We start from the raw sequence: 72,089 nt of genomic DNA, 5'->3' as shown, positions 1-72,089 counted from the left end.
TTATTGGGTTATAAGCACCTTGAAGTTGCTTTGATCTCCTTTGTCATAAGTTCTAGGATAGACCCCCCACATTAAAAAAAATCCAACCTGGAGTTACAAATCTAGGAAGGAAGAAAATCAGGAAAGAGGACTTCAGGGAATTTCAGGGAGTGAAACAAAGACCAACAACGAATTTAAAGTAGTTGTCTTTGTCTTGTGGGGAGGGGGGAGGGAACCTGAGGTCATTCGTGCAGGTAGAGCCACAAGCCCTGGCAAGAGTTGTCCATTTAACCCAACTCCTTTCCTGGTGCTTTGAGTCTGTCTTCCCTGTTAGCAGCTAACCAAACCCAACTCTGCCATGAGAACCATCGCTTTCTCCTTTCTTTCCCCCACTTCACCTTGATCAGCAACCCCTTAACCTCCCATCCCCAACTCTGCTTCATTTGTCTTCAGAGCAGTCACCACTACCAGCTTCATCTTACTGTCTGCCTTTCAAAGAGCTCCATGACTGTCTGTTTTGTTCACAGCAGAATCCACAGCATCTAAAACACTGTTTGTTACAAACACTCAATTCACATTGGTTGAACGAATAGCAAGCAGGTCAGTGAGTGGCCAGCCTGCTAGGCTCAACCCAGGCCAACCCAGAAAGAAGCCCCGACCCAGCTCAGCCTCACTTCGGACCTTCTATGTGTCATAGAATGTCAGATGGATCAAAACCTTTTACGATGAAACGCACTTCAAAGTCCAGACCACCTGAATCACACATAGGTCTTCATGTTGTTGTAAATTCAATGTTGAGATAATGTTGGTGGTTTCCTCTTTTGTCTTAGAGGGCAACAAAGAACTACCTCTTTTCATTCTCTGAGCCCCAGTTTCCTCACCTGGAAAATGGGGAGGATTTTTTTGGTGTGTGATTCATCACTTGTTGCAGAGGTCATACAAAATGATGCATTTATCCGTGTATTTCATCATTTAAGAAATAGTTTTATGAGTGCCTACCATGGGCAAGGCCTTTAAGTGGCATCTTCTCAGCGTGGCCCTTTATAGCCACCTTCTGTAATATTTCAGCCCTCCCCCCTCAGCATTCCTAATCCTCCTTCTCTGCTCTGTTTTTCTGACAAGTGCTTTTTATTCTCTAACTTAATATATATATATTATTGATTTAAATTATTTATTACAGGTATCTATTTAATTTTTATTTTATGTCTCCCCCTTCTAGGTTTCTAGGTTTTAAGCTCCATGAGAAGGATTTTTTTTTGGGTGTTTTTGCTATTGTTTTTCCAGGCCTGCCCCATTGTGGGCATTTAATAAATAATGTCGACTGAATAAACAAATGTCCCATGCTCAGAGTACAAGTGCTGATATAAACCAGGCTACCATATAAAACTCAAATTTATCCCTTATTAGAGAAAACTCACTGAAGAATGTGTGTTCTGTACAGATGGCTTGTACAGAAGGGCTGGAGTTGGGCTGAAGGAACAATTCGGGGGCCAGTACATAACCCAGGCAAGAGATGACAAAGTGACTGAACTCAGACAGCATCTGTGAGTGAAGGGAAAGGGACAATTAGAAAGTATTGAGGATAAAGAATTGCAGGGTTTGGTGGGTGCTTAGATGTGAGATGTGGTGGGAAAAGTGAAATCAACATTGAATCCCTCGTTTCTGGATTGGGCAACCTGGTGAATGATGATGAGTTGCACTGAGATGGGGATATTGGAGAAGGAAGAGGTCGGGGTTTTTTTGTTTGCTTGTTTGTTTGTTTTGGCTACTCCACGTTGGAGAAGAAGTGGTTGGGGTTTTTCTGGCTTTTGTTTTGTTTTGGCCACTCTGTGTGGCATGCGGGATCTTAATTCCCCGACCAGGGATCGAACATGTGCCCCCTTCAGTGGAAGCACAGAGTCTTAACCACTGGACTGCCAGGGAAGTCCTAGGAAGTGGTTGTTTGAAGAACAAGCATGGGGAGAGAATTTGTTGTCAGGTACCTATGGGCCAACAGATGTTCACCAGGAGGTGAACCAGGGCTCTGGGTTGAGAAGAGAAATTTAGGCTGGAGGTAAAGATTTGAGAGCCATAGTCCTAGGCCCTAAGGACAGCATGCAGAGTGAGGAGGGGGAAGGGCCAAGGGAAACACCATCATTTGGGATAAACAGAGAAAAAGAAGACCTGCAAAGAGAACTGAGAGCAATCAGAAGAGTAGGAGGAAACAAGGGGAGATTTTTCAAAGAGGGAGAAGCCAACGGCATCAAAGGTCAGAAAGGTATCAAGCAGCACAAAGAATGAAAAGTTTCCACTGGACTTGGCACATGGAGGGCCAGGTGACAAAATGGACATTCTGACAGGAAGACTGAAGATCCTTACTTCCGTTCTCATCCTATTTCTCCATAGACTGAGGAGCACCCCTTATGCTCAAAAATAAGCCTTTTGCCTGTTCCATTTGGTGCAGACCCCAGAGTTCTGCACCATGGATGATGGAAACGACTTCCATTTATTTAAAATCCAAAACTATTAAGATCTCCTTCAGGCTAAATAACCACAATTCCTTTACTTTATTAACAAACATGGTGTGCTGAAAAGTTCTGGAATTGGGAGCCAGGAAACCTGGGCTGATCTAGCTTAAGATCTGTTATGGCTAAAGGGTGACCTTGAACAACACATGGAGTTTTCTGTCAAGTCAGTTTTCCTCATCTGTAAAATTATGGGGTTGGCCTAAATCAGGTCCCTGGGAACATGTATCAGGAGTAGTTGAGTGATCTTTTAGCTTTAACATTTATGAATTAATGAAATCCACAGTAGATATTTATTAAAGATTCTACAAGTATCCAATTTCTATTCCATTCCAATAATAATTTTGTGTTTGGACTCATTTCAGTTCCTCTATGTATTAGGCACCTAGAAGCCTAAACATTACACAGAGGTTTCTAACATGGTCATGACTCAAGCAGCAGAGTATATAAGAAGATGGAACAAAATACACACTCTATAGCTGTGTCACAGGCTGCTGGCTGTTGTCAAGCTGTTAGTGATTCATTTAGTATTCTGGTTGCAAAGAAGCAGGGCTAAATCATTCACATTATTCTTACGGTTTCCTTTAAATGTAATTAATCCAAATTAAGACAATATTCACCAAGGGTCCTGAAAACAAAACACAACGATAAAACCACCAGTCTATTAATTTAATAGATTTCTTAAAGGTAGCTGAGAAAATTTTGTTATTTATGTCGTGTGTTTTCCCCGTGTTTCGCCAACATGACTCAAATGCCAGTGAACTTCTCCCCCTTTGTCTCTTAAAGAAATGGAGCCAGTGAGAACGGAAGAACCATGGTGGTGTTGAAAATGTGGTCTTTGAAGTTCATGTGTGTAACTGTAGTAGATTATTGTTCAGCTTGTCTCCACTCCTTCCCCCCCACCGCCACCCCCAACCTCCAAGGAAAGTGTGGACTTTCTTGCATAACTGATATTGGCCTTGACCATGTGTCCTGCTTAGGCCAATAGCATATGGGTGGAAATGACAGGGTCACTGCTGCTTGATGTCTTTCTGACATCAGACACTGTTGGCTTCTCCCTCTTTGAAATGACATCTTAGACAGAAGGAGACAGTGCATGTTTCCACTAGTGCTTCTGGAAGCTTCTTCTCCATCACGAGAAGGGTTTCTCCCTAGTAGCTGCTCCATTTTCAGCCTAAGTCTCAAAATGAGATTTATGAAGCAAAGTTACCCCAGTGGACGTACAGATTCCAAGTGGCCCCAGCTGACTTGTGGACCCTGACACAATATCTCCTTCAGATAATGCTTTTTTGTGTACCCAGCCACAGAAAGAGTAGAAGGCGGCTAGCAGCAAAATGATCTGACACTTAAGAAGAAAATCAGTGGCAGATGTCTGCCTTTATGCTTTCTCATCTAATCCTTACGAAAACCATGTGAGAAGACTTAGTTCCTATTTTTCAGTTAGGAAAACTGAGGTTCGCAGAGGGTAACTAACTCAAATTCTAATTCCAGTTCATCTGACTTTCAAGTTTGTATTATTTTTCAACTACAAAAACCAATGTCAACTCCCTTTTATGACCTGTTAATATTCAAATAAAAATGATTTTGTCATGGAAAAAACCTGGATGGAGGAAGCAGGGAACATATATTCAGCCCCTCTGATGGAAGAGTGACATAGCATATGGTTTCAAATCACTCGGAGAAGCAAGGAAACTTCCCTGAGTTTGCAAATTTGCCTTTGAGGACTCCAGGCATGGGAGCTGTGTCAGAGTCAGTATATCTGTCCAGGGGTAGATTAGGACCAGGTGACTGCCGAGCTGTTCACCGTCCCCTTCTGAGCCACACGCTGCACTCACCAAATCACTGTGCAGCCTGAAGATAGGTGAGGCAAAAGGTAACCTCGTGCCCTCCGACTTTTGCCTTTTGCCTCTCTCTCTCGGGGCTTTTCGAAACCATGTTGGTGGCAACCAGTGGCCACCAGCTTACAGGCACAAGTCATTTGAAGTAATAAAACAAGAGGTAACTCTGGCCAGAGCCAGCCATTGGATTTTCAAGGGTTTCAGCTTTCCTTCAAGGAAACGTGGTTGTATAACTGAATCAATTTGCTGTACACCTGAAACTAACACAACATTGTTAATCATATATGCTCCAATATAAAATAAAAGTTAAAAAAATAAAAAGGCTTAATAAGAATATAGATTCAAATTTATTTCTGATAATGATAATTGACCTAAAATTGAAAATAAAATCTTAAATTTTGCTCCCCTCACCACCAAAAAAGAAAACACGTTTTCTTCAAAGGGTCAGATGGTGTATGTCAGTTACGTGTGTGGACACCAGAACCAAGTTGCTCGAATCCCAGCTCTTCTAATTACTCGTTGTGTAACACTTGGGATGTTACTTCCCCTCTTCAATGCCTCAGTCTCATCTGTAAAACAGACTCGTTATTCATTGCATGCACATGTCCTGCCATGGGCCACAACCTTGATTCCATGTGCTGCGCATGGAGCAGTGAGCAAAACCAACCAATGTCCTTCTGTTCTCCTTGAGGAGACAGATGATAAACAGGTCTATTTGTAACACAATTTTAGAGAGTGCTAAATGCTATAAAGACAAATAAAGCAGGGTAAGGGATGGAGAGAGGAGGAAGAAATGGCCATATTACAAAGGGCAGAAGAGAGAAGGCTCTTGGAGGAGAAAAAACACTGAGAAGGCCAGAATATTGTGAAGGGAGAGAGCCACACGGTACCTAAGGCAAGAGTATTCTAAGCAGAGGGAGCGGGAATAGTAAACAAAATACAGCAACTGTACCCACTTAACTGGAGTGCTGCAGGAGTGACAGGGGATAATACGTGTAAAATGAGGCCATAGAATCTACCCTGTGAAGGCGAGCCCTGCAGGCATCACAGGATCTCAGAGATGAAAGAATCATAAAGTTCGGTTCCACCCTTTCCCTTATAATGCACGTGTCTCCTACAATAGTCACGAAGCTTCGGCTTAAGTGCCTGTCAAGATGGGGAGCTCCTAGCCCAGCAGGCAGGGTCTGGCCTTCGTGGTTGGGGGCTTTTCTTTGTGAGGAAGCACCTCGTCCCCTGAGCTTACATCCTACATCCGACGCACAGGAATCACAGAAACCTACCTGCTGCCTCTTTCACATGCCGCCGCCTCCAACGTTTGAAATACTTTCATCTCAGCTCCATCAGTTCCTTCAACCATTCCTTATCTGTGTGGCTTCCGGATTCCTCACTGTTCCATTTGATCATTTCAAATGCGCTGCACAATACGCTCAGTCTCTGATAGATGGGGGAGGGGGTGTGTGTGTGCAGCAAATGGGGAGATCAGTGCTGGAGGCTGGAACCTTCCCACTCAAAAGCTCCTTCCCATAAGCAGAGTCCCGAGATAAAGAGGAATATGTCTCCTCTTCTCCGTGGCTGCCTGCTCCTGCCTGGCATAACCCCAGCCTGCACCGATCTGAAATCACACCTAGGGTGATGCTTAAGAGAATTAGTTGACTGACTAATGCTTCCAGTTTCCTGGGGAAGAGAGAAGAGAGGGCAGGAGGCGTTGGGGGACACGGTGAGTGGTGGTGAGTTCAGGACAGATGTAATTGCCATGTTATTAATTAAGCATCAGATTAAGGGGATTAGAATAGAGCTGATGAGTCAGAAATCCTAACTTCCATTTCCTGTGAGCCAGTCAGCTGGGTCCTGCTCCCCAGCCTCAGCTCAGCTCTCGCCTCTGCCAGCTGCCTCCTAAAACAAGCCACGGCTGCAAGGGTGAGAGGGTGTAGATGACTCAGCACGAGCCCATCCCAGTTGCTAGAAAATAATTCCGAGGAGAAACCTGCCTGCTGATAGATGACTGGGGCCATGTTGTCTTTCGAGCTCACCTGCTTTGGAGCGGATTCTCCTTGGCATGACTTCTGAAAGGACGGGCAGGTTTCATCACTGTGGAGCACAGGCCTGAACTTTAAGCAAAGCGTTCAGTGGTGTTGTGAAGTTCTGTATCATCTTTTTCTGGTGAAACTATTGGACAAACATAGACATTTGGGACGGTAGGCAGAAACAGGAGATAACAGTAAACACAGTCATGTTTTGATCTGTTTTATTCCTTTGTTTCAGTTTTTATACTTAGAACAAAAATCTTAATTCTTAAATTGAATGTAGGAAGGGACAGTGCAAGTAAAATTGAGGCACCCAATATCAGGCTGATCCAATATTAAGCGATAGTCGCGGCGCAAACAGCCTCGAATCGCAACTTCACAGTGATTTATCTGCTCTCCTGGGCCGGCTTGATAAAGCAGCCACACCACCGACATTCAGATGATGCCACTCCAGGACTCAGTCTGCTGGAAGCTGCCGATTGGCTGAGTAACTGCTGGAAAATAATGAGCCAGTTTCTCATTGGTTGATCTGTTTGACTGCCAGGCAGGGTGGGCAGGGCCAGGAATTGGATGGGGGCCGGTCCATTCCAGGGCACCAGGCGATCGGAGCTTGAAGCTGTCCAAACTGGGCAATCTCCCGCTTGGGGATCCTGACACCGTCAGCCACAAGAATTTGCAGACTCATCCTACCTGACTCAAAGCTTTTGTTGTTGTGGAAAATGTGACTACAGAATTTTATTGCCTTCTGCTGTTTGCAGACATGTTTTTGGTTTTGGGTTTTTGGTTTTAACTCCGTGGAAGTGGGAAATTACTGTCCCTCGAGCCCTCTGTATCCAGCCAAAGCCCAGTGATTCGTCAGAGGCAAACTCCTGCATGGATGTTTTCTTGACTATTACCATGAAGTGCGCGATAATGTCTCCCCTAAACTCCTAGAACTTCAACTGTCTAGATCAGTGGGTCTCAAAGATCGCTGTGCTTGGAATTTCCTGGGCATTCAGTTAAAATGCAGGTTCTTATTAAGCAGGTCTGGGGTGGGGCCTTGCATCTCTCACAAGCTTTCAGAGGATCCACACTTCTGTAGCAAGGGTCCATTTCCTTGACAATAGAAATGGGCTGTCTGTGACCTTGCACATTTCTCCTGATATATCCAAAGCTTCCCCAGGGCTTGTATGCTCTCTGCCTTTTTACCCTCCCTAGCACCTCACCCAATGCTGTGTGAACAGATAATGCTAGCAAATATTTGTAGAATAAAGAGACTCCTATATGGAAGAAACAACTTCTATGCCTCATCAGCACAATGACTCATGCAGGAAAGGTGCTCAATAGTTATTCATTGAATGAATGAATGATCTGCCGGTGTCTAGGAGGCTGGTGAGAGAATAACAAAAAAGAGAAGACTAAATCTAAGAGATTTTTAAGCTCTGCTTGCTTGAATCAAGCAGGTGGGAAAAGCATGGAAGCAAATTCAGGAAACATGGCATCTGGAATTAACACCCTAGCCATGTGGCATCTAACACGTACGTTGCTAGACCATTTCTGTTGTGAAGATTTTTAAACGCGTTTCCACTGTCACAGTAGGCTTTAGAGTGAATCTGCTGATCTGCCCTTTTTGGGGTACTGTGGAGAGGTACACAACAGGGAGTAGGAAAGGGTACCATTTACTCTGGCAAAGCTCGGTAGGAAGTAAGTCTTGGGCTGCGTGAGAAACAGTGAACCCTCAAGCAGTGATTTTTGAACTGATTCTTTTCAGTGACCTTCATCTCCTTCTTTCCTTACTTCTGACCACCCACCAATACTCACTCCAACACACAGACCAGTTTTTGACCTTGGCCTGGAAACCTGACCCTCATCCTTGCCTAGTTTTATCAGCTGGGAGGTTGTATCAGTGTCCTGGCCATACAACTGGACCCTGACTGCGTAAAGAGGCCACAGCTGTTCATAGAGGGGGGTAGCCATCTCCCAACATTGGGGAAGGAGAACCATTGATGGCAGCAAGGTGAAAGCAAACTGGGCAGCCAGGAGAAACAGGGAGGCATCAGGTCAAGGCAGCAGCAGGAGTTCTACTCTTCAGACTTAGGGAGATGATTAAGTATACACTGTGGTTTTATAGCCCACAAACTTCGTCACCTGCCCTAAGTAGCTCTCTCACCAGCCTGTGGTATCTCCTTCCCTTTGCCTGTTCCAGAACATCTGCCATTAGAGCCAACCTTTTAGGTTTGGAAATAAATCAGACAATAGCTTTGGAAGGCCACTGTTAACTGTACCTTTGACATCTGGCATCTGTGCTGGTGGTGAAGGGGGAGCTGCAGGCTTCCTTGGAGTCTTCCTATGTCAGCACCCAGGCAGGCAGAGCCCTGGGTATTTTCCAGCCGCCTCCATCTGGATTTGGGGGGGCATAGAGACTAGGTAAGTTTCATTGATTTGAACCCTGAGCTTTGCTGAGCCGGAATCATCCTGGCTGCTGGACTGCCACAGGGCTCAGGGTCAAGGGAGAGTATCCAGATGTCTCCAAGCCACGTGAGCAAGTCTGCAGCCTGGAGCTGCTTTCTGGAGGGGCAGAAGGAGACGGTGAAGCCCTCGGGTCCTCAGCCCCTGCAGGTGTAGCCAGGCATGCCCTGAGCTGTACCTGTCTCACATTACTGCACCCAGCTTTCCAGCCAGCTCTGCAGTCTGGCTGGCTTTGTCTGCTGCAGTGCTGTGTCCCCTCTGGCACAGGTGGTGTGGATGCTCTGCAGGGCCCAGCAGAGGTGCACCAGGCAGCCTCCAGTGTCCCTGCGTAGCTGAGAGCACCGCAGTGAGGGCTCGGGCCAGCTCTGGGCTGGCTGCCAACAGCCTCTTGCAGACTGCGTCACAGCACAGATCTCTTGCTTGCAGGCAAGGGAGGAGTACGGAAAGCTTGGGACTTGAAATGTCTCTGGCGCTGCTTCATCTCCCTTTCCACACCCCTCTGCTGTTTCAAGTGGTTCCTTTTCCTTTCCTCCACCCTGCCCGCCCCCCCGCCCTTATCATGCTGACACATTTGTGTCCTTCTGATGGCTTTTCATGTCAACTTCCAAACAAAATGACTCAGACCATAGTGCATCCCATCAGGACAGCGCTTTCTAGGGAGAAACAGGCTGGCTGACCTTATTACGTGTTAGGCATGTCAATGGGTTTCAGCGTGAAGTAATGAGAATCAGCAGTTTCCATCTAGAGGCCTTTCCTGCATGGAACCAGCAGGGTTCCCTTGCTACTCAAGTTCACCTTTCTGTATCTTGATTTCCCCATCTGTAAAATGAGAACAGTTACTCCTCCCTTATCTGTTTTACCAGGTCTTGTGAGTGTCATGGGGACTATTAGAAGGTTTCATAAACTTTAGTGTACAGGAAGTTACCTGGGGAGCTTGTTAAAATGCAGATCCTGATTCCGTAAGTCTGGGGTGAGGCCTGAGATTCTGCATTTCTAACAGACTCCTGGGCTGATGGATGCTGCTGGTCTGGGTACCACTCTGAGTAGTGAGGGGCTAGTAAATAAGAGGAAAATTTGAACATCATGAAGCACCAGGAAACTGTAGCATTTTAATTATTCTATGTGTTTGTCCTTCTAAAAAGCACATTTACATCTTTAAAAGAGTCTTCACATCTTTAATTCAGATGAACGTCATTATTTTTGGCATCTTAGAGAGCTACTAGAGAGAAAATGTAAAGCTAAGAGGGACTGATTATCATTTCTGTTGTCACTGAAGCTGCCTCTTCCTTTTTTCTCCCCTCTCCTCCTCTCAGAGCTGGGATTGAATATGGATTCAAATGCAATTTCTTACCTAAGCAACCTATTGTCAGCAGGTGAACAAGGGTGTTGGGTCATTCCCCAGGCCAGATGAGGGACAAAAGAGGTGTTGATTGAAAGCCATTGTTTTCTCAAGAGAAAGAGTATATATGTGCATCAAAAGGCATGCAGAGTTGGCCCTCCATATCCAAGGGTTCCACATGCTCAGACTCCAACAACTGTGGATTGGTAATACTCAGAAAAAAAATAAAAATACAGAAAGTTCCAAAAAGCAGAACTTGAATTTGCTGTGCATGGGAAATGTTATTTACATAGCATTTACATTGTATTAGATATGACAAGTAATCTAAGGATGATTTAAAGTATATGAGAGGGAGGATGTGCATCGGTTATATGCAAACACTGTGTGCCATTTTATATAAGGGACTTGAGCATCTGTGGATTTTGGTATCCAGAGTGGGTCCTGGAACCAATCCCCTGCAGATACTGAGGGAGGACTGTATAAGAATGTTTATAGCACCACTATTTATAAAGTCAAAGCTGGAAAGAACCCAAATGTCTAATAGTAATAGAATAGAATAAATAAATTGGGCGGTATTCATACAATGGAATACTACAGATCAATAAAAAATGAATCAACTACTATAACATGTACCCTCATATATAGATCCTATAGGTGAAATTTGTTACCAGACTCAAATTTGGCTACCCAAGAATCCAATACTGAGAGACAAGAGTTGGGCAAAGGGAAAGGTAGCTTTATTGAGGAAGCTGGCCATCCTGGGAAGAAGGTGGACTCATGTCCCAAAGAACCAACTCCCAACCCCCCAGGTTTTGCTTGGAGATTATATAGGGAAAGGGGGAAGGGGGCTACATGCTGGGGAAGGGGCAATGTTCTATTTTCAGAGATAATTGTCTCAATCTTGCAATTCTAAGTAGCCATCAGGTCTTGCTTGTAGTTGGAACATTAGCTGATCCATAAGTCTCTGGTCAGCTGGGAGGCGCCCTGCACGGTCCTGCTCAGTTTCAAAATGATGAGCAGACATAAGACATGCTGTATGATTCCATTTATATGAAGTTCAAAAACAAGCAAAACTAAGTAACAGGGTTACTTCTGTATGAGGTAGCAGTGTTGACAGGGAATGGACATAAGGGAGCCTTCTAGGGGCTAGAAAATGCCTTCATATTGGTCTGAGCTGAACTCTTAAGATTTGTACAAATTCTTGGATGCTTATTATATCATAGTAAAGAAAATTTAAAGCTACAAAAAGAGAAAGGCTAGTTCTAATTTTACCCCCACATTTCACATTTCTGGGGCCTGCTCTCCTTCTCTCCTTTATGACACATCTTTTATTAAATGGAAGCCCCTATTGGCCATACTAGTCAACTTCCCTGATTTGCTTTCTGCTGGCTTCCCAGGTACCTCTGCTGGACCATGGAACAGAAGTAGAACCTGCCTTCTCACCACTTCCCCCGTGACTGCACAGAAGGCTTCAGGCTGTGTTGTTTGCTGCTCACAGGTTCTCCTCTGAGCTTGAAGCCTGCCCCTGCCTCCGGTGCTGTGTCCTCTGGTCACCAGAACCCTTGCTCTCTCCAGGGCTCTGAGCTTCAAACCTGCCTCCCCAAGTCCAAAATCAGGCATGCAGAGCTGTTTGGACTTTGAAGTTCAATGCTTCTCTCCCACATTTGGGTTTATCCAAGAGGGGTCTGAACATTGTGGGGCATCTGTTGTGAAAGTATCTGTTGCCACAATAATGCTGCCTAACAAGCCACTCCAAAGCTCAGCATCTTCAAACAACAATCACTATTAGTTCTCAAGGTTATGGTTCAGCTGGGCGGTCCTTCTGCTGGGGGCTCTGCTGACCTCTGCTGCACTTGCTTGTGAGTCGGTGGTCAGCTGGAGGATGACTGCTCAAGAATGGCCTCACCCGCATGCTTGTTCGTCAGCTGGCTGCTGGCTGGGGGGATGGCACGGCTGAGTCACATGTCCCTCATCCTCCAGCAGACTAGTCTGGATATTGTCACATGGTGATAGCTAAGGGTCTGAGAGAGAAGGGTGCTCAAGGGCACTGGAGGTGAGGCTTGGAGCTGGAAAAACATTCCTTCTGCTCTATTTTACCCATCAGAACAAATCACAGACCAGCCCAGGTTCCAGGGGTGGGAAACACAATCTGCATCTAGCTTAGAGAAACTGCAAAATCACATTGCAATAAGTGTGCAAGGGGTGGAAAATCAGGGCCATTTTTTTGGTTTTTTTGTATTCAGTCTACTACATGTGGCTGGGGTATGAAAACAGAGGCATTGGGAATCGGGTCTTTTCCCTTCTGCAAAGCATCTGTGGGGTAGCAGCTGCTCTCCAGGCCTCCTACAGCCTTGACTCTGACCCCACAAAACCAGTCAAACCTGTTCTCCAGCCCTCTTTTATGCATTATTCCTTTGGGGCTCAGCAGACTTTTAATCCTGCTGGTCAAATAAATGTGTGGAAACCTGAGTGAGCACAGAAAAAGGAAATGTTTTAGGTCAAGTTTCCTAGAAGAGCCCGGAATGGGGATTTTCGTCAAGTGATTTGTTGTGGAAAGAATCTCAGGAAAGGGGAGGGGACTAAGGTGTGGGTGTGTTCTCCCACTCTGAGAAAAGGAAGCTGGGCTTATTTACCCCCATATCTATCAGTCATTGGCTATGGCTGCCCCTGGGTGAGGGGTGACACACATCTCCATTGCTGTGGCTTCCATCAGCCTTGGGCAATTTTCTAGAAGATGTAGTCATGAGCTCTTAATGGCAACACTCAGAGCAGCTGGGGAATGGGAATGTGGTCCAGGAAAGGGGGTTCTGGGCTGGACCCCAAGAGCATTTGCTAACAGAGGCACTATTTAGAAACTGAATTCTGAACTCAAAGAAGATCTAGGGAAAATTTAGTGGAGACCTGATAACTGTGTCCCAATTTTGATGAGTTGTAATGACATATAGAGGAACCCATTCTGTAGGCAGATCTAGGATCCATAATTGGACTCTCAATAGAGGCAGATTTGGGCTTAACAGAAGAGGAGAACATTGCATAATTTGAGAATTCTGAAAATGAAAAGGAATGCCCTGGGAGTGGTGAATTTTTGAAAAAGAGATTGGGCAAGATTCAGTGGGAAGATAGTATAGGACATTAGTTAGGTTCTCAGAGAAAGAAAGCGAGGGATGATGACTAAAATCCCACTCAAATCCTTGAGTTCTTGATGTTCTGGCCAGAGATTCAAGAGGGAAGAGTATAAAGGGGACATTCATTCAGGGCAAATACACTTCTTCTATTAATACAGAGCTTTGGCCTCAATCCCTTGTTTATCACTCCCAGCTCTGGCTGGCTGGGCCACATGCCAGCTGAGAGGTAGATTGAAGGGAACTTCATGCAGTCAGAGTGAGCCCTGGTGAACATGCAACATCAGCTAAAAAGGAGAAGAGAAAGGTGGACGCTTAAAGAAATGTCAAGATAGACCCCAAGAAGAACGGTCACCCGAAACAACATTGCCCAGCCCTGCCTTTGAGTCTTATTGGAGGTAGACCCTCACATATTTGGGTGTTTGGCTTGGCACAGAGACCAGTGGAATTTTCTCATGCCTCTAGTCTGGCTGCACAATAAAATCACTTGGAGACCTTTTAAAAACCTTATTGTCCAGCTTCTCTCCAGACCAATAAAATCAGAATTTCTGGGGGTGGGAGACATATCAGTAATTTTTAGTTAGAGCAGTAATCCTCAGACTTTAGCATGCATCAGAGTTATCTGGTGGGCTTGTTGAAATATAGATTTCTGAGTCCCAACCTCAGAGATTCTGATTCAGTAAATCTGGGAAAGGCCTAAAAATTTGCTTTTTTACAAGTACCCAGGTGATGCCAATGCTGCTGGTCTGGGAACCACATTTTAAGAACCCACCGATAGAGACAGACAGAAAGAAGGAGGAAAACCTGTCTGTGATGGTTTCAATGTAAGGCTGCCTCAAGTGAGGGCTTGATGTGGGTGACTCTTCCATGTCCTTTCTTGAATTCCCTAGTTCTGTGGCTGTTCACACTGGCCCCAAAACCTGGATATTATTTGTATTCAGCTGTGGGGTGCCAGATAGTCAGACTCTCAAAATGGTTGGGTAAACATTTTCAAGATATCCTAGGTATTCAACAGTGGGTAGAAACAAACCCATGTTGGGTCAAATAGGTGTTTGAAATCTTATCTCCCCCTGAAGATACCAGGGTATTTCTTGGGAGTCAACTCACATTTGTATTGAGTTTCAGGCCCCAAGGACTTCCTTTTGCTGCATCTGCTTGCTAAGAGCTCCCCGCCCCATCCCCCCAAAGCTTACTTGAGGGAAAAACTTTTCTCCAATATCAACGAGTTTGGAAGATACTTAGGTGACATTGTCACATATGGCTCTTTTGAAGACTCTCTCTCACTGTCTACTAATAATTGCTAACTTCCCGAAGAAGCCAGGAGAGATTAATTTTCCGTATAAGCTGATTTATGGCTGGCCACCTCTGAGAAGATGGCCTGAGTCACTCTCCTTGATTCATGCTCACTGCAGAATATTCAGTGATAAAAATCTTCCCTTTAAACACAGAAAATTTATGGGCAAACTTCAAGTTCCTCCATCTAAATTCACAATTAATCTAGAGACTTGGTAGGAAAAGCAAATAAAGGCCATTTACAGGGCAGCAAAAAGGGATGCCCCAAATATGGGTTTTCTGGCCCTGTTCCCAGGTTGTGACCATGAAGCCTTTGCTGGTCACGTTCCCTTGTTTCCCCAAATAGGGATGAAGCTGACTCTGCTCCAATTATAAGGCCAAAGTAGTTTAAAATTTAAGATGTTTTTGAGAATCCATACAACAGGAGGATAACTATAATATTACTACTACTACTATCATTTATTGAGCATAAGTCACTGTTTTAATGACTGAACCCTGAATTCTTAGAAGTCATTTAGTCCTCCTGATGCCCTTGGGTGATGAATTCAATTACTCCTCCATTTTTCAGATGGGTGATCTGGGCAAAGAGAGGGAGCTGACTTGAATTCAATCACAGCTGTTAAAGCGGTGAAGCCAGGATTAGAGGCCCAGCAGGCTGACTTCAGGACTCTTGACCTCATGATGTACTGAACAAAACAAAACAAATCAAAAACAACCCGACAGGGCTTCCCTGGTGACGCAGTGGTTTAGAGTCTGCCTGCCGATGCAGGGGACATGGGTTCAGGCCCTGGTCTGGGAGGATCCCACGTGCCGTGGAGCGGCTGGGCCCGTGAGCCACAACTACTGGGCCTGCGCGTCTGGGGCCTGTGCTCCTTAACGGGAGAGGCCGCGGTGGTGAGAGGCCCGCGCACCGCGATGGAGGGTGGCCCCCGCTTGCCACAACTGGAGAAAGCCCTCGCACAGAAACGAAGACCCAACACAGCCAAAAAAAAACAAAAAACAAAAAACAAACAAAAAAAACAACCCGACACAGGGATGGACTAGTCTCAGGGAAAGTTTTGTTTGTTTGTTTGTTTTACTGTCAGGCCTGTGGAGAAAGTTGGGGTGTTGTATTTATGAAAGGAGGAAGTTTTGTGGGGTTCAAAAGAATTTAGGTGTCTTCAGCTTTGAAACCAGAGCAGGAGAGGTAAAGGGCTCATTAACAATTACAAGTGACCCTTGAACAACATGGATTTTAACTGTGTGGGTCCACTTAAACTTGGATTTTTTTCACTGAATAGTACTACAGTATTACAAGATCTAAGGTTGGCAATTCTCTGGCGATCCAGTGGTTAGGACTCTGCGCTTTCACTGCCAAGGGCTGGGATCAATCCCTAGTCAGGGAATTAAGATCCTGCAAGCCGTGTGGCCAAAAAAAAAAAAAAAAAGATCCGAGGTTGGTTGAATTCACGGATACAGAACTGCGGATACAGAAGAAATGTGCATATAGAGGGCTGAGTATAAGTTATACTTGGATTTTCAACTGCACAGAGGGTCAGTGCCCCTAACATTTCTTGTACAAGGGTCAACTCTATAACGTGCCCAATTATTTGTTATAATTTTTTTTACCATCTGAACAAAGGCAATGATTTATTGGTAATGGCAATGAATGAAATATTGAAAGTCTTATACACACTACTATATATAAAATAGATAATGAATAAGGACCTCCTGTATAGCACAGGGAACTCTATTCAATACTTTGTAATGGCCTATATGGGAAAAGAATCTAAAAAGGAGTGTATATATGTATACGTATAACTGATTCACTGTGCTGTATACCTGAAACTAACACAACATTGTAAATCAACTATATATTTTTTTAATTAAATTAAAAAAAAAAAGAAGGTCTCTGGCAAGAATCAAGCAATTATCCAAGAGTTGTAGATCTGATTGCAATATGGTCTTCCAGTGTCTTTTGTACCTTTGTGGCTTTCTCCTTTTTTGCAAACTACTCATTTGAAATCATTCATGTTTGCTGCCTGGACTGGAGTCCCAATAAAAGTAAAATATGAAATTCTAGTTGTTTCTTCTTCACCTTGATTGGACTGAACAAATATAGTTATGCTGTTAACATTCTGAAACTTAACATATGAAGTGGGACAATACCATCTTCTTTCATATCATCCTCTGATAGTTCCAGAGCTGGAATTGGTTCACTTCTTTCTGCCTCTTCAAAATCCATAGATAGGGGTAGATTGATAGAAATTTTTACGTATTTCGGACACTGACCATTACCTGGACCTTGAAATTTCATTGAATAAAGCTTAACAGGCTGATTGAAGACCACAGTAATAAGCAGCTGTCCATCCCAATCAGATTCCAAGAAGGTCATGTCTTTTCATAAACAGTTGTCAAATCCATGCTCCTCACTTTCATTAAGACATTCACAACCAGCTTTGTTAATAAAAAAGCATAAAATCCATATAGCCTTTTGGAATATCTGTGTCCTCATTGCTTCCAGGGTTGTTTTCTAAGTGCTGCTTGATTTTTTCCTCTAGTCCCACAGCATTTGCTCCTTGATACTGATCAACTCTCACTTTGTTTCAAAAAAACAAAAATGTAGGTATTGCTGATTCCCTGACACTGATGTACACCTACTTCCAAGAAAACTGCTTGTGGATACTTATTACTCATAGAGCTGAATGCTGGGGCAATCCTTAAACATGGTCCACACCCTCGCATGGTGAATTTGACCATGGTGAGTCTGGAAATCTAGGTCACTCCCGACCCGTTTCACACCCACCACTCTCAGAGAGCCTGGCAGGGCGGCCACAACACCACTGGCTTCAAAACTGAAGGAGAAGAAGACCCTGGAGAGGAAGGGGGGAGGCTCAGGAAGACCTAGGCCTGGACAAAGGAGGTGGTGACCCTGGTGTCTTCTCCAGGGGCCCCCAGTGCCAAGTCAGGCCAGAAAGCGGAACAGCAGAGGGGGTGGGATGGGAGGGGGAGAGGAAAGATGAGGGAAGAGAAGGTCTATAATTTTATATGATGTAATCATAGATGCATTTATACAATATATAATGTAAGATACAACTAACAACACATTATACATATGAGATACATAATACACACTATATTGACTATAATGTGTTATACATTTAAAATTATATATAGTTTTTATATATATTTTATAACATTATTTATATATATACGTATATAGTGTGTATATATATGTATATATATAAATTTTTGGAATAGTTTTTGGAATAGTTTTATTAGGCTATTATTCACCTACCACAAAATTCAGTAAAGTCCACAAATCCAAAAAAGGAGTAAATAAAATGGGGCTGATAGAAAACTCTCCTTCTCAGGGTGTCTGCAGATGGCCCATCTGATCAGGAATTTGATTACATGGGTTGATCAACATATGTAATAGAGGACAGGATATTGAAATGTTTTCTTTCCCAGCTTCTAGCCTACAGGCTAGGTGAGAACGATCATTTTTATTTTTCAAAAGATAAAATTTTAGTTATCAATATTTCTCAATGCCAACTATAATAATTGCATCCAATCTGTTTATAAATCATTTCAAATTTAGGGCAATATCTCTTTTAATTTTGTGATTTTAACGTTTTTGCTAAAAGCAAAATAAGACAGGATTTAAAAATTCCTGGCTTGTTTTCTTTGACCACATGTGACCACATCCGAGTCTGGTTTCTAAGTTCCTAATGGTTTCAATCAGGTTCTCATTCTCCCTAAATTGTCGTTGAGCTGTTGAAGAGGGTTATAATTTCCTCCATATTTATTTGAAATTGAATGGTCAATTAAAATACACACTAACTAACCCCTAAACTGACTGGACTTCTAAGAGATTTTTCAAAATGTATTTAAGGGAATAGTAAAATAAATGATGCTTGAATGGTTAAAAGCCCTACAATTCTTTAAAAAGCCCATTTTAATTTAGGCTGAAACCCATGCAATGTGAAAAGTGCTACAAAGAACGGAGTGGGGGCAGTGAGGGTGCTTGTGTTCTTCATCCAAAGGAAGGTAGAAATAGTACAAGCAGAGAGGTGAAGATTAGCGGAGACAAAGAAAGGGATGGTGGCTTCCGATCTGGCACCCTAGCATCTCCTTAGAATTAAATGGATGTGAGGCCCATGAGGGAAGCTTGGCCCCAGCCTCTGGGAAACCAGTCTCACAAAGTGCCCTGCACCCCAAAGTAACAGACAATGAGGTGTCTGTCAGAGCCACCTTCCCTCCAAGGACTATGCCCATCTGAACAAGGAGTATACAGGGTCCAAACACCAGGGGGGGAGCCCCCCAAATTCTATGCTGCACACAACTTCCTGGACCCTTCTGGGAACTGGGGGGTTGGGAGGGAAGACTCTTCATTCTCACTGAGACTGAATCTTCCTCAACTCAAGTGAAAAGAGGACTGAGAGTCGGCTACAATTTAATTATTTTTAATTGAAGAATAAAGTATTGTGCCATATTTTTAAGCATGAGAATTTTTGGCAGCAGAAACAAGCTGACAACTTACGTTAAAATTTTTCTCTTTGATCTCTGCATTTTTTCACCTCTGGGAAAGATGTCAGACCCAAGCCGACATGGCTAAGGCAGTTACTTTGTTGCTGGAATTAGAACAGATGATGGAGGCAAATCCACAGTGATGGAAACTCTCCCACTTATATTTAACATGGGCCTTCTGGGTTGCATGCTTTAAGAATGGAGGCACTGTGAAAAGACAAAGGGCCCAGAATCCAGGGGTTGTTCAAAAATCACTTTACCTTGTCAGAGACAGCACCAGGGTACAGCTAAGAGAATGAGCTGGGTTCAATCCGAGCTTCACCACTACTGCTGTGTGATCTGAGGAATGTTACTTATCTTCTCTGTGTTTCAATTCCGTTATTTGTATATGGGCATAATCATGGAGTATCCTATAATATTATTGAGATGATTAAATGAGCTAATATATCCATAGCATTTAGAACATTGTCTTGCCCAGGATTAGGGCTCAGTGAATGTTAGTACCATCATCATCATCTTTATCATCATTATTATTACATGGGATTATGTCAGGTGACCAGGGTACTAATTTGACTTTATTCCTTTCCTTTTGCAAAACAAAAAGGACTAAATCAAATGGACTAATATCAGCTATTTCTAAACACATTTTTAGCAGCAGAAATAATTTTTCCCAGACATACTTCTAAAGAAGCTAAGCATATATGTATTCATTGATATTCTTTTGATTCTAGTTGCTTAAGTCAACAAGCAAAATAAATTTATGGGCTCAAATTGCAAAATAACCCAGGAAGGTCCAGCTTCAAGCATAGCTGGATACAGAGGTACAAACAAAGATATCAAGATCAGTTTGTCTGCCTCCTCTCTCCTCTGCTTTCCCTCTTTCTATTCCATTCCCAGGATCCTTGCCTCCTCATCACAGGATGACTGCTGGAAGCTCTCAGAGCAACATCCTTTTAATGTCTAATCTAGTGAAGAAGAGTGAACATCTTTCCCCCAGAATTCCCTATGAAGGTCCTGACATTCACTTTGATTGGCTGGCCTGGACCTCATGTCCAAGCCTACAGCAATCATAATGGCCAGAGGAATGTGTTGCACTGATTGGTCACTGGAGTCACATGTCCCACCCCTGAGGCTGGAAAGAAGCCCTGACCCTGAGAATAGAGAAAAGGAAAGGCTGTTCCCACTAGGCTTGCTCTGCACCCTACCTCCTTGACAGTCCCTTCTCAAAACCCCAAGTGCTCCTAATTTGAAACTCCCTGTACGTGGGGATCTCTAGCATTCTGCACGTTTGCTAGGATGCAAATCCTGTCGAAGCAATTACTACGTTCAGGGACCAGAGTAGTCCCCTTGGGGAGGTCCCATTGATTCTCTATCAAATCATAGTCTGCAGACAGCTACCAGCTCCAACGTCCCGTGTGGCATTGCTTTGTCTTTGTGTGCTCACATCAGTGCCGCCTACCACAGCCTTGTATCTAGTGGGGGCAGGAGAATCATCTGGGTTGAGTTCCACATCACATTATGAGTGATGCCTCCTCTTCTAGTTATTTACTGCAATGTAACCAACAACCTCAAAACATAGGGTCTTAAGACAATAATAATTTATTAGTGTCTCTCATGGTTCTGGGGTCAGCCAGGCTCCTCTGGGCACATCTGGCTCCCAGCTCTTGGTGGTTACAGTCAGAAAGCAACTAGAGCTAGAGTCATCTTGAAGTTTTCTACATTCACATGCATGGCATTCTGTGGCCTGGGAAGATGGAATGGCTGGGGCTGGAACAGCTGGGGCTCATTGGTCATCTCTCTTCTCTCTCAGTGGTCTCTCCACCAGGTACCTTCAGCACATGGCAGTCTCAGGGTTACTTCTGTTGCACTCCTTAGGTTGAGGCAATGACAAAGCCCACCCGATTTCAAGGGGTGGGAACACAGACCCTACCCCTTAGTGGAAGAGTGTCAAAGGATGCATAGCCCTCTTAAACCATCATATCGCCTGGGGATGGTAGGGGGTCAACATAAAATCATGTTTTAGAGGTTATCCTTGGTCGTGCTGTTCTAATTCAGTCCTGCCCTTGGCGGAAGTGAGGTGGGATTATCAGGACATACCAAGAAAAATGGCTTCTTAAACAACTGTGTGCCAGAAAAGAGGCTTAGACACCACACGTAAATGCAACGGTCTCCATCTGGGCACATTGAGCTATTTTGGATAGTTGGGATCCCTTCTAACCCTTGCAGAAATACTGTAATCTTCACCTTAGTGCAGTTTGAGCTTTTGCAATGGAATACAGCTAGAACCAAGAACAACATTCTCTTTTCCACTTACTTATCAAAAGCAGTGAGCCACTCTGGAGGGACAGTGAATACAATTTGATGTTATTATGCAGAGTTTGACCATTGGAGGAAAAAGATAATGTTATCTTTAAGGTAGGCTCTGGTTTTAATTGCAAATTTTAGAATGGGGCTTCACATACAGGATAAGAAAGAAAATACACAAACTGCTGACTGAATCAATGCTCAACACTCTGCTCTCTGTGTCCTCCTCATCCTTGGGGTGATTATCAAGCATGTAAGCAAAATCAGAAGTCAGACAGAAAGCAAGAAAGGAATGCATTTACATGAGCCTCCAGAGGAAACCATTTCAGACTGGATTATGGAACCCTGATTCTCAGATAATTGCAAGAGTGTTTAAGAAAAGGTTGCACAGGTGAAAGTGTGAAGCTATTGTCAAAACATGCAAATGTTTTGTCTTCTTTTTAATTTCCGACACCAAGTCAGTCCTAACCCCTTTTATTGGACCTTAAATGTCTCAAAAATAATGGAAGAACAAAACTTCTCATTATAGATTTGACCTCTTACTGGGAGCTAAGTTCTACTGAATAAAGAGGTCTAGATAAAATTATTAAACCAAAGCAAAGATGATCTCCAGCCTTCCACTCCTTAATGTGCTAACATTCGGATCTGCAAAATCCATTCTCTTCCCAGTGACTCTGGCAGTGCTAATTCCAGGATGCTATGGCCAACTCCTTTCTTCTCAAGGGCCAAGACTCTGTCCAGGTAACTGGCAAATGTTTATAAATCTGGTCATTCAATAGGCATTCAATTTGCATTTACTGAACACCAACCACATGCCAGGGGCTGTTCTAGGTACTTGTTTTACAGAAATGAATAAGCCAGTCATAATTTTGATGTATGAAAATTACAGTTTGGTACCATGTCTTTCTAGAAGAGCAGCCGTGGGAGGGGGGAATTCTATACATTAGTCATATCTACTGTAGAGCCAAGAGGGAGACCAAAAGAGAGTTTTCTAAGCTTTGTAGTTGAATGATGCTCCTCTTTTTTCCCCAGTCCTATACATATTTTCTAGGAAAAGTATGGAGAACCCCAGATGTAGCTGGTATAATAGCAAATGTTTTCTGTAAGGCTGAACTACTAGTTAAATTTCTCCAAGATAGAAAATCACAAATATTGGTTCAAAGTGCATGCATGTCATTCCCTATCAATGCAAAATTTTGTTTTGGGGAACAGAGCTGGATTTATTAACTAGTGGCTAATGCTGAAGGGAAAAGACAATGATGCTGTTGTTGGTGGAAAAAAATCAATGGGCAGGTGGAATATGGAACCCATTCAATCAACAAATATTTATTAAGTTCCCAGAGGTCCTAGGGTTATCATGGCAAACAAGACAGAGTGACTCCTGTTGTGAATTTTGTGTTCTGGTTGGGGAGACCGATAGCAATGAGCCCAAAAAAAAAATAAATTCTGTAATGATAGTGAAGATGATCCAGGACCTCGGAAAAAGAATGGAGGCAAAGATCGAGAAGATGCAAGAAATGTTTAAAAAAGACCTAGAAGAATTAAAGAAAAAAGAAACAGAGATGAACAATACAATAACTGATATGAAAACTACACTAGAAGGAATCAATAGCAGAATAACTGAGGCAGAAGAATGGATAAGTGACCTGGAAGAGAGAATGGTGGAATTCACTGCTGTGGAACAGAATAAAGAAAAAAGAATGAAAAGAAATGAAGACAGCCTAAGAGAACTCTGGGACAATATTAAATGCAACAACATTCGCATTATAGGGGTCCCAGAAGGAGAAGAGAGAGAGAAAGGACCAGAGAAAATACCTGAAGAGATTATAGTTGAAAACTTCCCTAACATGGGAAAGGAAATAACCACCCAAGTCCAGGAAGTGCAGAGAGTCCATACAGGAGAAACCCAAGGATAAACATGCCAGGACACATAGTAATCAAATTGGCAAAAAGTAAAGACAAAGAAAAATTATTGAAAGCATCAAGGGGAAAACGACAAAAAATATACAAGGGAACTCCCATAAGGTTAACAGCTGATTTCTCAGCAGAAACTCTACAAGCCAGAAGGGAGTGGCATGATATACTTAAAGTGATGAAAGGGAAGAACCTACAACCAAGATTACTCTACCCGGCAAGGATCTCATTCAGATTCGTGGAGAAATCAAAAGCTTTACAGACAAGCAAAAGCTAAGAGAATTCAGTACCACAAAACCAGCTCTACAACAAATGCTAAAGGAACTTTTCTAAGTGGGAAACACAAGAGAAGAAAAAGACCTACAAAAACAAACCCAAAACAATTAAGAAAATGGTAATAGGAACATACATATCAATAATTACCTTAAACGTGAATGGATTAAATGCTCCAACCAAAAGACAAAGGCTTGCTGAATGGATACAAAAACAAGACCCATATATATGCTGTCTACAAGAGACCCATTTCAGACGTAGGGACACATAGAGACTGAAAGTGAGGGGATGGAAAAAGATATACCATGCAAATGGAAATCAAAAGAAAGCTGGAGTAGCATCACTAATATCACATAAAATAGACTTTAAAATAAAGAATGTTACAAGAGGCAAGGAAGGACACTACATAATGATCAAGGGATCAATCCAAAAAGAAAATATAAAAATTATAAATATATATGCACCCAACATAGGAGCACCCCAATAGATAAGGCAACTGCTAACAGCTATAAAAGAGAACATTGACAGTAACACAATAATAGTGGGGAACTTTAACACTTCACTTACACCAATGGACAGATCATCCAAACAGAAAATTAATAAGGAAACACAAGCTTTAAATGACACAATAGACCAGATAGATTTAATTGATATTTATAGGACATTCCATCTAAAAACAGCAGATTACACTTTCTTCTCAAGTGCGCATGGAACATTCTCCAGGGTAGATCACATCTTGGGTCACAAATCAAGCCTCAGTAAATTTAAGAAAAGTGAAATCATATCAAGCATCTTTTCTGACCACAACGCAATGAGATTAGAAATGAATTAGAGGGAAAAAAATGTAAAAAACACAAACACATGGAGGCTAAACAATACGTTACTAAATAACCAAGAGATCACTGAAGAAATCAAAGAGGAAGTCAAAATATACCTTGAGACAAATGACAATGAAAACATGACGATCCAAAACCTATGGGATGCAGCAAAAGCAGTTCTAAGAGGGAAGTTTATAGCTTTACAAGCCTACCTCAAGAAACAAGAAAAATCTCAAATAAACAATCTAATCTTGCACCTAAAGGAACTAGAGAAAGAAGAACAAACAAAACCCAAAGTTAGCAGACGGAAAGAAATCATAAAGGTTAGAGCAGAAATAAAAGAGATAGAATCAAAGAAAACAATAGCAAAGATCAATAAAACTAAAAGCTGGTTCTTTCGGAATATAAACAAAATTGATAAACCATTAGCCAGACTCATCAAAAAAAAGAGGGAGAGGATTCAGATCAATAAAATTAGAAATGAAAAAGGGGAAGTTACAACAGACACCGCAGAAATACAAAGCATCCTAAGAGATTACTACAAGCAACTCTATGCCAATAAAATGGACAACTTGGAAGAAATGGACAAATTCTTAGAAAGGTATAACCTTCCAAGACTGAAACAGGAAGAAATAGAAAATATGAACAGACCAATCACAAGTAATGAAATTGAAACTGTGATGAAAAATTTTCCAACAAACAAAAGTCCAGGACCAGAGGGCTTCTCAGGTGAATTCTATCAAACATTTAGAGAAGAGCTAACACCCATCCTTCTCAAACTCTTCCAAAAAACTGCAGAGGAAGGAACACTCCCAAACTCATTCTATGAGGCCACCATCACCCTGATACCAAAACCAGACAAAGATACTACAAAAAAAGAAAATTACAGACCAATATCACTGATGAATACAGATGCAAAAATCCTCAACAAAATACTAGCAAACAGAATCCAACAGCACATTAAAAGGATCATACACCATGATCAAGTGGGATTTATCCCAGGGATGCAAGGGTTCTTCAGTATATGCAAATCAATGTGATGCACCATATTAACAAATTGAAACATGAAAACCATATGATCATCTCAATAGATGCAGAAAAAGCTTTTGACAAAATTCAACACCAATTTATGATAAAAACATAAACACCAATTTATGATAAAAACTGAAAGCATTTTCTCTAAGATCAGGAACAAGACAAGGATGTCCACTCTCACCACTATCATTCAGCATAGTTTTGTAAGTCCTAGCCATGGCAATCAGAGAAGAAAAAGAAATAAAAGGAATACAAATTGGAAAAGAAGAAGTAAAACGGTCACTGTTTGCAGATGACATGATACTATACATAGAGAATCCTAAAGATGCCACCAGAAAACTACTAGAGCTAATCGATGAATTTGGTAAAGTTGCAGGATACAAAATAAATGCACAGAAATCTCTTGTATACCTATACACTAATGATAAAAAATCTGAAAGTGAAATTAAGAAAACACTCCCATTTACCATTGCCACAAAAAGAATAAAATATCTAGGAATAAACCTACCTAAGGAGACAAAAGACCTGTAAGCAGAAAATTATAAGACATTGAGGAAAGAAATTAAAGATGATACAAATAGATGGAGAGATATACCATGTTCTTGGATTGGAAGAATCAACATTGTGAAAATGACTCTACTACCCAAAGCAATCTACTAATTCAATGCAATCCCTATCAAACTACCACTGGCATTTTTCACAGAACTAGAACAAAAATTTCACAATTTGTATGGAAAGACCCTGAATAGCCAAAGCAATCTTGTGAAAGAAAAACAGAGCTGGAGGAATCAGGCTCCCTGACTTCAGACTATACTACAAAGCTACAGTAATCAAGACAATATGGTACTGACACAAAAACAGAAATATAGATCAATGGAACAAGATAGAAAGGCCAGAGGTAAACCCACGCACCTATGGTCAACTAATCTATGACAAAGGAGGCAAGGATATACAATGGAGAAAAGACAGTCTCTTCAATAAGTGGTGCTGGGAAAACTGGACAGTTACATGTAAAAGAATGAAATTAGAACACTCTCTAACACCATACACAAAAATAAACTCAAAATGGATTCGAGACCTAAATGTAAGACTGGACACTATAAAACTCTTAGAGGAAAACATAGGAAGAACACTCTGTGACATAAATCACAGCAATATCTTTTTTGATCCACCTCCTAGAGTAATGGAAATAAAAACAAAAATAAACAAATGGGACCTAATGAAACTCCAAAGCTTTTGCACAACAAAGGAAACCATAAACAAGACGAAAAGACAACCCTCAGAATGGGAGAAAATATTTGCAAATGAATCAATGGACAAAGGATTAATCTCCAAAATATATAAACAGCTCATGCAGCTCAATATTAAAAAAAAAAAACAACCCAATCCAAAAATGGGCAGAAGACCTAAATAGACATTTCTCCAAAGAAGACATACAGATGGCCAAGAAGCACATGAAAAGCTGCTCAACATCACTAATTATTAGAGCAATGCAAATCAAAACTACAATGAGGTATCACCTCACACCACTTAGAATGGGCATCATCAGAAAATCTACAAACAACAAATGCTGGAGAGGGTGTGGAGAAAAGGGAACCCTCTTGCACTGTTGGTGGGAATGTAAATTGATACAGCCACTATGGAGAACAGTATGGAGGTTCCTTAAAAAACTAAAAATAGAATTACCATATGATCCAGCAATCCCACTACTAGGCATATACCCAGAGAAAACCATAATTCAAAAAGACACATGCACCCCAATGTTCATTGCAGCACTATTTACAATAGCCAGGTCATGGAAGCAACCTAAATGCCCATCAACAGACGAATGGATAAAGAAGATGTGGTACATATATACAATGGAATATTACTCAGCCATAAAAAGGAATGAAATTGGGTCATTTGTAGAGACGTGGATGGATCTAGAGACTGTCATCCAGAGTGAAGTATGTCAGAAAGAGAAAAACAAATATCGTGTATTAACGCATATATGTGGAACCTAGAGAAATGATACAGATGAACTGGTTTGCAGGGCAGAAATTGAGACACAGATGTAGAGAACCAACGTATGAACACCAAGGGGGGAAAGCGGCAGGGGGTGGGGGTGGTGGTGTGATGAATTGGGAGATTGGGATTGACATGTATACACTGATGTTTATAAAATGGATGACTAATAAAAAAATTTTTTTAATTAAAATAAAAAATAAATAAAAATAAATTATACAATTTCAGAGTAAGTGGAAGAGAATGACAGAGGTAGGTCATGTTTTAGATAAATTAATCACAGGAGGGTTTTTAAGGAGTTGAGATTTAAGCTGACCCTGACCAATGAGCAGGAATGAGGCATGCAAGGCTCTATGGGAAGATGGTTCCAGGCAGAGAAGACAGCATGGGACTAAGCAAGAGATCCAGTGGGACAGGCCAAAACAGAGCAGTACAAGGAGCAGGGTGACTGGTCATAGTACTTACCCAGTTGGTGTTGAGACACCTGATAGGGGAAAGAAATTTGGAAAGAATTTCTATTTGAAGGAAATGATCTAGCTATTTAAACAGGATTATGTACAGCTCAGAGGCAGAGCATTGAGGAAAAATTGATACCATGAAAGCTGGGTAAATTCTTCCTACATAGGTAAAAATCAACCCTTGAGATATGGGTAAAACTGAACTGACTGATGAGGTCCAGCAGCTGCTGAGAAAAAATGTGAAGACCTTGAAGCAGGAAGGCTCTGACAAGTTTAACTTTGGAGTCCACCGGCTTTCAGAATTGAGGGTCAGGTGACCTTATTCTATGGGGTGAAGGTAGAAAGTGATTGCATCCTTCTTTGCTTAAGTTACCATTCTGGAAATGTACTAGAAGACTGGACTCTTTATAAGCTTTAGCCACAGCACGTCAGAAGAGTTAAATTTTTAAAAAGAAGAAAAGGAAAATAACCAATCCAATGTTTTCTGTTCTGTGGTAGGCAGATGAGAATGACCCAAAGTCCTCAAGTGTCCATGGTCCCTCAGGTTCCCATGATAAGCAGAAATCCCAACATCATTTAATTAATACCCCTACCTGCACCCTGATGCTGACAGTTCTCACTCTTGGCTCCTGAGGTCACTGCAGGGCTTTGTGATTCTGCCGGAGGAAACTGCTGAGTAGACGTGGATGATGGAGACTATGAATCCATAGTAAGGCTTGCTTGCTGCTCTCCGTGTTGTGTGGAATGCTTTCAGATTTCTCTTCTCTTTTGGATGCTATGGCCAAAGGGTAGAGTTGACTCTCTTTTTCCAATGTGGTTTTTGCCACATTATCTTCCCTTTCAAAAATATAATGTCTTATGCTTCCTCTCTGATATTCTAGTCTATTCTCTAAAACTGTGAACTTTTCTTTGAGCATGAATTGTTTTCTACCTCTCAGGAATGGGGACTACTTCCCACTCTTTGCTCCTATCTCTGGCTGGTACATGGTCTGGCCCAGGGTCTTCTTCCTGTACTTCCACAGACCCCAGTTCTTCTTGGACATCCTGGAAGTAGAGAGGTTCCCTCTTGACCTTCCCATGGAGTAAGGTTTCCAGTAGCATCAGTACAAGGTCAACAAAAGACATACAAACCTTTGAAGCCATAGGCCTGCCTCTTATGATTGATTTCCTTTTATCTCCTGTGTTTCTCATAGCTCTTGTCTATTCAGTCTAGAGACAAAACTCTGCCTGTTATTGGAATCAAGTAAAATTTACTTCAGCCCCGCCTTGTGGTCCTTAGTCAAACTTAAAGGAAAATTGGTTTGGCGGATATTAAACTGGCTCACCAAATCTGTTTCCCTTTCTTCCTGGTTAGAACAGCTAGACCACATTTCCCAGATTCCTCTACAGTTACTTGTGGCCATGTGTCTGAGTTCTATCCAGTAGAATGTGGCCCATGAAGATTTCCCATGAGCTATCTTCCACTTTATTTTTTCCCTATCTATCAGCTAGATGGAGAGGACTCTAAGAACTAAGATGGGGACTCATGAGATGAAGGAGTCTGGGTCTCACCAACCAGGAGAATCCAGTGGACTTTATATGAATTAGAAATATATTTTTATATTTTGGGGCTACTGAAATTATAGGGGTTGTTTTTTATAGCAGCTAACATTACTTATCCTAGGTAATACAGTTGGTCACATCCCTTTCACAAGGTACTGTCCCACCCAGACACAATACATTCTCCTAAACTCCCCCCAGATCACCAGACCATATTATTGGGTCTTTGGCTCACTCCCAAGAGGCATGGAGTCTAATTAAGAACACGTGTATAAGAAGCTGAGGCCCCTCTTTCCCACACCAGATCCCTGATAGCTAATATTTAGTGAGCACTGACTGTTAAGAAAAGCAGATTTAATATGAAGCTAATAAAGCTTAAGCTTGGGGCCTCTCACATACATGAAGCTTTCCCAAGGCCTTGAAAGTGGCCTTAGCATGTTCACATAGTTAAGTATTTTCATAAAATCTGCAAATGCAAAATGTTTTAATTTTTTTTTAATTTGTGGGAGGGTATATTTAAATAAACTTCAGGCCCCACCAAATCTAGACACAGCCTCGAGGCTGAGTGTCTATCATATATTTTCAAATGTCATCCTCACAGCCATTAAATAATAGGTACTATTATTTTATGGAGAAGAAATCTGATGCATGAAGATTTTAAGTCACTTGCCCCAAGTCATGCAGCTCTGATTTTCTGGAACCAGAATTCAGGCACAGGCTCTAAAGCCCAAGGCTGTTGCCACCCTCATGGTGTCTCTAGCCCGCCCATGGGTCACATGCATGTGGCCCAGGGAATCAAACCAGGAAGCATGAAGCAATAGCAGCAGTGTTTAGTATATTTCTCTTGGCCCCTCTGAATGACTTCCTTTGGACTCACCCTAATTTCTTCAGTTCCGGATAAGAAGAGCTGGGGAGTTTTTCTTCAGGGCTACATTAAAGTGTTCATTTCATACAACAAGAAACACATAGGATTTAACATCAGAAGATGTGAATTTTAGACTAAGGAAACAATGGGACGTAATGGCACAGATTTTGCCAAGAGATTGATGTACGTAGCAGCAAGCAACTGGATCAAACGAACAAATATGAGCTGTCAAAGGCAGTGGAACAGCTTCAAAGCTCATTACTACCTCAGCTTCCACATGGTGCAAAAGAACTGGAAGATGTGGAGGATAAAGAGGCAGGCTCAGAAAGGGGGTTAAAACGCGTAACTCCAGATGAGCCTTCAGGGCCAGCAATGCCCTGAGGATTGTGGGAGCACACCCAGCTGTTACCTGTGTGGTGGTTTGATCCCCAACTAATACGCCAGCTGGTGGAGTATTATTTCCTTGTTGACTTTTTTGCTGCCACCTGGGGAGTCTTGGTAACTGTAAACAAAGATTTAGAACACTAATAAAGTGTCGGGCGCCAATGCAGTTTACTCTGTACTAAAATCAAGTAAGCTGTGGATGAGCAGCTGGCATGGGGGATCCCAGCCACAAGGGCTGGTGGGGAGCAGGAGGCGTCCAGGAGCAGGGAGGTGGGGTGAGAGAAAGAGATCTGATTGCTGAAGCCTGTCAGTTCAGAGCCCGACTTGGACTCAGGCACTTGGAGTAGATGCTTTTACATGGGCAGGGCCCCCAGCCCCCAGCTGCTTTCAGTGTTGGCTGCTAAGGGCTCACAGAGGCCTCTTTCCCCAGGAATTGCCCTTAACTGATGCCTAGGAGGTTATACCCCTATACCCCCCACCAGGAGAAGCCTATAGCAATGACTGACTGATGCAGGGGTACAAAAGGCCAGCTCCCTTGCCTTGAGGAGGGGACGATTGTGTCTCTAGAGCCTTTCATGGATCAGGCCAAGTTTAGATTTTGCCAGAGCACACATCTTTGCTTGCCTTCTTCCCCTGTCCTGTCTTCTTTCCTCCCTTAGAGGCTTCTCCTAAGCGTCCTTCCTCAATATACCCTGGGCACCTGATTTTTCCTGTCCTGGGCTCTGCTTCTGGGGAATCCGACCTAAGACACAGTGAGGGTTTTAGGCCCCCAGTTGCCACAGCTAAGCCTGGCAGGAAGTGGGCAGGGCTTTGAAACAGGAAGTCCCCAGAGATGTGCATTTAGGGCACATCCTCCTGCTATGTATATACGTAGCGGATGGCAGGTAGAAATTGAAGACACATTTTGAGAGGCAAGTGTCAGCTCCCGGGAGAAACGAGTCAGCAGAGGATGGATGTCAGGGCCCTAACCTGGAAAGTACAACTGGCACACTTAGCAAGAAAACCAAAGACTATCCCAGTGCTAGAGCCTGGGTCAGCAAAGCCAGGGTGGAAAATGCTATGACTTGTAGGATCCATGGAGGTTCAGGACACATATGTGGCTCACCAAATCCTTCATCTGTTGGTAGCAAGGCCCAGTTACTTTGTAGCCTTGTGAATCTGGGCAAGTTAGTTTTCTTTTCTAAATCTCAATTTCTTCATTTGTAAAATGGCATACAGCATGCACTCAAATGGTAAATATTTTATTATATACATATTATTCTAAGCCACAGTGAGTAATGGAATTTTTGCCTGCTAGGGGGCAGACCTGGATTTCTACATAGGGCCTACCTGTAGATCCAGACTTGGAAAGCAAAGGAAAACAAAGCTATGGGATAAAATGTAGGGGCTGAAATAATGGCCACATCAACCCAAAAGGCCATGATATTGCTTGTATGGCTACCTGTGGTCCTGCATCTTAAGGCCCAGAGCTCTGCGGTGCCATTTTTGCATCTTCGGAGCCAGTCTTAAAAGCAAGAGGGAGAGGGAGAGAAAGAGGGAGAGACAGATGTAAGCCAAGAATCCTCCAGATTTGAATATCACTTATCTAGAATTGGACCCAAGAGGGACTGTTGAGGACAGAAAGTTGGTCAATCAATAGTTATTGACCTCAAGTCTGAAATTGCAAGAGAATTTTTCTCTAGCTTGGCAGACACTACATTCACAATGCCAGATTCCCAGTGCATAAATCCAACTGGAAATTCCCAAAGACCAGAGCACCAGGAACTCTGAGCCACTCAAATGTTTTTTCCCTAGGATGACTCTCTACTCTCCCTATATTTCTGTACAGAGTTGTATGGTCCTTATTTTAGCAGAGGGCTCCAAGAAGCAGACCTTGAGATGAGAATTCCCATGCAACTTGATTTATTGAGGAAGTTCTCTTGGGAAAAATTGGGTGTGGAAAGCAGGACAGAGAAGGAAAGAAGCCAAGCCAAGTTCTAGCCTCAGCCTTAACCCTCAGGAGAGGTTGGTAATGTAAATTACACCTCAAATTTCGGCCTAACTCCAAGGCAAAAGAGCTGGGCTTTCCTTTTTCCACTCCAGTCAATCATTGGATAGGGACTACTTTTGAGGAACTTCTGTCTCTCAAGCCAACCCAATAGCCCCAGGGAGGTTCTCCATAGAGCATCACAGAGATGGACAGTTAGTTAGAAGCAAAACACTTAGAAGGCAAGGAAAGGCACACTGAAAAGGTCAAAGGGATCCAAGGGAATCTGAGTGGAACACCATTGGAGATACTACACACTTACACTTATTTTAAGGGACTGGAAAAATCTAGGTTCTGCGAATATGCAGTTTATTCTATTGGTTTTAGTGTTATAAAATTGGAAGGGCATAGGATTTAGCCTTAAAAGATGTGAGTCATAGTTGTTGCTCTGACTCATATAAACTTTGAGACCTTGGGTGGTCACTTAACTTCCCAGAGACTTAGTTTCTACATCTATAAATGGGTTTATTATTTTTGATCTTTTCAATATACATCGATATTTTCTGTTGGCTCCACAGGTTTTTGATATATGTATTTTAAAACCTTAAGTAGGATGGTAGTTTTTTCAATTTGGCTTGTGATTTTGATAGTATTCTTTCCTTATAGTTCAAGGCATAGTGTTAGCCATTCAAACTAACACTGTTATGTGTTAGTTCCTTTCATTACTGTTCCTTTTATTACTATGTTATGTCTCTCTTTATGCTTTTTAGCTTGAATTCAATTATATCTGACATTAATATTGTTATATCAGCTTTCTTTTAGTTAGTAATTGTCTTTTGTGTTTTTTCTATTTTCAACATTTTTGGACAATTATGTTTTAGATGTGTCTATTGTAAACCACAGATGGTTGGATTTTTAAAAATCTGGCCTGATAATCTTGTTCCTATAGGCCACTTGAATTCCTTTACATTTATTTTGATTACTGCTATATTCATACTTAGTTATATGATCTTATTTTATGTTTTAGATTTATCATGCTCTTTGCCTCTTTTTCCACTTTTTCTTCTTCCTGTTTGATAGTTTCAAAATTTTCACATATTTACTTAAGTGTAAAATTTTATAACACAATTTAAGTTATTCAGTATCTCTACCCTCCTCCCAAATAACCCAAGAACTTAATATGCTTTAATTACACAATGAACACCTCCCCCTTCTATATTTTCCTTGACATTATTTGAATTGTATCTAGTTATGTGGAAAAATACCATTCTTTTTTAAAGAGTCAATAGTAAATTAAATTTATCAACATATTTCACCAAATTCTACACTAAATATTGTTTCTATATTTCACTCCAACCTGTCTCTCAAGATGTTTTCTTCTGCCTAAAATTCTTTAGTAGTTATTTCAGTGAGGATCTGTGTGTAATAATCTCTCCAATTATTTCCATTTCATCTAGAGTGAATTTATTTCCAGTTGTTGATTTTGTTGCTGTCTTTCTTAGCATTATTTTCACATATGTTTTGGAATTTTATTACTGAATGGAGACAGAGAGGTTGCATGCTTTCTCTCTCTCTCTTCTGCCCCTTGTTTCACAGTCCTGCATATTTATATTTGATTTCTTCCACCACCTCCCAAGAACAGTAATTCCCAAAACAGGTCTTATATTGGTAGTTCAGGGCTCCCAACCTAAACTGATATTGGAGTCATTACATATTCAGCAACCAAGTCAGCAGATTGTTAAGCCTAAGTCCAGGATGAAAGATTTCATTTCTTACAGCTTCCCTGCTACACAGCTTTATATAAATGGTAGCTCAGATAGTGGTTTTAAGAGCTTATTTCAGCATCCTTTAATGTATGAGGAAACCTCAAACTTGCTTCTGATTTCAAACAGTGAGTTTGAAGAGTGAGCCTCTTACTTCCTGTGTGAAATTTTTAGTCTTGTTACCCACAGGAACTCAGATTTCTCCATTGGCTTCTGGATCTGGAGTTCAGTGAGTCTGTAAACTCAATCCCAATTACTCCTCTGTTCAATTCCATTTCTGGCTTTCACAGATGTTTATCTCAGTTTTTAGAATGGCCATATTGTCTAAAAGTCTTCCTTTTAGATGTCATATTTTGTATTAGTCAGCTATTGCTGCATAATACAGTTACCCCTGAAAAGTGAGTGGTTTACTACAATAGTTGTTTACTCTCATTCATGTGTCTGGGCTTTGCCTGGGGTTTGGCTAATCTGGGATGGGTTTGGCTGGGCAACTCTGCTTCACTCTGCAGGAAGTGAGATGGGAGAATAAAAATTTTGGCTTCTTTATCCTCTTGCTATCCAGTCTCCTGTTTGTGTCCCTTCCCCCCCCCCCACCCCCTGCCATATAGCCAAGTTCAGTGGTAGCCAAAGAACTAGGGTACCATTGATGAGTCCATAAATGTCAGTCCCCTAGAGCACAGAGCTGGTTAGAGAAGGTGAAGGGGGCATAGAATACCTAGTACATAATTGGAGGGAAGTCATAGGCAGTTGGTAACTCACAGGGAGACACAGGGCATGTGCAAACAGAAAACCAAGACTCATGAGTCTCAAAAATGTATGATTCCCCCAAGACAGATTTTTGGAAAATCACTTTTTTGGCACTTTTGGAAATTGGCAACTCTTGGCTTAGACTGGAGGATACAGAGGCAGAGGAATCCCAGTGTCTCCAAGTGGGGAAATCCTGTTGCCTTTGAAAACTGTCTTGCACTCAAAGAAATATGATACCCTTTGGACTTGTTATCACTTAGGTCTCATTAATCTGGTCTTTTGTACTGAGAAGAATGAAAGGAGGGCAAATTTTTCCATTCAATGGACATTGAAGTGGCAGTCAGGAAAACTATTGTGTTCCAGCTCTGCCACTGTCAAGTTCTGTGACCTTGGACAATACATGTGGCTTCCTGAGCCTCTGGTTTCCTCCTGCGGAAAATGAGGCGGTTGAATCAAATGCCTTCACATCTCTGAAAACTCAGTATCTATAGTTTATAGATGGGATGAGTGACACTTGCAGTTTTGTTTTCTTTTTATTAAAAAGTATTCAACTCTGCCCATGTTCTGGTCTCTTTACTGAATTACTTGAACTAATGGGAATCTTGTGAAAGAACTTTTTATTTTCTATCTTCCTTTCCCTAACTCTTAAATCCATTATTTTCATCTATGCCTCCCAGGCAAAGGAGAGCCAGCCCTGACAGCCACCCAAGGCAAAACATGGTTTGATAATGATAAAATGAAAAAGCTAGATGCCTGTAAATTTAGATCTCCAGCACGGGTACTGATTTCCTGCCCTCATGGACATCCCAGTAATTATCTAGAATTATGCATAATTTACCTACTTCCATTTTCTAAGAAATTGTCAGCTTTCAGGTCAGAGTTTTACAATTTATTGGTTTGTCCTGTGGAAATAAATTGGGGGCATCTGGGACTGGAGTCTTTAATGTGTGCAGTTGGGTTGGTAGATGTGAGGCTGCCTCCTATTTATAGCTGAGCAAGCTTAATTGTTGCTTTTCAATCTAAATAGAAAGGCTCTGTTTACTGCTGCTTTTAATTATAGCAAGTTGGTGAAAAACCATGCAGAACCTCTTCAGTAAAGGCAATTCAATAAAAGCATTTTGTCAATAAATTATTATTGCCATCATGAAAACTATGCACAGCATTCAAATATAAAGCAAGCAACAGCTCGGCTTCTCCCTTTGATGGACTCAGCATAGTGCTTTTTTTTTTTTTTAATTTTATTTATTTATTTATTTATTTATTTATTTATTTATTTATTTATTTATTTATTTATTTATTTATTTATTTATTTATTTATTTATTTATTTATGGCTGTGTTGGGTCTTCGTTTCTGTGCGAGGGCTTTCTCCAGTTGCGGCAAGTGGGGGCCACTCTTCATCACGGGCAAGTGGGGGCCACTCTTCATCACGGTGCGCGGGCCTCTCATTATCGCGGCCTCTCTTGTTGCGGAGCACAGGCTCCAGACGCGCAGGCTCAGTAATTATGGCTCACGGGCCTAGTCGCTCCGCGTATGTGGGATCTTCCCAGACCAGGGCTCGAACCCGTGTCCCCTGCATTGGCAGGCGGATTCTCAACCACTGCGCCACCAGGGAAGCCCCAGCATAGTGCTTTTAAATTTTCTTAATTCATTCTATTTTTCTCCTGTTTCCATAGAATATTAGAGCTGATGAGGGCATTGTGGATCTTCTTATCTCTAGTCTTCATTTTACAAAGGAAAGTCTGAATTCCCTGTGCAGGGTTGGGACATGATTGTGTCTAGAATCATTAAAAAAAAATCATCTGGGAAATCAGAAAATCAACCTGCTTTCTATGTGTGCCTAGTTGGAAGAGGATTGTGCTATATGCCAAACCTGTATTTGGGGAGTTCTCTTTTACAAAGCTCTTAAAAGTTTTCTACCAAGTGTGTCATTTTATCTTCAATTTCCTGGGAATTGAGCAACATTGTATAAGGATCCAACCCAGAAAGAGGTTCTCTGTGTGGGAAGGTAGGGATGAGTGGAGGATCATATTTTTCAAAAATGACCACAACAATATTTCCAGGACCACATTCTCTTCCAGAACTTTCCATCCTCCATCAGTTCATGTTCCCTTCTCTTGAACCTGGACAGTCTATGAATGCCTTGATGAGTAGAATGCAACCAAAGCCATTTTGAGTGACTTTAGAGGCTAGGTCCTAAAAGGCACTATGTTTCCACTTCCTTTCAGGGCGCTTGGAACACAGCCACCATGTTGTGAGGAAGCTCAGGAGGTCTCAGCTGACAGCTGGCATTGAGAAGAAAGTGACTTTGAGCTGCTCCAGCTGATGACAAGTGCAACTGAATGAGCTGTTTCTGTTGGGCCCTGTTGAAACTGCAGATTCTTGAAGAAAATAAATATTGTTGGCTTAAGCCACTACATTTTGACACAATATGTTACACAGCCACGGAAACTGGAATTTTGTGATATAAATACTATTCTCGTGCATCTCACTTCTATTTAAAGTGTATCTTTCAGATACAAATACTATTCTCGTGCATCTCACTTCTATTTAGAGTGTATCTTTTGGAGAGCTTCAAGATGGCGGAAGAGTAAGACGCGGAGATCACCTTCCTCCCCATGGATACATCAGAAATACATCTACATGTGGAACTGCTCCTACAGAACACCTACTGAACGCTGGCAAAAGACCTCAGACCTCCCAAAAGGCAAGAAACTCTCCACGTACCTGGGTAGGGCAAAAGAAAAAAGAGAGACAAAAGAATAAGGGTGGGACCTGCACCAGTGGGAGGGAGCTGTGAAGGACGAAAGGTTTCCACACACTAGGAAGCCCCTTCGCGGGCGGAGACTGCGGGTGGAGACTGCGGGTGGCGGTGGGGGAAGCTTCGGAACCACGGAGGAGAGCGCAGCCACAGGGGTGCGGAGGGCAAAGTGGAGAGATTCCCGCACAGAGGAGTGGTGCTGACCAGCACTCAACAGCCCGAGAGGCTTGTCTGCTCACCCGCCGGGGCGGCCAGGGGCTGGGAGCTGAGGCTTGGGCTTCGGTCCGATCCCAGGGAGAGGACTGGGGTTGGCGGCGTGAACACAGCCTGAAGGGGGCTAGTGCGCCACAGCTAGCCGGTAGGGAGTCCGGGAAAAAGTCTGGAGCTGCCGAAGAGGCAAGAGACTTTTTCTTGCCTCTTTGTTTCCTGGTGCACAAGGAGAGGGGATTCAGAACGTCGCTTAAAGGAGCTCCAGAGACGGGCGCGAGCCGCGGCTATCAGCGCGGACCCCAGAGACGGGCATGAGACGCTAAGGCTGCTGCTGCAGCCACCAAGAAGCCTGTGTGCAAGCACAGGTCACTCTCCACACCTCCCCTCCTGGGAACCTGTGCAGCCTGCCACTGCCAGGGTCCCGTGATCCAGGGACAACTTCCCCGAGAGAAGGCATGGCGCGCCTCAGGCTGGTGCAACATCCCGCCGGCCTCTGCTGCCTGCAGGCTCGCCCCTCATCCGTACCCCTCCTTCCCCCCGGCCTGAGCGAGCCAGAGCCCCCAAATCAGCTGCTCTTTTAACCCAGTCCTGTCTGAGTGAAGAATAGATGCCCTCAGGTGACCTACACGCAGAGGCAGGTCCAAATCCAAAGCTGAATCCCGGGAGATGTGTGAACAAAGAAGAGAAAGGGAAATTTCACCCAGCAGTCTCAGGAGCAGTGGATTAAATTTCCACAATCAACTGGATGTACCCTCCATCTGTGGAATACCTGAATAGACAATGAATCATCCCAAATTGAGGACGTGGACTTTGGGAGCAACAATATATATATATATATTTCCCTTTTTTCTCTTTTTGTGAGTGTGTATGTGTATGCTTCTGTGTGTGATTTTGTCTGTATAGCTTTGCTTTTACCATTTGTCCTAGGGTTCTGTCTGTCCATTTTTTGTTTGTTTGTTTTACTTGAAAATTTTTTTTTCTTAATAAATATTTTTTATTGTAATGACTTTATTTTATTTTATTTTACTTTATTTTATTTTATTTTATTTTATTTTATCTTCTTCTTTCCTTCTTTCTTTTTTTCCTCCCTTTTATTCTGAGCTGTGTGGAGGACAGATTCTTGGAGCTCCAGCCAGGTGTCAGGGCTGTGCCACTGAGATGGGAGAGCCAAGTTCAGGACACTGGTCCACAACAGACCTCCCAGCTCCACGTTATATCAAATGGCAAAAATCTCCCAGAGATCTCCATCTCAACGCCAAGACCCAGCTCCACTCAACGACCAGCAAGGTAGAGTGCTGGACACTCTATGCCAAACAACTAGCAAGACAGGAGCAAAACCACATCCATTAGCACAGAGGCTGCCTAAAATAATAATAAGGCCACAGACACACCAAAACACACCACCAGACGTGGACCTGCCCAACAGAAAGACAAGATCCAGCCTCATCCACCAGAACACAGGCACTAGTCCCCTCCACCAGGAAGCCTACACAACACACTGAACCAATCTTAGCCACTAGGGACAGACACCAAAAACAATGGAACTACGAACCTGCAGCCTGTGAAAAGGAGACCCCAAACACAGTAAGTTAAGCAAAATGAGAAGACAGAAAAACACACAGCAGATGAAGGAGCAAGGCAAAAACCCACCAGACCTAACAAATGAAAAGGAAATAGGCAGTCTACCTGAAAAAGAATTCAGAATAATGATAGTAAAGATGATCCAAAATCTTGGAAATAGAATGGAGAAAATACAAGAAACGTTTAACAAGGACCTAGAAGAACTAAAGGGCAAACAAACAATGATGAACAACACAATAAATGAAATTAAAAATTCTCTAGAAGGGATCAATAGCAGAATAATTGAGGCAGAAGAACACATAAGTGACCTGGAAGATGAAATAGTGGAAATAACTACTGCAGAGCAGAATAAAGAAAAAAGAATGAAAAGAATTGAGGACAGTCTCAGAAACCTCTGGGACAACATTAAATGCACCAACATTCGAATTATAGGGGTCCCAGAAGAAGAAGAGAAAAAGAAAGGGACTGAGAAAATATTTGAAGAGATTACAGTTGAAAACTTCCCTAATATGGGAAAGGAAATAGTTAATCAAGTCCAGGAAGTGCAGAGAGTCCCATACAGGATAAATCCAAGGAGAAACACACCAAGACACATATTAATCAAACTATCAAAAATTAAATATAAAGAAAACATATTAAAAGCAGCAAGGGAAAAACAACAAATAACATATAAGGGAATCCCCATGAGGTTAACAGCTGATCTTTCAGCAGAAACTCTGCAAGCCAGAAGGGAGTGGCAGGACATATTTAAAGTGATGAAGGAGAAAAAACTACAACCAAGATTACTCTACCCAGCAAGGATCTCATTCAGATTTGATGGAGAAATTAAAATCTTTACAGACAAGCAAAAGCTAAGAGAATTCAGCACCACCAAACCAGCTTTACAACAAATGCTAAAGGAACTTCTCTAGGCAGGAAACACAAGAGAAGGAAAACACCTACAATAACAAACCCAAAACATTTAAGAAAATGGGAAGAGGAACAGACATATTGATAATTACCTTAAACGTAAATGGATTAAATGTTCCAACCAAAAGACACAGGCTTGCTGAATGGATACAAAAACAAGACCCATATATATGCTGTCTACAAGAGACCCACTTCAGACCTAGGGACACATACAGACTGAAAGTGAGGGGATGTAAAAGATATTCCATGCAAATTAAACTCAAAAGAAAGCTGGAGTAGCAATTCTCATATCAGACAAAATAGACTTTAAAACAAAGACTATTACAAGAGACAAAGAAGGACACTACATAATGATCAAGGGATCCATCCAAGAAGAAGATATAACAATTGTAAATATTTATGCACCCAACATAGGAGCACCTCAATACATAAGGTAAATACTAACAGCCATAAAAGAGGAAATCGACAGCAACACAATCATAGTAGGGGACTTTAACACCCCACTTTCACCAATGGACAGATCATCCAAAATGAAAATAAATAAGGAAACACAAGCTTTAAATGATACATAAAACAAGATGGGCTTAATTGATATTTAAAGGATATTCCATCCAAAAACAACAGAATACACATTCTTCTCAAGTGATCATGGAAGATTCTCCAGGATAGATCATATCCTAGGTCACAAAACAAGCCTTGGTAAATTTAAGAAAATTGAAATCGTATCAAGTATCTTTTCAGACCACAACGCTATGAGATTAGATATCAATTACAGGAAAAAATCTGTAAGAAATACAAACACATGGAGGGTAAACAACACACTACTTAATAACCAAGAGATCACTGAAGAAATCAAAGGGGAAATCAAAAAATACCTAGAAACAAATGACAATGAAAACAGGACGACCCAAAACCTATAGGATGCAGCAAAAGCAGTTCTAAGAGGGAAGTTTATAGCAATACAATCCTACCTTAAGAAACAAGAAGCATCTCAAATAAACAACCTAACCTTACACCTAAATCAATTAGAGAAAGAACAACAAAAAAACCCCATAGTTACCAGAAGGAACGAAATCGTAAAGATCAGATCAGAAATAAATGAAAAAGAAATGAAGGAAACAATAGCAAAGATCAATGAAACTAAAAGCTGGTTCTTTGAGAAGATAAACAAAATTGATAAACCATTAGCCAGACTCATCAAGAAAAAGAGGGAGAGGATTCAGATCAATAAAATTAGAAATGAAATAGAAGTAACAACTGACACTGCAGAAATACAAAGGATCATGAGAGATTACTACAAGCAACTCTATGCCAATAAAATGGACAACCTGGAAGAAATGGACAAATTCTTAGAAATGCACAACCTTCCAAGACTGAACCAGGAAGAAATAGAAAATATGAACAGACCAATCACAAGCACTGAAATTGAAACTGTGATTAAAAATCTTCCAATAAAAAAAAGCCCAGGACCAGATGGCTTCACAGGCAAATTCTATCAAACATTTAGAGAAGAGCTAACACCTATCCTTCTCAAACTCTTCCAAAATATAGCAGAGGGAGGAACACTACCAAACTCATTTTATGAGGCCACCATCACTCTGATACCAAAACCAGACAAAGATGTCACAAAGAAAGAAAACTACAGGCCAATATCACTGATGAACATAAATGCAAAAATCCTCAGCAAAATACTACCAAACAGAATCCAACAGCACATTAAAAGGATCATACACTATGATCAAGTGGGGTTTATCCCAGGCATGCAAGGATTCTTCAATATATGCAAATCAATCAAGGTGATACACCATATTAACAAATTGAAGGAGAAAAACCATATGATCATCTCAATAGATGCAGAGAAAACTTTTGACAAAATTCAGCACCCATTTATGATAAAAGCCTCCAGAAAATAGGCATAGAGGGAACTTTTCTCAACATAATAAAGGCCATATATGACAAACCGACAGCCAACATCATCCTCAATGGTGAAAAACTGAAACCATTTCCACTAAGATGAGGAACAAGACAAGGTTGCCCACTCTCACCACTATTATTCAACATAGTTTTGGAAGTGTTAGCCACAGCAATCAGAGAAGAAAAAGAAATAAAAGGAATCCAAATCGGAAAAGAAGAAGTAAAGCTGTCACTGTTTGCAGATGACATGATACTATACATAGAGAATCCTAAAGATGCTACCAGAAAACTACTAGAGCTAATCAATGACTTAGGTAAAGTAGCAGCATACAAAATTAATGCACAGAAATCTCTTGCATTCCTATACACTAATGTTGAAATATCTGAAAGTGAAATTAAGAGAACACTCCCATTTAACATTGCAACCAAAAGAATAAAATATCTAGGAATAAACCTACCTAAGGAGACAAAAGACCTGTAAGCAGAAAATTATAAGACACTGATGAAAGAAATTAAAGATGATACAAATAGATGGAGAGATATACCATGTTCTTGGATTGGAAGAATCAACATTGTGAAAATGACTCTACTACCCAAAGCAATCTACAGATTCAATGCAATCCCTATCAAACTACCACTGACATTTTTCACAGAACTAGAACAAAAAATTTCACAATTTGTATGGAAACACAAAAGACCCTGAATAGCCAAAGCAATCTTGCAAAAGAAAAAAGGAGCTGGAGGAATCGGGCTCCCTGATTTTAGACTATACTACAAAGCTACAGTAATCAAGACAGTTTGGTACTGGCACAGAAACAGAAATATAGATTAATGGAACAGGATAGAAAGCCCAGAGATAAACCCACACACATATGGTTACCTTATCTTTGATAAAGGAGGCAAGAATATACAGTGGAGAAGAGACAGCCTCTTCAATAAGTGGTGCTGGGAAAACTGGACAGCTACATGTAAAAGAGTGACATTAGAACACTCCCTGACACTATACACAAAAATAAACTCAAAATGGATTAAAGACTTAAATGTAAGTCCAGACACCATCAAACTCTTAGAGGAAAACATAGGCAGAACACTCTATGACATAAATCATAGCAAGATCCTTTTTGACCCCTCTCCTAGAGAAATGGAAATAAAAACAAAAATAAACAAATGGGACCTAATGAAACTTCAAATCTTTTGCACAGCAAAGGAAACCAGAAACAAGACGAAAATACAACCCTCAGAATGGAGAAAATATTTGCAAATGAAGCAACTGATGAAGGATTAATGTCCAAAATTTACAAGCAGCTCATGCAGCTCAATAACAAAAAAACAAACAACCCAATCAAAAAATGGGCAGAAGACTTAAATAGACATTTCTCCAAAGAAGATATACAGATGGCCAACAGACACATGAAAGAATGCTCAACATCATTAATCATTAGAGAAATGCAAATCAAAACTACAATGAGGTATCATCTCACACCGGTCAGAATGGCCATCATCAAAAAATCTAGAAACAATAAATGCTGGAGAGGGTGTGGAGAAAAGGGAACCCTCTTGCACTGTTGGTGGGAATGTAAATTGATACAGCCTCTATGGAGAACAGTATGGAGGTTCTACCGTACAACCCAGCAATCTCACTACTGGGCATATACCCTTAGAAAACCATAATTCAAGAAGAGTCATGTACCAAAATGTTCATTGCAGCTCTATTTACAATAGCCAGGACATGGAAGCAATGGAAGTTTCCATCAACAGATGTATGGATAAAGAAGATGTGGCGCATATATACAATGGAATATTACTCAGCCATAAAAAGGAACGAAACTGAGTTATTTGTAGTGAGGTGGATGGACCTAGAGACTGTCACACAGAGTGAAGTAAGTCAGAAAGAGAAAAACAAATACCGTATGCTAACATATATATGGAATCTAAAAAAAAAAAAAAAGGTCATGAAGAACCTAGGGGCAAGATGGGAATAAAGATGCAGACCTACTAGAGAATGGACTTGAGGATACAGGGAGGGGGAAGGGTAAGCTGGGATAAAATGAGAGAGTGGCATGGACATATATACACTACCAAATGTAAAATAGATAGCTAGTGGGAAGCAGCCGCATAGCACAGGGAGATTAGCTCGGTGCTTTGTGACCACCTAGAGGGGTGAGATAGGGAGGGTGGGAGGGAGGGAGATGCAAGAGGGAAGAGATATGGGGACATATGTATATGTATAACTGATTCACTTTGTTATAAAGCAGAAAGTAACACACCATTGTAAAGCAATTATACTCCAATAAAGATGTTAAATAAATAAATAAATAAATAAATAAATAAATAAAGTGTATCTTTCCCTTTCCTTTGTAATGAGCCCTTTTCCCTTTTCTTTATTGCTTCTAGGGATGTTAATACTACTTCAAATATCACTGCTACTACATCTATTGCTACTACTGAAAAAAAATGAGATAATTTTTATAGCTAATGTTGAGTGCATATACCTACGATATAGATTTAAGCCCTAACATGTACTAAATTATTTAAGCGTCATATCAACTTATGATGGGTTGAATTGTTTCTCCCTCCCCCAAATTTACATGTTGAAATCCTATCCTCCAGTATTTCAAAATGTCTGTAGTTGGAGATAGGGTCTTTAAAGAGGTAAAATTAGGTCATTAGGATAGGCCCTAATCCAATATGACTGGTATCCTCATAAGAAGAGGCGATCAGGACACAGATATGCACAGAGTAAAGACCATGTAAAGACACAGAGAGAAGATGGTCATCTCCAAGCCAAGGAGGAACAACCCTGCAGACACCTTGATCTCAGATGTCCAGACTCCATAACTTGAGAAATACATTTGTGTTGCTTAAGCCACCCAGTCTGTGATAGTTTGTTATGGCAGCCCTAGCAGACTCATACACAACCTTATGAGTAAAGTAGTATTGACTTCAGATGAGTGGTTTACAGATGAGGAAGCTGACACAGACATAAGGTAACTTGCCCAAGGTTACACAGCTTTATTTCCTTTCAGAAATAAGGAAAGAAGGGCCCAAGAATTTGACTTATATAAAGCTTCACAGTTAGTTTGAAGAAAGATTCAAAATTAGAAAAGTCAAACCCTACCCAATATTTTCACCATTTAGTATCAGAGTTCTCAGAAATATGTCACTTAGTCCCTTTGGCTGAGTTAAGACAAAGTGGTCACAGCACAGGAGTGAATGAAGTCACATTTCTGTCATGGCTGTGGATGCCAAATGAGGGGCAAGAGCATGTCTCTCTCTCTACCTCTTCATTTATTTTTCACATCCACTCTGATGTCCAGGGCAAAGCTGCGTATAAAAGGAACATGAGTTCCTGAATAACTGTGAGGAGTAGAGTCACTCTGTCCACCCACATTGAATGAATGCAAGAAATAAATCTTACTGGGTTAAACCAATGGATTTAGTGTGTGTTTTTTGTTATTGCTGTTGTTGTTGTTGTTTACTGCTGTTAGCCTACACTTACACACAGAGATTATGATTGGAATTAAACTAGACAAACTATTCCACTGCTGGGCCACAGTAATTGGTTTAGGTTGGGTGCATGCCCCCATCAAAGCCAATGAGATATGAAGAGCTGTTTTCTGAGTATTCTGGCAAAAGGAAGAGTCTTTTACTGGAACTATTAGAATTGGTTCCTTTCTTCCACCCCTCCCCCAACCCACCATGTTGAGCAATTCAAGCTTCAAATCTGCAGTAGCTTTTCGTCAGCAGGAGACCACTATGTGGAGGAAGGGGCCAGTACTGCAGAGCGCAGAGAGAGGGGGAAGCCAGGTCCTGATGGCATTATTTGATCTGCTGGATCAAGCCTTGCCAGCTCTACCTGTGGCCTCCTTCAGTTCAGTGAGACAATCATGTCACTTCATTGTTATAGTCTGTTTGAGTTTTCTGCTCCTAGAAACATACTCAGAGTTACTGAGCACCAGCTGCCCACACAGCACCCATTATCTCCTTTTTCCTTCCTACAGAAACTCTCTTTTTCAGATGCCCCATCCTCATGCAGCCCATATGACTTAGAGGAATCCCATCAGCTTCAGGAGTGAATCTGATTGGATTAAGAGTTATATCAATCCCCCCCCCCCGGTCTGTGATTGGTTGTGAAAAGTCATGTGACCCAGTTCTGGCCAATGACATGTGATGAGAGGGTTGTTGGTGTCATCTGGGGAAGTTCTGCCTTGCTTTTAAGAGCAAGCTATTCTCTCTTTCCATAATTGAATGAAGGCAGATGAATCCACCATTGTCCCCTGGACAACCTAAAAAAATGAAACCAACCATGTGAATAGCAAAGCCAAGGATTGTAGAGAACCTAAGCTCCAGATAACAATATTGAGATTCTGGATCAACCAACTCCTATTAAATTTCCTGTTAAATGAGCTTATACATCCTTTCGTTGAAAAAGCTAGTTTAGAAATAATTGAAACTCATCCAGTTATTTGAATAACTGAAAGTTAATGGCTGCATAAAGCCTCCCAGTAGTTCCAAATGCTTCCAATAGATTAAATAATCCCTACCCTCTGTCCCAAAAGCAATGATAACCAAAATGTGCTTTATCCTTTCTGTCTCCTTAGGCTATAAATAGCCAAATGGTTTTCCTCTCACATGAACGCCAGGGAATAAACTCTGTGCAATCTCTTCAAACCAAAATAGTAAAAGGTATTAAAATATCTTAAAGTGGTCTGTGCTCTATGACACAGACTAGGAGAGGTTATTTGACAATATCCTTTGCAGCAGGAAGGGAAACTGTTGGCATATTCCTGGCCTCTTGAGTGAGTTATAGGACTGGAAAAGAGATAGGTTTTTTCTCTTCTCTTGTCCAAGATCGTTCTTTGATTATATTGCAGGGATTAAAGACTGATGATGAAAATGAAATTAGCTGTTAGTCTTAGTGAGGTAATTATGTTCCTGAACTACCAGGAGAGATGGACTTTGAGGCATCTATTTATATAATGAAAGATTTCAAATGCCTAATATTTATATATAGACTTGGTTCTTATATTTGTAAAGTTTCTTCTTCAGTTAATGTTAATTTGCCTCTACTATCAACTCTGGGAGGTAACTGTGGCAGGTTTTGTCGATTTCATTTTACAAATAAATTTGAACAAGGAGAGTGACTTGATTTCTAGGTTGATTCCATTGTGATAGAACACACTGTGTATGATTTCAATTCTTTTAAATTTGTTGAGGTTTGTTTTATGACCCAGGAAATGGTCTATTTATGTTCTGTGGGCACTTGAAAAGAACGTGTATTCTGCTATTGTTGGAGGGATGCTTCTATAGATGTTGATTAGATCCTGTTGGTTGATGGTGTGGTTGAGCTCTCGTATCTTTGCCAATTTTTGTGTCTAGTTGTTCTATCAAATATTAAAAGAGGGGTGTTGAAGTCTGAAATTATAATTGTGGATTATACTTCTTTCACTTTTATCAGGTTTGTTTCACATATTTTGCATCTCTGTTGCCTTGTGGATACACACTGAGCATTGTTATGTCTTTGTGGATTGACCCTCTCATCAGTATATATTCTCTCTCTCTGACTCTGGTAATTTTCTTTGCTCTGAAGTCTACTTTGTCTGTCATTAATTAGCCACTCCTGCTTTCCTTTGATTATTGTTTGCATGATATATCTTTTTCCATCATTTTACTTTCAACTTGTGTGTACTGTTATATTTGAAGCGAGTTTCTTGTAGATGATATACATCTGGATTATGTTTTTTAATCCACTCTGCCAAGGTCTTTTAACTGGTATATTTAGACCATTTAAATTTAATGTACTTATTGCTATATTAGGGACTAAGTTTGCCATTTTATTTTTCTTTTGTTTATTCTCTGTTTTTCATTTATGATTTTTTTTGCCTTCATATGAGTTACTTAAACATTTTTTTTAGAATTGCATTTGAATTATCTGTAGTGTTCATCAACAGTGTATCTCTTTGTGTAGTTTTTTTCTAATGGTTGCTCTAGGTATATATATAACTTATCACAGTCTATTGTTGTCATCATTTTACCCATTTGAATGAAGTGTAGACGATCTTACCTCTCTTCATGTCCATTTATCCTCCTCTGTTCATAATATAGTTTTCTTAAACATTTCCTCTACTTACTTTGATAACCACATCAGACAATGTTATAATTTTTTCTTCAACCATCAAATATAATTTAGAAGTCTCAAGAATAAAAGGCAATTCTATTGTCTTTACTCATAATTTTGGTTACTGTATTTCCTTGTTTTTGATGTTGTAGGGTTTCTTCTTTTAGCATTTTCTTTCTTTTTAGAGAATGTCTGACCAACTGAAACCAGAACATCCCAGCTCAACTCAGTCCCAGTTGTGAGCCTCAGATTCATGAGCTAAAGAAACGGTTATTGTTTCAAGTCACTAATTTTGGGACAGTTTATTATGCAGCACTGTTGTGGTAATAGGTAACTGATACAGAATGGATGGGAAGCCCTGTACACAACACACACACACACACACACACACACACACACACACACACACACCCCTCCTGCAGACCCTGAAGTGTAGAGAAGACTGAGATTATTTGTAACCCTTGCACGGAACAAGCCCAGACCAATGGCTTCTCAGTCTGTGCTTAAGGACCATCTTTTCCAGATTCAGAGAATCCCAGATAAAACAAGACTCTGAGGAATGCTGCATTCCCTTCTAAGACTTTCCTCAGCTTCCCAGGCAAGATGTAGAGAGGCCAGAGAAGCCTTCTCTCCTAGAGGTCAGGCTCTAACTCCTCATTTAATAGATCACATTCCATATCTTCCACTCTTACCAGCCCATTACCTCTCTCTCTCTCTCTTTTCCTCATGGTATTTTGTGTTGTTAAGGCTGGCTATGGGCTTTCTCTAATTTGTATTAAAAAATCAAGAATTCTCATTACACTCATAGGAGGGAGTATCTCTTTACAAGTCCTACCAAGGCACCTAGGTCTGTTCTAGAACTAGGTTAGTGTCCCTTCAAGGTAGAAGATTTTAAAGCCTTGAGAAAATTTAGAAAATACTTATTGCTAAATTCCAGAATCCCTCTTTCCACAAGGGGGGGTTGTCTCTCTCTAGCCATATTCCCGAAAGGGTTTTCTTTTTATTTTTTCTTAGACCAACGCTGTCCCTGGACTCAGAGGAGTCAGGATAAGGCTTTATTTAAGATTTTTCTGTTTCTAGCCTTATCTAGATAACTAGCCAATCGTCTTGTTTGACTCCATGTGAGGGGATCCTAATCCATGCTGCACGTCAGGGGAGGGATGAAGGTAGCAGTGAGCATTTTCTGAGGCACCATTTCCCTTGGGGTACCATGCTGGGCATTAGGGTGTATCATCTGAGGCTTATAACAAGCCCCTGATGTTGCTACTATTATTATCTTCATTTTATGAACAAAGAAATGAAGGTTCAGTAAGGGGAAGTATTTATCAAATGTTACTCAAGAAACAGATCAGTGATACTTCTACAAGCCTACCAGACCTTGCTAATTACAGGAGAACATCCTCTGCCCCCACCCCGCCTTGCCCCCAACACGCTTTTTTGAAATTTAAGAAAAAGTAAAGGAGATGATAATATGGCAACTACCTAGTATCTATCACAAAGAATTGGTCAATGCTGACATTTTGTCTCATTTGTGTTAAATATTTAAAATAAAATGTTAAATATCTTGGACCCTCACTTTCAACATCATTTACTATCCCCTCTCCACTCCCACCCCCCAAAATAAATCTCTACTATAAGTTTAGTGTTTTTCCTTTCAGCCCATTTTTCATACAGTTCAAAGACCTTTCTGGGGGTAGAAAGTTTCATTCTCCCTACTGCTTCCTTCCAGGGATTTTGGGAATCTCACACCTTAGAAAATGTCAGTGACCTCTGCCTGCCCGTTGTGCTTTGGCCCCCCATGGTTTGTGACGTTGGTGCATGGGGCAAGTTCAGACAGAGTGATGTTCTTTGTAGAGCTGAAGTGGTCCACCACTGCTACAGCAGACACGACTGTTTGTTCTCAACTCATGCTGTTAATTGTTCAGTTCCATTTTGTTTCTGGAGCTGCAGAACAACTTGATGTGACGCTATCTAGTGTCCCAACCTTTGCCAGCAAAAGAAATGAGGCGTCACCTCAAATAAAGCAAATAGACTTTGAAACAGGGAAAAAAAGATGTTATTACTAAAAGAACTTAAAACCAAAGCTTGAGGGTTTTTTTTTTTTTTCTTTTTTTATCACCACTGCACTGCAGGAGTTACTGTTGGTGTCCCTATATCTCCCTACCCTTCCATCTTCGGTGCACAGCTACCAGGACCTGCATACCTCTGGGGCCACTCCGCCCAGTCTGGGAGGCTGAAGTAACGGGGAATCCGTGTCCCCTAGGAGCAGTCCTCAACAAATGACTGCTAGGAATTGATGTATAAATATCTTAGCTCCTTCTCTCAGGTAGGATAACAAAAAGGCATGTGTCCAACACTCCCAGAGTTTTCCAGTGGAATTAAGCTCCATCTGCGAGAGTGCTGGCTGGCCGGGTTACACACACTTTACCAGACGCTTTCCTCTGGGTCTCAAACCCTACGCCCCTACCAGGATTTCCTTCACTTTCCAAGTAACCATTGAAACCACTGGCTTTGGAATCTTTGTCTCAGGGTCTCCCAAACTCAGAAAACTCTTCTGTGGTAGATTGCAAAATGGCCATAAACTCCCCCTTCCTCTACATCTTTACTATGTGATGTTACAGCTTCTCCCATCCAGCAGTGGGCTGGTCTTGGGTCTTGCTTTGGCCAATAGAATGTGGTGGAAGTGATGGCATGCCAGTTCCAAGCCTAGGCTTCAAGAAAATATACAGTACTACTTTTTCTCAAATATTCATGAGCATTAATAAATGGTTGTTTTTTAAGCCACTAAGTATTGGGTGATTCGTCAGGTAACAGAAACTAACTGATCTAAGTCCATATATGAGACCATCTCTTGTATGTATTTCCTTGAATGAGAGTATTGTTTACCTTAAGGGAAAGCATCTTCTCTGGCACAGAGAGTAAATGACCTTCTCAGGGTTGCCCAGCAGAATGTGAGTGCCAGTAACCGTCAGTATCCTGGTTTATCACTTTGTTCCAGGGCCTCTGTGCTGAATCACCTTGTCTGGGTTTGCCTGCTAGCTGCTGCGTTTTCTCTCCACCATGGCTGCCAGCCCGGCTGCTGGTTTTTTCCAAAGCCCTCTTTTCACAGAGCTGTGAGGTAGGAGGGCCCTGAGTTTTCATGGATTTTGCCAATGACATATGTGTCTGATAGGGATTCAAGTGCTTACAAAACTGGCCTGAATTGCAGAGCTCACCATAAACACTGCAATTGCTAGATGCTGGAAAATTTATGGAGCTTCAGAGCCAGCAGTATGCAGAGTAAACAACATTGAATAGAGTAAGTCTGGCTGCTTCACCCTGGCTTTGCTTTTGGTCTATGAAGTTATTTTCAGCTCTAAGATGCCAGGATTTGAGGACTAAGTAGGGCTTCATGAAAGTGCAAAGCCAAAAAGCATGGGGTTAATTGTCTAACTGAAGGAAGTTCTTGTAGGCTAGAATGGTGGTTCTCAAAGTAGGGTCCCTATACCAGCATCACCCGGGAACTTGTTAGAAAAGAAAATTCTTGGGCCCCATCCCAGACCCTCTGAATCAGAATTTCTTGGGATGGGGCCCCAGCAATCTGTTTTACCAACCCTCTAGGTGATTTGAATGCAGACTCAAGTTTGAGAATTTTTGATCTAGGGGCATGTTATTCCAAATGTAGCTCACGGTGTTGGCATTGCCTGGGAGCTGGTTAGAGAAGCAGAAGTTCAGCACCATCTCCTCAGCCCTCCTGAATCAGAATCTGCATTTAACAAGACCCCCAGGTGATCTGAGTGCACATCAAAGCTGAGAAGAGCTGGGTATACATTTCTAATCTCAAACCTTGAAGTTTGTGATTCACTGGGTCTGAGGTGGGGCCCACTAATTTGCATTTCTAAAAAGCTCCCAGGTATCGCTGATGCTGCAGTTTTGGGGACCACACTTTGAGTAGCAAGATTCTAGTTTTCAGGCCAGGCTTAGAATCTGGGTCATGCGAGGGTTTCAAGCCAATCCAAATTTGAGCCACTCTGTACAGACCTGCAGGCTGCACACTGCTCAACTCCAGGAGGCACCATTCACATAGACTCTGAGGCAAGGACCTGAAACCCAAAGCTAAGTAAGACAAGAGGCAAGAGTTGGGTAAAGAGTGGGCTTTAGAGAGAGTCAGAACTGGGTTTGAATCTTAACCTTGCCTCTTACATAGTTGTGTGATCTTGGGAAAATCATTTAACTCTGTGTCTCAGTGTCCTCATCTGTAAAGTGGAGATGGTCATACCTGCCCCACTAGACGAGATACTTAATGGTCAGTACACAGAACAAGCCCAGCAAATATTCGTCTTTTCCTTTCAGCCAAGGGAATAGAAGTGTCATCAGATGTGCTGTCTCCTTCTCCTCCAGTCTCATCCTGGCCAGTGGCTTATTTGTCTGCTTCAGGCTGAAGGCCAGGTAACTGTGATGGGCTTTTCTTTAGCACTCCCAGGGGTCAGATGAAGGTGATACAAGAATAACGCAGGCTATTTATATTAGGAACACTTCCCATGGGTTTGTAAAAATCTATTCATAAAAACGACCAATGTAGCCAATTTCCAACCACACCCAGGTTTCACCTATCTATCAAAGTCAAAAAAGACAGCAGCATCCCTGGTCCTGCCAAGGCGCTCTGTGACGCCCCTGGCGCCTGGAATCACGCAGAGGCTTTGCGAGGGCACCTTGGTGGGTCAGGCAGGGAAATCTGCCCTCCTCAACTTAAAGGATACAGTTAAGCCATTCCTGTGTTTCTTTATTTCTTTTTTTTTTTTTTTGAGAAAAAGACACTCAGTGATGCTCTGAAACAAACATAAAGACCAAATAAAGTATATATTTGGGGCAAGGGGAAAGCCATTTGGGATACAGAGCAGGCAGCAAGGTGCTATCAAAGCTTTAAAACACAAACCAACCAGGGCAATGTTAAGAGGCCAGATGAACCTTGATGGTGTCAGAAACTAGACATCCCTAAATTTTCTCTTTTGCACTTAGGAGAAGCAGAAGAAAGGATATGTCTTTTTTCTTCCTTTCTTTTTAAATTCAGGGCTGGTCGTATTTTTAGGAGGAGGTGGAACGGCTGCTGACTTTAGGCAGGATTTCAGCCTGAGACAGCCACTAGAGGGCGTCAGAGATCCAGAAAAACTCCTGTTTCTAAGAGAAGCCCCAGGTAGCTGAAAGGTCTGTTCTGGGTAGGGTGTTTGGGCGGAAGCTGATTCCTGAGAACCTTCTCAGCAGGTGTTCACCTTCCCACGAGAAGGAAGTAGCCAGCTCTGTAGGGAAGTTAGATAATTAACTGACAAATTTATTCACTGTAAATGATTTCTGCATGCAAGCCTCTGTCTGTCCTTGGTGTGAAAGTACAGATGAGGGTGTAGGACTTTTTATGAGAGTCTGTATCTGAAAAGAAGCCTAGTTGTAGGGCTCAGGGGTGGTATCAGGGACAAGCTTGGAAGCTGTGGACCGTCGCACCCCATTACTTCCATGTGCTCCCCCAGTAAACATAAAATCAAAATAAAAACAGCGTGTTTGTAGGCAAATAGAGTTTTGAGGGAAGTTCCAGATCGCCACCTGTTAATGTGTCCCGTATAGAAAATTCTAGCGCTGTCCTGATTGGGGATTTACAGTGTGCGCTGAAGCAGGGGTAAAGCTGATTCCTCTATTGTTGTTCAAAAGGCCCTTAAAGTGTTCACTAAGACAGAACACAGCAGAACTTAGAAACTCACCTTTCCTGGAGAGATCTAGAACACAGGAGGGGCTATCTCAGTAGGCGGACATAGTAGAAAATGGCCTAAATAGGTATGGTCTAGCCAGAGGAATTGCTGGTCATGGGAAGCAATGGGGCAGAATGGCCACCGCTTGGTCCACCAGCCTCTGCTAGGGAAGAGATCCCTCAGCCCCGCCCTCATGCCTCTGCAGCCCCCTCCAGCAATGAAGACCCTTTGTCAGCATGACCTATACTTCCTGCCCTTGCTCCCACCCCACCACGGCTGGCAGCAACTTTTGTGAGTCAGGAAGGTTAGGGATTGGTAAGAGGTGTTCCCTAGAGCAGGAGAAGGGTCTCCCACTCCATGGGTTTGCTCCAGGAGAGCTGAGTCCTAGATGGCTTGCAAATATGGTCTCCTTCCTGTGGAGAGCTTCTGGGAAAGGAAAGAAATTGGTTGGGTTTCAGTATATTTCCTTGGTTGTAAGAGAAAGATGGATAAAATAAATAAGATGAGACCAATTCTATCAAGCAATATAATGTTTCCCTTTCTAATAGAAATTTCTTTTTCAGAAGCTAAAAATTCAGTGAACCTCTTAAATCCTAGTTTACCATGGATACAAGGAAGAAGGTCCTCCTTGTCAGACTCTCTCTTGCTGTCTGGATCACTGTGGCCAGCCCCTCTGGCTCCCCTCCTTCCCAGGGGTAAAGTCAGCTGCATCAATCCTCCTGTAGGTAATGCCTGCATTTTGGCAGTCTTTGCTCCTTAGTTCCCATCACATCAAGTCCAAGAATCTTTACCCAGCTTCCAAGGACAGACCATCTCTTCCACTTAATACCTATCTGCTACTCTCATCTTGCTGGTCATCTCACCATTTAATAGAAGGATCCCTGACATTGAGCTCTCTGAGCATTTGTGTGTGCTGTTCCCCTTCCGTGGGAACCTTTCCTTGTTGCTGGCATAAAACCTGAACCCAAGCTACATTTCCTCCAGTGAGGCTTTCCTGTCTACTTAGCCTTATTGATTTCCTCTTCCTTTGAACTCTCACATCTTCCTACAGACACTGGGGGACTTGATCCAACAATGTTTTGTTTTGTTTTGTTTTTTCTCTGTTATTTTAGGAAACTTGATTGTGGGCTGACAATTAGATGGCTATGTCTTTGAGAACAGAGGTTTGAACGTAGCGTCCCAAGACCCCAACATGATGACCCCATGCACACATTAGAAATGCAATTAACATTTGCCTGGTTAACGCCTCTGCATCCTTCAGATCTTAGGTTGAACCTCACTTCCTAAGGACAGCTTCCCCCGCTGGATCTAAATCTCCTACTATAGTTTCCCGGAGAACTGGGACCTCATAGAATTCCCACAAAAAAGCACTCTTGCACAGTGCTTCTGAAAGACAGAATCTTTAAAATTTGCTTTATTTTATTACTCAGTTCCTTCCATGAGGGCTGGGACAATGTTTGGTTTTGTCTAGTGCCTAGGGCAGTGCCTGGCACACAGCGGGGACCCTATAAATATTTTCTTAAAAGAGTGAATGCATACTGGTGGGAGGGAGTGTGACATGGGCATCTTGGGGAATGAGGAGGACAGAGCTGGTACCCTTGAGCTAAACAGAAGTTAACAGCAGAGGCTCGGATGGGCCAAGTCAGCAAAATCATTTTAGAATCATTATTGGTAATGAGTGACATGATGTTTTCTCAAAGATTTTGTGAGGAACTTAAAAAAGTGATACATGTTCATCGTGGAAAATATGTAAAGTTTAGACAATTATAAGGAACCAAAAAATGTAACTTCAAGCCTACCAATCAAAGCCTTTTATAAAAATAATATTTTCTTCCAACATTGGTTTAGTGACTGTTTTTACATAGTGGAACAATTTGGAGGTGGGGTCTACACAGAGCTCCCTGCCAGGACCAAGATCCAGGTACACACAGGTGTAACTTACTCATTAACCCACCCATGTTCGCTTCCTTCCCGTCACTGCCATTTCCACAGTCTCCCCTGTGTTTCCTGGAATCACTTCCCAAATAAGCCATTTGCCCTGCTTCTGGGGGACCCAGTCCAAGACCGTACCACCCCACTTCTTAACTATGAGCTCAGGCACTGCCCAGATTAAAGTTTCCCTCTTCTTTTTAACTCAAGTGGAAGCTAAAAAGTCTAAACGATCCAACATATATTTTAAGGCACAGGATAGAAATGCAAAACCATGCCAGGTTGCTGACTCTTTGTCATCAGAACTTCTGATAGGAACATTCCCAAGAGGGAATAAACTATACAGACTCTGTTCTCTTTGGAGGTGACTTTGGATTGTTCTTTATTTCTCCTCTCTTTTGTCCCCTCATTTCTTTCTTAATCTGCTTCCTCTATCGTAGAGGGTATCCTAAACTGAACTGTTTTTGCTGCCAATCCCTCATTAGGTTTCCAGATACACCCACAAACCTGGATGTGATGCTAGGCTTGCTATAAAGCAAGTTCATATGCATTTTATTTGATTAATAGTTACCACTAGTTCTAAAGGCCTGATGCATGCCGACCAGTGTCTACTAGGTTCTACAAGAGATTCTGCAGGGGCTACTAAGACACTATCCTTGTAGGGAAGATAAGACACATACACAGCTGGACTCATGCAGAGCCAAGTGTGATGTGTCAATTGAGGGGCACACATAGGCTGAAATAAACAAGCAAACAAACAACTCGAGGAATTCAGAGAAAGTAGTGAGTCATTCTGGCTGGAATTTGAGAAAGCTTCATGGAACAGGCTAAGAATGATGGGTGGGTTGGATTTTAATGGATCGACTGGGTCAGGGAAGAGAGAGCAGTAATCAAAGCTTCCCCGGTCTCAGTTCCTCGGGGACTCCTATCTGATGTTAAAAGCTAAGACTGCTGCTTCCCTCTCCCTCCCCACAATAGTTACGAAACCTTTGGAGTTTCCTTCTATCTCAGCTCCTCCAATACCCAGTGAGGAAGCAGCAGCATCTTTCTGACGTAAACAGACTGGGCCAGACCCAAGTCCAACCAGAAAATAGGCATATCATCCGGGAATGCATTTCACTTTAGATATCAGAACCCCATCTAACAGGGGTTTAAACAAAAGGGACACTGATTGTATCTCACTTTAAAAGAAAACCAGAGATAGGCATTGGTTGCTGCTGGTTTAGCTATTCAGCAATCTCATCAAGTACCCAGGATTTTCCCATCCTTTTCCATCTTCTTCCTGTCTTCCTTAAGCTGTTGGTTTATCAATCTCATGCTGCTCACCTGCTGGTTGTGAGTTGGCTGCTTTGGATTCAGGCATCGCGACTGCCTCCGAGGCAGGAAGAAGGGAGGAGGGCGGTACCGGAAGTCTCTCTCGTGTTCAAACAGCAAAAGTTTTCTCAGGAGTCCCCTGCAAATCTCTACTTCTATGTCGTTGGCTAGAACTGGATCAGATGGCCCAGCTGTAAAACATTCTGGAAACTTGGGCATTTCACTTTTTAGATTCTATAATTACAGAAAGCAAGGAAGGAGGGATAAGGAATGGCTGCAATGACGATGCTACAAATTCTGCCACCCCTGCGGAAAACTTCACCTGCTGTGGCCAAGACTCTCAGAGCCTTCCTTACTCCCTCTTGGCTGATAGCTCGTTTACCGGTCAACTATAACTGAACTATACTATGTAACAAAGCAGCCCAAATCTCAATGGCTAATAATAAACATGCATTGTCATGCTCACAGGTTCGCTGATTTGCCAGGGTGGCTCTGTTCCACACATGTTTCATTCTTCTGGAACCAGAGGAATGATGTGGCAGAACTCTGCACAAGAGAAGCAAGTAGAAAGGGTGCTGCCTCTTTGTGTGTAGGCTCAGAACTGATTCACTGCCATTTCTGTCCATATTCCACTGGCCAAAGTAAGCCCACGTGGGACCAAAGCAAGATTTCTAGTGGAAGGAACTGCAAAGCTATTTACGGAAGGGTATGGGTACAGTGAGGGGTGAGGAATAGGGTGATCTAATACGTTATCTGTGTGACAGTGGTGGGGGGCCAGGATGTGAATGTGCGTCCTTGCAGGTGGCAAATGTGTTTGTGGAACAGGCAAGGGGCTACTGAAGGCAGTGCCTAGGCAGTGAAGTGGCTGCAAGGTGGTCATTTTAGACCAGGTGTGAGGGAAGGGATGGATACAGGGCACTAGTCCTTTAGGGAAGGCAAAGCATGCTGTACCTTGAATCACCTTTCACGGGTGGCTTTTATTGATTGAACATGTCCAACAAAAAGGGATTTTGAGGCTCACCTTCTTATCAGATATCAACTCGGCATTTTCAGGAGCTTTGGTCTCAGGCAATTCGCAGCCTCAGTCTCCCTCCGTGTCTGGGTGTTTTCATGCCCCAAGTAGGAACTGAGTCCTGCTTTCCCCAGCAGAGGCAACTGGAGATGGTCCCTTGATTTCTCAAGGAGTCTTTTCCCAGATAAACCCCATTTACTATAATTCCTATAACTTAATTAAACCAAGTATTGGGACAATAAGAATAGAATAGAGATGGAGACAATTCCTCATGATGATCACCATACCCAGATTGTTCCTTGGTGCCATTACATTAACCAGAGTCAGAGTGTCTTTCACAGGGCGAATACACTGGTTTTAATTTAATTAAATTCTGACATATGTTCCTAAGAGAGAAATCACAATACAGGTAAACTGTATTAAAGGACATAGGTATGCCTTTGAAAAAAAAAGTATATACATCCTTAACTCTGACAATGGGATTCATTCATTGATCCAATAAACATTTTCAGTAGTCTCTCCTCTCTCTGAAACCTACTTTGACAGAAAGAGTCATATATGAACTCATTTGAGAAGGCAATGAATCTTCTAAGAAAAGTATATAATATCACATTTTTGCATGTTTATTTAATGGAATTTTTTAGAACTTGTCATCTGCCAGACTCTATTCATATATTGTCTATCTTATATTTCACACATATTAGCTTATTTAATTTTTATTATAAATGTGATAGGTAGGTCTTATTATTGTCCCCATTTTACAGATGGAAACTCTGAAGCACAGTGAGGTTAAACAACTTCCTCAAGGTTAAGTAACTTGAAAAAGGTGTGGATTCCCAAAAGACTAATGGAAAAAGGAGATGGAACATCTGATAGACGATACAGTATTTCTAATGAAGCCACATAAAATCTGAATAACCATAATCATTTTGGGGGGAACCAACTAGCCTCCTCATTGCCAAGCATCTTGATTTGACATACAAAAGATTTTTCCTGCCCAGCACACTTCTCTCTCTCCCTAGTGACAGCAACCTAATTTTCCCTGGGAACCACGCTCCCTCATCGAGTCCATGTGGTTTGAGTGGGCAGATCCGACCCTGCATCTCCAAGGTTGGAAAGTCAACCAGGCCTGGGGATTATTTAAGAAATGATCAAGTGACCCAAGCAGAGGACAATGACCATCAGCCCTAGGACTTATGCTGGGTCTTTTAGGAAAGAAGCATCCTCTCTGGTAGGGATGTGAAGAACAGGACATGAGGTTGGGATAGCTGGCAGCCATCTTGCCACTGTTGGAGAAACTCTGAGATTGAAAGCAATACAGTGGGCACTGATGTTGAGAGACTGAGATAAATCAATTCCTAAGGATATTATTTGAGCCCCTGGATTCAGCCATGCCTGAGCTTCTCATTACAGAGCCTGCAGACTTATTAGTTCTTTAAGCCCACAGAGAGTCTTCATTGTCAAAGCCAGTTTGAATCAAGTATCTGTCATTTGTGACAAAGAGCGCTGTCTGAAAGTGAACAAGGTCACTTTCCAAGCCCATTCTTCTGCTCTGGGGGCCTCTATTCTTTCTGTCCAGAAGACCTTGGAGAGTCAGGTTGCTTTTCTTTCTTTGATGCACCTACAAACATCCTCTCACTCTTACATGAAGCTTCCCTCCTTCTCTAGCCATTACTTCCTTATTGACACCAGTAACAAGAACACAGGTACTTTTTACTTAAAGGCTTCAGATTAATCCGTATGAAGAAAAAACAGGTCACCTCGAAAAGTAGCATGAAAAAGTTATAACGGTGAAAAAAACCTCAGGTTTTTACAAGTCCTTGTATCTGATGGAGTGTTTCCCTGTTCAGTACGGTAGCTGTGAGCCGCATGTATCTGCTGAGCACAGAAACTGCGGCCATTATGAGTGAGAAACTGAATTTTTAATTTTACTTAATTTTAATTTAAAATTAAATTTAAAAATTTATACTTGATCCAGTTACTGAAGAACTTTTTTTTAATGTATGCTTGGAACAACCAGAGTACATGAATTTTTCTTAGCAACTGTATGTTTTATAAAATCTGAATACAAATCAAGTATTCCCAATAAAAATTTAGTATCTGAATTGAGACATGGTGAAAGTGTAAAATACATGTAAGTTTCAAAGATTAGGTTTGAAAAAGAGCAAAATTATTTTATTATTTTTATATTGATTACATGTTGAAATGATAATATTTTCGATATACTGAGTTTAAAATATTCTTAAAATTAATTTCACCAGTTTCATGTTTTTGTTTTTGTTTTTCTTCAAGATCTACTCTTCTAGCTACTTTCAGATATGCAACACAGCATTATTGACTATAGTCACCATGCTGTACATTATATCCCCATGACTTATTTCATAATTAGAAATTTGTACCTTTTTGACCCTCTTCACTCACTTCGCCCACCACCTCGTATTTTTTTGAACATGGCTCATGTTATATTTCTATTGGATGGTGCTGGTCTATAGTTTCTGTCTAAATAGTGATTTGAAGACCCTACTTGTACTCTATAGGGTGGAGCTTATCAAACCTCTGAAGCGGAGAGCGTTCAGGATGTGAGCTTTTACGCTGAAAAAACATTGAAGAAATGTGTCAACAACCCCTCTGATGTTAGTTTTCCTTATAAAAGTCTGGAACAATCTAATTAAACAGTTTTGATTATTTTTCATGTTATTATTTGATCAGTGAACAATCCTTTGGTTTGTTCTCTTGGTCTGTGTGATGCCCTTCTAGTTGAAGGGTAAAAACATGAATTCCTGAAAATTTTACTTTGAAAAGGAAAAGGGATTTCCCTGGCAGTCCAGTGGAACTCCACGCTTCCACTCTAGGGGGCGTGGGTTCTATCCCTAGTCGGGGAACTAAAATCCCACATGCTGTGTGGCACGGCCAAAAATAATAATAATCAAAAATAATAATAATCAATCAATCAATAAAATAAAAAGGGAAATATTCTGTTTAATGCAAAATAGGAGATATTGTAGATTGTTTCCAGAAATCTTTTCATACTGCATATTTTTGTTGCTGTCTTGTCAATGTTTTCATTTATATATGTCTGATATTTTTATTGAAATAATCTGCCCACCCTGGGAAGCTTCATTTTTGCTTCATTTCTCCCAGTTTCCAGAGATCATGATTCTAGAGTCCTTCTTCCTGCTCAGAAGCTGGAAGATACAGTTACAGCAGAAGGTAAATGAGGGCTCGAGTCTCAAGGGTCCTGCCAACTGGGGGGCTCTGGTCCCACTGGGCCCCCTTCCCCATGGTAGGGACTTCTTCAGAATTTCCTTTTAAGCATTCAAAGGTCCTCTGGCACAAAGAGATAACAAAACAAAAATACATGACCCTCATTCTGGAAAGCTGAAAATTGCAGGGTTTTTAAAGGACTTCATTGTAAATCTAGCATACACCCTGCAAAGCATTTGCCAGCTTGCTTTCAGCTCCCTTCTCCACACTCCCCTGTCCTCTTCTGCATTGCAGAGGGCTCATCCTGCAAACTACATTTCTCGGACTTCCCAGCCAATTGGCTTCTGGCCGGATTTGGCCTGTGGGAAACGTGGCCAGGAGACAGGAGATAGAAAGCAAAGGGAAAACAGGGAGAAGCCAGGGAGTTATCAGCTAGACCTCTGTTTCTTTCTTAAGATGCATCATCTTTGGTAGTGACTTTGTGTCCTGTTTTCCAGCTTTTGTCAAATAGCCCTTAATTCTATGACATTATATGGAAAAATTTAGAAAGTGCACACTAATGATTATACATTTATATATAATATTTTTAATAGATTATAAAAATATATGTTAAAATATGATTAGGATTGGTGGAGTGGGTCAGGGAATGCAATTGGCATTATGGCTAAAGGGGACCTGATGTTCAACTGTAATGAATATTGTACTTTTTTACAAAACAGAGCGAAAGGCCACAAACACAAAGAGTTAATAGCTATTAATCCTGGATGGTGGAAAAGAAAAGAAAAAAGAAAAGTCACACTTCTAGATATTTTGGGGGAGAAGAAATAACTTTACCATAATATATTTTTTCTTTTCTTACTTAAGTTTTTCCAGGAATTATTTAAGTATAACTGTATTAGTTTTTATTGCTGCTGCAACAAATTACCACAAACTTAGTGGCTTATAACAACACACATTTATCATCTTATAGTTTTGGACATCAGAAGTCTGATACAGGACTCACTGGGCCGAAATCAAGGTGTCAGCAGGGCAGTGATCATTTCTGGAGGCTCTAAGAGAGAATCTATTTCTTGTCTTTTCCAGCTTCTAGAACCAGCCACATTCCTTGGCTTGTGACCTCTTCCTCCATTTTCAAATCTAGCAAGATTACATGCCTTTCGCCATTCTTCTGTAGTCATATTTCCTTCCGACTACAACACGGAAAGATTCTATGATTTTAAGGACCCTTGTAATTAGGTTGAGCCTACCCAGATAATCCAGAATGACTCCACATTTCAAGATCCTTCACTTCATCACATCTGCAAAGACCATTTTGCCATGTAAGGAAACATATTCACAGGTTCCAAGGATTAGGATGTGGACATTTTGGGGGAAGGGTCCATTATTCTGGCTACCATGATAATGTGCAGAGGGAAGACATCCTTCATTTGTAAACTAAAGGCTTTTATAAGCCCCTCTTCCATCTAGCATGGCATCTTTCTGAGAAGACAAAGTTTTTATTCAAGTTCAAGTCCACAGCAGTGAGGGTGTTCACCTTCTGATCATGCATATCTGAGCAGGAAACTTGCTGTACATTTTTACAATAGACGACAATGAGAAATTCACAAGTTCATTAAGATGGTTTTCATCAGGACAGCAGGCAGATCTCAAATTAAAGTTATGACAGAGAGCTGTTCTGTAGATCCCCCTCAATGAAAAGACAAGCATCATTTGGTCTAATTGTTGCTTAGCTATAGCAAAACGTTGGGACTGTAATGACAAAACAGTTCAATGAGATATTACATTTCGCACTGGTTGCAGTGGTTCTGCTGAAAACAGGTTCTGGTTCTGCTGAACCAGGATTTTGCTGAACTGGTTAGTCATCTAGAAACTGAGGCTTGGAACTAATTATTAGGAAGTGTTAATGTTCTCTGACCCATGATGAATAAGCCTTCCTTCCTGAGTAGATTAACTTCTCTTTAAGGAAAGAGCTAATGAAATTTAGAACCTCCCAAGGAGATCATAAGTAGGCATTTGATTAAGCAAACAAGTTAAAGCAAGAACTTGGCAGATAATCATGAAAATGGTCCTTGTCAAGTTCTTTCGCATTTCATTGAGCAATTGCATTCCGCCAGCAAACAAAGGACTAACATGTTAAATGTTCAAGAACTTGATGGTTATGCAATCAACCATCAGAAATGTTCAAGCTGCCCTTCCAGTTGATCCGGGGTAACTGCTTTTTCCCATCATCCTTGAAGCATTTGTATAGCTTTTGTCCACTTCATTTCTGGAAAACTATTTTAGCAGGTAGAAATTTTTCCAAAATTTAAGATGCAAGAGGGGGGACATTTTTCTGATTTTATAACTCAAGTCAAATGTAGTCCATCAAGGTTAGCAAAAAGTCTAAGAGTAGTTATTATTTTTCCTTGATTCATCTCTGTTATGTATTAGTGGAAACCAGGAAAAATGGGGGTCTGGCTTCTGGGCTGCCAAGATATATATCGCCCATCCCAAATTGGGCCAGTAAACTGTGGGCAGCTGTGTTGTCAGCACCTGCCTTCTCTAGACCTAGCTGGGTACTGTGAACTTCACAGCTGCCCCCAAGGATACAGTGCTTTGTGTTTTAAACTGATTCCCATGAAGCCTCTCCTTTCTGGGTATTTCCACCTTTGAGGTACAGCATGGAAATTGAGACTTCTATCCTCCCTGGGCTTGAGAAATCCAACCCTGCCCCTGGCCTGGCTTCTCGGCCTGTGAGGGGGAAGGTGAAATCACCTTTTCCTTCAATCATGAGTATTTATTGAATCTCGTCTTAGTGTAGGTCCCCCCTCTTGTAGCAGACCCTGAGACAAGAATTCAAGTGTAAATAGTTTACGTGGGAGGCGGTCCCAGGAAACACTAGCAGGGAATTGTGGAGGTGACACAGAAGGGTAGGCAGCCTTATGGAGCAAGTTATCACCGTGGGCGACTAGAGCTCAAGCCCAGTGGGAAACTCTGGGAGCTGATGTACAAGACTCAGAGTTGACTTATGGATGGGGAGGAAGTTGGGTTATATATCCACCTGCCTCTAAGCATCACTGGTGGAGGGCTGCCAGCGGTTAACTGCCCAGACTGTCCAATCTACTGTGTCTGAGGCCAGGGTGGCTTTCTGCTGTTTGGGAGGACACCCTCTGGTGAGAGATGAAGATACTGGCAGTTGGAAGTAGAGCGAGCTCACATTGCAGTGGTACCACCTTAGGGGCGGTAATTCAAAGGCTTGTTATTCCAGCTATGAGGAAGGCACTGAAGTAAGTGCTGTAGAAAAGCTTAGTTACTTCAGTCAATACATGAAGCAGAGCAGCTGTGTGTTGCTGACTGTATGCTTAGAATGATGCCAAGTGCTGTAGGGGAAGCAACAGAAACAGGAAGTATGATGTCCCACTGATTTGAGGGGCTTACGGAATAGGGAAGATAACCTTGTTTCTACCATTCAACATGGGCAAATGGACAGAATATAAATAGTGCATTGGCATTAGGGGAGGATTGGAATTCTTGGGAAAGGCTTCATGGAGAAGGTAGGAAATAAAGGAAGGATAGTGTTTGTAGAAACAAAGCCAAAGCCTGTATCATCTGAGGACCGGTGAGACAGATGGCATGGAGATGGAGTTAGCCTAGCGTGTTGATACGTGGTGAACAAGCCCATGAGACCGAGGTTGATGGAACATATTCAAGTGAGTGGGGATCTCTATGCTTGACAGGGTAGGGCAGGGCCAACACTGAGACGTTTGAAGGCAAAACAAAAAAGTCTTGGCTTGTTATTGTCCTAAAGATGTCAGTCATTGCCTTGAGCCTACAATCCCTCTTGAAAAAGCCCACCCATGCCCACAGTACTGTTGAAGAAGTGGCTGTGTTGGGGCAGGTGACCCTGCTTCCGAGGCAACATCTGATTGTCATGGAGCAGACACCTGCCCCAGGTGGGCTAATCAGATTATGGTGTTTTGAATTTTTCCCCTGGCATTTGGACGTAGGGCACTAAGAGGCTGAATTAGTTTGTCCTCTGTAGAGACAGGGCAAGGGTTCTGTTCCCTTAGTAAGCTGCAGCCATGTGCCAACACAGCACATGAGTAAAACATCGTAGAAAATATTAACTGCAGCAAAAAAGATGAGTACAAGTGCTAGGAGAATCAGAGAAGAGAGACTATGTGGCCCCAACACGTTTAAGGTGACTTTCTAATTCCCCCAAGGCCACGGTGCACCTCTGGAATTTAAGTCTTTTGTAAACTTTCCATCTAAGTTAATTTGAATGGGTTTCTCCTCCTTGGAAATCGAGGACCGTTAACTAAAACAAGGTGGTAACCACTAACTTGCATATTTCCAGTGCTCTGATTCTCAGTCCTCTGGGTTGAAGTCAGTTGGTGATCCCCAGAAGAAAGCCTTGAGACAAGAATCATGTTCAAATGGTTTATTCAGGAAGGGCTTCAGGGAGACCCTAAAGGAATGGGGGAAACTTGATGGGGAAGGGAAGGAAGCCAAGCTGGTGGTGAATTCACATCCATCGATGCGGTCTGCAGAGGGCGCTGCAGTGGAAGTCCCGCCTCAGGGCTCCTCCTTCTTCCCTCCCGCAACGGAGCCCGGCTTCCCCTCTCCCCTTACTGACCTGCACTGTCGCGGGCAGGCAGAGGTTGATTAGGCAAGATCGTGGCCCTCCACTCGTGTACAGTCCAGTTGAGGGAGACAAACTTGCAAACACATATAGGCGACTAGAAAAATAGCTGCTGGTGGCGGAGAATAAGAAAATCTACACCCAAAGGAAGTTCTCTGCAAACAGTGAATGATTTAACATGCATGGGCTGTGCTCCCCCTCAAACATATTAGAATCACTCAGCAACATAAGCATGGTTGATTTCCTCCCAGGTACTATTTTTAAAAATCTCTTCTAGAAAACAGAAGTTCCTGGAAAATGACTGTTGAAGGAAAGTGGTTATAACCTGGCTGGAGCCCAGTTTATACTCCACAGCCTTGACCCGAGAAAGAGAGTAGTAAATATCAAATCCAACAGCTTGGTAATATTCCGTTGTACATATGTGCCACATCTCCTTATCCATTCGCCTGTCGATGGACACTTCCATGTCCTGGCTATTTTAAATACACCTGCAATGAACATTGTGGTATATGTATCTTTTTGAATTATGGTTTTCTCAGGGTATATGCCCAGTAGTGGGATTGCTGGGTCATATGGTAGCTCTATTTTTAGTTTTTTATGTATACACTACCTAGTGTAAAATAGATAGCTAGTGGGAAGCAGCTGCATAGCACAGGGAGGTCAGCTCGGTGCTTGCTTTGTGACCTCCTAGAGGGGTGGGATAGGGAGGGTGGGAGGGAGACACAAGAGGGAGGGGATATGGGGATGTATGTACACATATAGCTGATTCACTTTGTTATACAGCAGAAACGAACACAACATTGTAAAGCAATTATACTCCAATAAAGATGTTAAAAAAAAAAAAAAAAGCAACTTGGTAAGACTGTTGTATGTTTTTCTTTTCCCCCTGAAGGTATGTTTACTCTTTCAGGGACTAGGAACTTAATTGTTTAAGGTATGTTTGGTCCCGGAGTTGGGCTGCCAAGAAAACAGTGGGCATTTGTTTGTGATAATATATATATTTTTTTTCCCAGTATGGTCTCTAGTGCAGGGTTGGTGAAAGTGTGGGCCAGTATCCACAAGGCTTTCAGGAACCTTAAACTGATAAAGCACAGAACTTCCTCTTTATTATGAGCAAATGATGTACCATATGATATCATTTCATATTTTATACATATAAGCAAGTGCTACATACTAGTAAGTGACTATATGAGGAATTAACTATTACTAAAATTTAGTATTCATACTTTTTTTTTTTTTGGCTGTTCCTCGCGGCATGCAGGATCTTAGTTCCCTGACCAGGGATTGAACCCGTACCCCCTGCATTGGGATCGCAGAGTCTTAACCACTGGACCGCCAGGGAAGTCCTTCATATGTTTTAAATAGCACGATATTGGAGTTTAATAAGAACAGTTAATTCAGGGCTCCAGTGGAAGTTGGCTTCTGCTGAATTTTTCACAGCACTGGAAAACGTGCACTGCTGCTGTGCCCAGGCAGGGAGTACGAACTCCCACAAGGCTTGGTGGAAACACTGGTCAGTGCATCCCTAGGGGTGTTCTTTATGGTTTTTAATTGCTGTTATTCTTTGCTTCCTAATCATCAGTCATTGTTAGTTCAAATTCGTCTTCATCTACTTTCCTCCATAGTTGGTTAATTTTCTTATGTGGAAAAATGCTGTTTTAGTGTGAGTTTCCCCAGTAGACTCTGAGATAAGGATGTGAATACAGGTAGTTTATCTGGGGGACGATCCCAGGAACCACTGGAAGGCAAGTGGGGAAGGAGACAAGGAAGGAAAGAAAACCAATCAAAGGGTGTGCAAATGAGCAGAATTCCTGATGTGGGCAGCTGGGGCTCAGGCCTCTGGGGACTCTCGGGAGACTTTGCATAACATGCCTCAGTGTTGCCCCACCTGAGAGGTGAGGTTTGGGGTATTTATCCGACATTTTCCATTAGATGACTGTTGAGGGCTGCTTCTGGAGGCATTGATTCACAGATACCTCCAGCCTGCATGGTGGGTCATGCCCCTGCAGCCAGAAAAAGCCCTCCAGGAGAGTGGCAAGAGGTTTATAAGAGGCTGTCAGTGAGGAGAAGAGTTGGAAGAGAGGACTAGCAGGAGCTGGACAGGACACAGATGCTCTGACAGCGTCTACCTGGGATGCAAATGTCCATGAACAGTACTGGGGGCCCATCAGTGTCTAATCACTTGACTTTAGAACACCCGTGTGTTGCATTCAATGCACTATATAAGCCCCAATTGCTAAGTCGTCAGGGAGAACCTTATGTTAAGAATGCGATCTTAAAGTTGAAACCCAGAGGATGGGAAGAAGCCAGCCATGTGAAGAGGAGAGAGTGGTCCTGAAGTCTTCTGCACCAGTTTTCCCATTTAAATTCTGAGTCTAAACAAGGAAATTTAAATCCTTGATTGCTTGAAGAGTGATTCTTAGCAATCACATTCTTATTCAGAATAAAATTATTTTTAGCCATCCTGCAGGATAAACTTTCAAATTTTCTATTTGCTACCATTTCAACATCATGTTTCTCTCTTCTAGTCAATTTCTCTTTGTCCACCCATTAGTCTAATGGCCTAATCCCACTCTTTTTGCTGCATCTACTGCAAGAATGAAGACCATTCTCAAAATCAGACTGTCGACATTCCAGAAAATGTCGACATCACTCTGAAGGGATGCACAGTTATTGAGAAGGGCCCAGAGACACCCTCTGGAGGGACTTCAATCATATTAATGTAGAACTCAGTCTCCTTGGAAAGAAAAAGATGAGGCTCTGGGTTGACAAAGGGTGGGGAAATAGAAAGTAACTGGCAATGGTTCACACTATCTGTAGTCGTGTACAGAACATGGTCAAGGGTGTCACACTGGGCTTCCATTACAAGATGAGGTCTGTGTATGCTCACTTCCCCATCAACATCATTATTTAGGAGAATGGTTCTCTTGTTGAAGTCTGAAATTTGGGGGATGTGAAAAATACATCCACAGGGTTCAAATGAGGCCAGGCACTGCTTGTTTAGTATCTCAAGCCTAGAAAGAAGAGTTCATTTTTGAAGGAAATGACATTGAACTTGTATCAAATTCAGCTGCTTTGATTCAACAAGCCACAATACTTAAAAACAAGGATATCAGAAAACTTTTGGATGCTATCTCTGTTTCTGAAAAAGGAACAGTTCAGCAGGCTGATGAATAAGACCTACGTTGTCCAGCTACAGAAGCAGCAAGATGCCAGATAATACTTCAGACTCATCTGTGATATTTTAAAGATGCAATAAAAGCTCTTGATTGGGGGAAAAATCCTAATCCCATTTTCACCGGCTGCTGCTTTGAGAGTTCCCATCTTCCATCCTAGATTTTTCTAATCTAGTGCCTTAGAAAAAAAGACATCTCATTGGAGACACAGAAAATTTCAGCCCCTTCTAAAGATGGTGGGGATGACAATCCAGATACCTGGGGCTGGACTTCTCAAATTTTTTGAGTTACCAACTTCCCAACTCTGTCTTGCCTCTCAGCTGAAAGGTAATTCCATATCTCTCGGACACTAGTCCTGACGTTTGTCTTAGGATCTCAATATTCTGTAAGTAATTGTGTGGCATTGAGAAGGACTTAAATGAGTTTATGATTTTTTTCTTGCTATGGAGTCACTGTCAAAATTGTCTGAGTCACACTTCTCTTCTTTGCAATGTAATACACTCCCAAGGGGCACGGGGCTTCAACTTGAGCACGTGCAGTAAGTAGTGTTAGAAAGAAGACTAAAAACTATATAAAAAAAAAAAAGAAGCCATTTCAGATCTCACTTCTTAACAGATTTCCTGAAATCTTATCAACGGAAACAGCATCACTTATCAACATGCAATGGCAGGGTCCCCTTAAATCATACTCCTCCATTGATGGCATGGCCCTTTTGAGGTGCCTCTGGTAGTTCTAACTTTTGAAAGCATCATTTTCTCCCATATGTATTTGGAGTTGTTGTCTTGTTTGCACATAATTGTATTCTATCTTCCAGAGATTTCTCACAATTTTTGTTCCTCTGATGGAAAACCTTATATTTTTCTGCACTATGATGGATTATTTTCATCAAGTTTTCTTTCATTGCACAGGCTGTATGATGGAAGTAGACACCTGTACTCAGTTTGTAATTTGATACAATTTTAAATAGCCCTTTATATATGACCTATCTGTTTTTATATCCAGCAACACAAAGTTAGATCTCAATTAAGGCTGAATGAATTAAAATTTTAAATCATTGCTTTGTAAGAAGATCCAACTTAATCATCCATAGGCAAATTTTAAATATGTGTGTTAAAGGAATTCTAGGTTTATCTGGTTTTCTGACCTTGTATCTTAAATCTTTTAACAACTTAGTTGAATTTGTTTATGTAGTGCTGAGTAGCAGGGAAGAAAAAGTACAGTAAGTCCCCTACATATGAATGAGTTCCATTCCGAGAGTGCTTTCATAAGTCCAATTTGTTCGTAAGTTCAGCAAAGTTAGCCTAGGTGCCCAACTAACACAATCGGCTATAAAGTACTGTACTGTAATAGGTTTATAATACTTTTCACACAAATAATACATAAAAAACAAACAAACACAAAATAGGTTTACAATATTTCTAACACAAATAATACATAAAAAGCAAACACAAAAAATAAAACATTTTTAATCTTACAATACAGTACCTCGAAAAGTACAGTACAACAACTGGCATGCAGGGGCTGGCATCAAGTGAACAGGCAAGAAGAGTTACTGACTGGAAGAGGGAGAGGAGGTGGGAGATGGTAGAGCTGAAGGATCATCAGCAATAGGAGACGGAGGACAGGCTGCAATTTCACTCATGCCTGATGTGGATGACACAGGTTCTGGTTCCTTGCTGGATTCAATTCTATCTACCCTCTTGAAGAAACGATCCAGTGATGTCTGGGTAGTAGCTCTCTTTTTTCCTCATCATAGATGACACGGTAGAACTGGATTGCATTTCCTGCATCACGAATCTCTTCGGTCCTTCAGTTACTATAAGAATGAGTGACATCTACCATTTTTCACCTCGCTCCACTCTCTCAATTATTTTCACTTTTGTTTCCATCGTTATCGCTTAGTGCTTCTTAGCAGTACCAGCTACATCACCGCTGTTTTTACACTTGCTTCCGGACATCCTGCGCTTAAAATAAAGATACTGTACTACTGTACTTTATACAGTACTGTACAGTAAAGTACACAAAAGCACAACCACTTGTAGAGGATGCACATATGTGACAATGTACACCAGACACGTGTATTAACTTACGTGTTTGGATGTGTGAACGCACGTTCGCATCTTTGGAAGTTCGCAACTTGAAGGTTCCTATGTAGGGGACTTACTGTAATATATAAGCATATCATCCCATGACTACAACAGAAAAATAAAACCGTCTAAAGCTATAAACCAGTATTTTAATCTGCATATAAATCCTGCTTAAAACTTGTCCTCCAGTGTTTTTTTTTTTCAGCCTTTAAAAAAAATACTTCTAGTGACAGCAAACTCATTATCCCCTCACGAAGAAATCCAAACCAGTTTCAGAAAGTTCTAATCATTAAAGGAAAAAAAAGTCTTCAGCAGCCAAATGATAGACAGGTGTAAACACTGTGCTAAAAAATTTGGATAGATTTCAGTGTCAGTCACCTTGATTAGGAGAACTCTGCAAACCACATTAGCA

At 41.7% G+C, this 72,089-nt stretch overlaps 2 pseudogenes; one reads left to right on the top strand and one right to left on the bottom strand.

Moving 5' to 3' along the window:
• Positions 1–16,476: 16,476 nt before the first annotated feature.
• On the bottom strand, positions 16,477–57,796 carry LOC133104183 (thioredoxin-like protein 1; annotated as a pseudogene).
• Positions 57,797–57,856: 60 nt separating this feature from the next.
• On the top strand, positions 57,857–69,591 carry LOC133104182 (large ribosomal subunit protein uL6-like; annotated as a pseudogene).
• Positions 69,592–72,089: the final 2,498 nt, after the last annotated feature.

This window comes from Eubalaena glacialis, chromosome 13, assembly GCF_028564815.1.
Source record: "Eubalaena glacialis isolate mEubGla1 chromosome 13, mEubGla1.1.hap2.+ XY, whole genome shotgun sequence".
Classification (NCBI taxonomy): Eukaryota; Metazoa; Chordata; class Mammalia; order Artiodactyla; family Balaenidae; genus Eubalaena; species Eubalaena glacialis.
Note: the sequence above shows the minus strand (reverse complement) of the source record. Positions and strands in the feature narration are given on the sequence as shown.